This window comes from Mytilus trossulus, chromosome 4 (genome assembly GCF_036588685.1).
Source record: "Mytilus trossulus isolate FHL-02 chromosome 4, PNRI_Mtr1.1.1.hap1, whole genome shotgun sequence".
Classification (NCBI taxonomy): domain Eukaryota; kingdom Metazoa; phylum Mollusca; class Bivalvia; order Mytilida; family Mytilidae; genus Mytilus; species Mytilus trossulus.
In genome coordinates, this window is record NC_086376.1 from 91469601 (window position 1) to 91541689 (window position 72089).

The following is a 72089-nucleotide window of genomic DNA, read 5'->3' on the forward strand; positions in this document are numbered from 1 at the left end:
TTTACTGTTGGAACTTAACAATTTATGGACCCTTTTTATTTGTTTATGACACGCGTACGTAATGGCTGATTGTTGGTTGCTTAACGCTCACTTGCTAATATGTCATGCATGTTTAGGATAAGCACAAAGTAGCAACACATACTACATGTAAGTCCTGGAAGGAGGCCCTCCGCAATTACGTCAGGGACGTTTGGACTGCCACTGGATAAAATGATGTATATTTTATAAGGACACAAATGTTGCCTTTCAACAGCCTATTTATGGACCTCTCTTGAAGTTTTTGCAGGGCTTCGTACAGTGGAGTTAGCGTGGTACTCTCTTTACACGAGACATTGGATTTTATATTCCCATTCGGACTGGACGTGACTGTGTACTTTTATATCCCACACAACTGAACGGGTGGCCAACTTCGGTCAGTTTTTACTGCCGGTCGGAAAAATACCAAAATGATCATATCTAATAGTCACCCTTCACCAAATTCTTTCATAAAAAAAATGGCCACAATATAGAAAGTTTTGCAGTACCTGTTAAATCAAAACATTACTTAACATTATTACAATTTATTCACACTTATGAGAACTCATAATACCGTACATTCTCTCGATACCGTTTATATTTGGCATTGCACAAGTTCATGCGTTTTATTACGTCTTTACCTAAAAGCGTAGGATATACTGATTAACACTTTAGATACATGATTTACTTCTTTGTTGTAATTCGCTTTGAAATAACTATCAGTTACTACAATTACTCCTTTGTCGATATTTTATATATATGGTTTTTGTGCCTTGTACCGACATTTTGAGTTTATCCAATTTGCAACTGAACTTATTATCATGTTGTGCTGTTACACCAGTGTTCTAGGTTAAGGAGAGGGTAGGGGGCTCACATGTGTAATCCCGCCGCACTTTTTTTTGTCGGTCCAACGTCAGGATCCTGTAGTACATTGGTTATATAGATCTGTCATTTTTTTCTTCTTTAATACATAATTCATAAGTTATAAATTAATAACCGTTTGTTTTATTGTTTTAATTTTTCATATTTTTTTTTATATCGGGACCTTTTTAAGCCGACTATAGGTTTTCCTCATTGTTAAATGTTGTATATTGGACTATAATAGTTGCTTTATACACCCACTTCATTAAACTTTGGTGGAAAGTTGTCTCACTGGCCATCACACCACATCTACAAAGCTTTATATGTAAAAAAAAATTAAAGCAGTTGGAATGTCATCTATGGCATTCGGCAAATTAAGTTCAACGAGCTCCAACATGTATGTCTGCTTTAGTCTAGGCGAATTTGGACCAACATCGGCATTTGGAAGGGTCTCAAATTGTGAAAAGGAAGTCATTAAAGTGTTAATGACTGTACTATACTTTTGGAAACTTTATTTCCTCTGGAATATATTTATTAACTGTTCATTTCATCTGGAATAACATTGAAAGTCTCAATTTTCAATAGCAACATTCCAAGCAGATGTACGCTGGTTAAATATTTCAATTTTGGCATTGTATGAAAGATATTTTAAGTTCAACCACTTTGACTAAGTTAACAGATAAACATTTACAATAAAATATAGAAAAAGGGCCGCCGACACCATCTCGAAAACCTTGACAAGAAAGTGATTTCTGACGGTTTTTGTCAACGAACTGTACAGTGATTATTACAAAACGCACAACGAACGCGACACATTTGGTGGAACGAACAATACAGTAAGAGAAAATTTATTTTGTATGATATTGCGTTTATTCGAAGTTCTAGGGGACATTTGAAGGCACGTAGTAATTCAATGTATAGTTATTTAGTATTGCTTAAGGTATAAATACGCAAAGGTGTATGCACTAAAAGATATTCAGCATTGTTTATATCATAAACCGTATGAAATTGCACCATGTCTGTGCGTTTTGCATCTAGTAGTTTTATCAAACGTGTTATACAATATCTAAAACTTACAACAACTGTATAATTGAATAAATAAACTAACATGCACATTGACATATTTATCTATACTCAAATAAGTTCTAGAGAGGCATTCGAAATTGTTGTCATACCAAATGATATCCTAAGTATCGCTTCGAACGCGTCAACGTCCGGATTCATTTGTATCGGGGTTATACGGGGTGTAATTATTTAGTGAGTTTTATTTCACATTTTAAATGAACCGCAGGGCGTATTAAAACATGAACGAATTAGAAAGGAATATCCCACTTTGTTGTCGGTAAAAAAGGATACTAAATTTTACAAATCTTTATAAAATTAATATTTTTTGACGGTATATATATAAGTCAGATAATGCATATTTTAAGGTTTTTCTTGTCGAAGAACACACCTCGGGCTGTCAGGATTGTTCAAAGAAAGACCTCCCTCCGGTTTGTCTTTCATTTGATCAATCCTGACACCCCACGGTGTGTTCTACGACAAGAAAAACCTTAAAATATGCATTATCTATAACATACCGTAATATAACAGCTATAGGTCATCGTACGGCATTCAACTATAAGCAAAACATACCGCATAGTCGGCTATAACAGTTTGCGTATTGACAAATGTAAAACAATTCAGAAGCAAAAACAAACGGGCTGAATTATGAATAAAATACCGAATGAAAAACAAATATGAAATACAACATAACGACAACCACTAAATTTCAGGCTCATAACGCAAACAGAATGTGGTAGGGTTTGAGTAGTTCGAAGGCGCAAACACTCCCTATTTCCCGGGACAATTGTGAAACAGTAAACACAGGAACAAACTATAAAAATAAGGACCTTACTCATCAGATCGCTACAAAGCAGAAATACATCTTACACAGACCATACGTGGCAGGGTACTTTTACATCCCCAAAAAGTTCAAATCCAATATCTTCTGAAAAAATATTCTATTTACAGCAAATATACACGAAACCATACAAAATGACATCTTAAAAATGACAAATTATAATTTCAAAATTTCGGTGAATGCATTATTCAATGAATTGGAAATGTTTAATCACGTACATGCATATGGTTGATGTAACATTTAAATTCCTCACACACGGGAGAAAAACGGGATTTTCAGATTCCGTCTCGTCTTTTGATGCAGTATCTGTAACTGTTAAAATAAGTGTCTAAATCAATACGTCCAATTTGCAGTTAAATGCTAAGTTAAGATTTCAAAGGCCATGTCAAATGTATTAAATAGCAACCGTTTTCCCTATATAACCAGTCGTCTAAAATTTCAATCGCCATGGTGATGGTTAAACTTCATATAAGTATATTATGTTCAGAACGCCTATACATTTCCGTTTACGGTGGACCATACGCTCGTTAACAAAGTTGATTTTCGTCATATTTAATGAAACGCATGCTGTCAACAGAAAAGCTACCATTACAAGGAAGCCTCGCAATCAATACATGTGCTAGTATATTAAGACTGTTTATCACAAAAAATCACAATAAGAATCAAAATACGCGTCGAAAATGACATAAACGGATGCGTTATCCAAATTCCTGTCTGTTTTAGCTAATAGTATTATTAATCGGAGCAGAAGACGTTTTCAATAAGGAATATTCTGGATTAAGGTTGGTGATGTATTTTTGTTCTTTTTAATACAATTATTTCATTATAAAATCAATTGATAATTTGATCACGATTATATTTATTAAATGGTCTTGCAAATAGTATGTACATGTTAATTGGTTCGAAAAATACATAATTGAGAGAAAGGGAAATCGACATCATTTTATTTAATAAAATTAATCACGGATTTAAAAAATGAAAGGTTTTCTGTATGCCGTTAAAATTAAGAATGAACATTGATTATAGTATGTCCATAGTATAAACGAAGAATACAAACCTTATATATATATATTAGACCATTGATTTCCCGTTTGAATGGTTTTACACTTGTTATTTTTGGGGCCCTTTATAGCTTGTTGTTCGGTGTGAGCAAATACTCCTTTTTGAATACCTTACTTTGACCTATAATGGTTTTCTTTTAAAAATTGTGGCCTGGATGAGAGACTTGTCTCATTGACAATTATACCACATTTTCTTATATCTATTTACTAAAAAAACTGTAAACGATTATAAAACAATTGAGCATCAGAAGGATTGTATATTATAGCTTGTGATATCTCAAATCAATGCTAAATGTCATTGTCATTTTATTTTTATGTATCTATACATTTGAAGGATCATATAATGCATCATGAATGAAAATATTATTTCTGTCTCTTTTGAAGTGTTGTCTCATTGTCAATTATACCACATCTTCTATTTTATGTATATTCCTTATTCGTGAAATAGAGGCGGTAAAATATCAAAGGGATAGCCAAACTCATAAGACAAAGACGGACAATCAATTCAATGATGAAGAAAAAAACGACAGAAAGGCAAACAATATTTTTCAAAACACAGCATTGAAAAAGACTGAAATGTCAAATGATCAATTATTCAACACTGTTTTTTTTATGATATCTATGGAAATTTGTATAAGTTTTATTCGTTGAATGGAATATGTTTCTGTATTTTCATATACTAGTATTATAGGCCTATTTCATAACACCATTTTGATTTTCTTTAAATTCCTTTGAAAAGGGTAAAGTATTCACACAATAAAAAAAAGGAGATAAAGAGAACCGTACCGTTCCTTGATCTGTTTAAATGTTGGTCATGTAACTGACGACGTGAACGACACCTATTTTTAATTTCAGAATGTTTGGTCTGAGTATATATCATTAAGTGGGTTTTTGTTGCATGCATTTTGTACAATTTGGCAAATAAACAAAGAAATAGACATTTGCTGAAAACAATTCGGCATGATAAAAGTTAAAAGGGGTTACCATTTCGCATTTACATTTACTGATTTCAATATCTAATGATAGTTGAGGTACTTTAGTTAAAGAAGTGCATATTCACAAGGCTGTGTAAAATTGCGTAATTCCGTAAAACTACACCTAAACCCCTTCATGTCACAAATTTGCCAAAATCTTGCAAACTCATTGTTTTCGTTCATTTGAGACGACTATTTGCAATATTCAGGTAACATATGGATTATTACTATACTCTATCATACTTATATCATTTTTTAGAACAAAATTGGGACAATTTGATTGCAGGCTTGTCCCTATAATATCATAAATACAATTTTAGGGCCAAACTCAGTGAAGATCAGTCAAAAATGCTTTTAAAACATTCAATATTGTTCGATTTTTGATTTAGATCATCTGGAGATTTTTTTTATCAGATTGCGGAACTTTTACCGGGAACTGACTATAAATAGATATAATATGAACAATAATTGTTGTGCACTTCTTGATTTAGACACATCTACTTATTTCAGTTTTACACGGGAAGTTTTACACTGAAATGTATTGACGACTTTTGATTCCCTATGTTCTTCTTTTTGGGGTGACTCCCTAATCTAGTTGTGACGGTGTGTATATTTCACAACTCGTTCTCTATGTTCATGTCTGACATGACAATAACGATAGAAATACATTTGTCTATTTTATAACTGGTCACGTATATTTAGGTAAGCATGTCGTTATCACAAATTTCTTAAATATTTCACATAACTCTTTCCTAGATTTAACAGTTTGGTTTGATAGTTATGCTGCCGTCTTATTATAATAAGAGGTTCGTCTGCTGCTATATATTGCTGTGTATTGAGCTCGTAAATTAAATCACAATCAATCAACAGTATTGTTCCTTTAAATTTACGCAACGTAATACTATTCTTGACAATTAACTATTTACCGTTGTTTTAATAGTTTATCATGTAAGTATTAACTTAACATGGAGTACTACCCATATACCAACAACCATTGGCGTTCTTTCTGGGTTACGTATATATTTGCATTGCGAAATGTTAGGCTTTCGTCAAGCTGCTAATGACGTCTTTACGGGAAATCCGTTCGAGGTTGATCTTGAGGACATGATTTGATTATCAGTTTAAATTTGGATTTTTACTAGGGTTCAGTAACAACGACTTTTCTTAGATCGATCTTTTGTCATTATGTTATTTGTTATGGTGCTTAGTGCCAACTTGACGATTCATTCCCTTTACAATGGTTATTACAGAGTGTTCTTTTGATGTATAATGACAACGCTGGTCAAGTGAGAACGTAAAGCGCTCAAAAAGATGTTTAACCATATCACACCTATATATACAACTTTAAAGTCAGGAGCCTGTTAATCAATGGTTTGTGGTTGTTGTATGTCTACCGTAATTGTTTTTTGTTTACAATATATTGTTGAAGTATAAATCAGACCTTCGGTTTTCAGTTTTGACTTGTCGAAAACGGACATGAGTCAAGTGATATTTTACCAAGTTAGTTACTCGATAGTTGTACTGTTGTAATAGCTGAATTTGAGCACTTAGGTGTTGACATGAATATCAATTATATGGTATTTTTTTTTAAAATTTCCTGTTATAAAACTTTGAATTTTTCCAAACACTAAAAAGTTTCTTATCCCAGGATTTATAGATTACCTTAGCCGTAATTTGCACAACGTTTTGGAATTTTGGGTCCTCAATGCTCTTCAACTTTGTACTTGTTTGGCTCTTTGACTATTTTGATCTGAGCTTCACTGATGAGTCGTATGTAGAACTATTCTTACCACAATCTAAAAGATTGTCTACGCTTGGGTGTACATGATATTATATATGTGTTTGTAAAACATATTAAAACTGTGTTAACTATTGTCTTTTCAAAAAATAGACTAGAACACTTCTTAAATTGCATTTTATTTTTTAAATAAGTACAGTCGGTATGATTGCCAATAAGTCAACTAGCCATCAGAGTTTAATTTAAATTATTTTGAGCTATTATGGGCTACTGTGCCATCTTCAGCTATGAGAAAAAGCCTATAATACATAGTCGACTATAAAAGGCAACAACATAAAAGTTTGAAACAATTCAAATTAGAAAACTAACAACGTAATTTGTAACGTTATACTTACAAAACAAACATGACTGACATTAACTAAAAACAACCACTAAATAATAACTAATAACAGGCTCCTGACTTTGTACAGGCACACACATAATTTGCTTGTTTGAACATGTTTGTCAGGGCCCAATCGTCCACTAACCCGCAGTGGTGAAGTGGTGTAACACCAAAACATAAACTGTAATAATCAAATTTCCTAACTTGATTGATTGTTACAAGGCGCATAAAAACTTACATAAAACAAAATATACCGACACAAGAGTATTCGAAGCTACTGAAAGCTTTAAAATTCAAAGATATCTACAATAAACGAATAAATAATGTTCTTAAAGACTAGTTACTATATTCATCTTTCTTTACTGTGAGGAGTTTTTATTTATTGCTTTAGGTGGTCATATCATTTACCTAATATTTTGTACTTTACATCCATAGTATCTTTGTATATCAAACAACAAAAAACTTGAGTAAGACCAGAAAAGAAAAAGGTTCTCTGAAATACTTCGTCTGATGTCTGTAAATCCGGTCCGTTTGTAACAGTTTGTGCTTTGAAATGCATATTGTTGACTTTTCCCATTGAATATGTTGTTAGAAAATAGGGATTAATTAATGCTTTTAGAATCAAATCGAAATCTGTTTACAAGATCAAAGTACTAAAACTATTGCCGTGACGTCATCTTTTTTATTTCTAGGGTTTCTTTTTCTAAAAGCAACGCGTTCTAAAACTGCTGCTGAAATAGATTATCTATATGTATTTCATTGAACCAAATTATATTCAATATTTTTCTTTGTATGCCTAATTTGAATAAGGAATGATTGATACACAACGTATCGACGAAACCTCTCGGCTATCATCTAAATCCAATAATTAATGATGTCTTTTATCATAAATAAATATTACCCTAAATTAATTTAAAATCTATACTTACCAATACAATGGAAACATATGCTTACGCGTATGATAAAAATCGACATTATGATGATATAGGTTGGAATAATTTTTGGAATTCAAAATTACAGATCGATTTTCTTTTTCCTTTTTTCTCATTAATTTCTTTTTTTTCTTTGTTCTAGATATGAGAACGATGTTTCCGAATATTCTTTGGATATAGTGTAAATCGTAATGATGCACTTACTACAATATACTGAAAATGCATGCGGTTTTGTTTCAATATTTTTAAGGATTCATATCCACTTCCTCTATTATTCTAATGAAAAGTTGTGTGAGATGAGGTGGTCACTAAATTCAGCTCACTAATGATAAGGCAATCTTAAAGAAAGTACAGTAATATTGAAAAGGCGTCTCGACAATACATGTTAATGAAAGAAACAACGGACACCGTTCTGGTTCATTACATCTATTTTAACAAACCAACGCTTGCTCATTGTATCTCCTTTATTTTTGATGCTGACATCAAATCATGCTATTCTTTATGTGTTATATATTTGTTTTTCGTAATTTTTTTTACATAAATAAGGCCGTTAGTTTTCTCGTTTGAATTGTTTTACATTGTCTGATCGGGGCCTTTTATAGCTGACTATGCGGTTTGGGCTTTGCTCATTGTTGAAGACCGTACGGTGACCTATAGTTGTTAATGTTTGTGTCATTTTGGTCTTTTGTGGATAGTTGTCTCATTGGCAATCATACCACATCTTCTTTTTTTATATTCTTTACTAACGCTGACTATTAGAATATATATAACAACGTCTTAAGTTTACAAGATGAAACGACCTAGTTCCATGCAGACCAACACAGTTCTATCCTAGTAGTCTTGGTTCCAAACATTGATTAGCGAACTGATAATCACCCGTTAAATTACAAAACGCAATGATTAACAATAGTTGTATAATTATAAGCCGTATTTATACGTTGATTCATCGACATACAGAGTTAAGAAGTAAATCGGTAATTTAAAAAAAATTGATTAAGATATACGTTTCACTTTAAACTGTATTCCAGCATGTGTGTATAAGTGATAAATTCAGTAATGATTAGTATCCACAGCAGTACCAAACGTGGACTTGATAATTCATTTTGTTAAAGTTTAACGTGCACTGAAATTGTAAAGTAAAACGTCTGAACAGGACAGGAAATTGCAACTCTTAAACATATTTGAAGTATGTGGGGCAAATATATTGCATAATCTTAAATGCAAAAGAAAGACGATAAAGTAATTTGTTAATGTAATTTGATCTATGGACTTTGTTCACTTATTTCAAAACCTTAAATAAAAGGGGCAGTTGTGTACCGATAGTCAAAACTCAAAATCATAGACCAAAGTGTTACAGCTTCTTTGTCTCATTTTAAGAGTATTCCAATATGATAAAGCATGTAATTTCAGTCAGTAAAAACTTTGAGTTTTTTGTTAATAAGAGCTTTTTTTTTAGTAACGAAAAAACATTTATAATCCCACAGATTCACTTAAAGATAAATGATTCAATGATTTGTTGAGATAATATTTGTACCTGAAAAGATTCATTATAAAGTACTAACACAATATATAAAAAAACTGGCCAGTTTCCCTTCAGCAAATTATATACGTACTAAATTCTCCTATGTCTTTGTTTTATGGGTGCTTTTAATGATATTCCTTCATTAATTAATACACAATAACTTTCTTTCCCTTTTGGAAACGATAATGAGATTATATGTGTTATTGCAATGTTTGACATCTACCATTATCACTATTAACCGAGTATTGGCAGTTTCTGGTTTATTTCTTCATTTTAATTAACCTTCCGGCACAGTGTACGTTATAGTTTGTAAATATTTTTTAAACTACAGCTTGTTGAACTCCTTCCATACAAAATTGAAAAGATTATACAAATAGCCGTTTTTGGCACAACTTTTGGAATTTTGAATCCTCAATTTTCTTCAACTTTGTACTTGTTTGGCTTTACACATATTTTGATATGAGCGTCATTGATGAGTTTTATGTAGACGAAACGCGCGTCTGGCGTACTAAATTACAATCATGGTACATTGGATAACTATACATATATGTGATATTTGATTTCAAGAAAATTTAATACATTAAGTCATATCATAATAGGAATTAAAAAAATCTGTTTCGCAAATTTCTGACCAAAATGTTTTGTTCAGAGATGAAATATTATTGCTGTGAATTTTTAGATTATGGAAATGGTAGGAGTCGACGTCCTCGTATTTTCATCTGTAAATCATGTTAGTTTGAGTGAAATAAGTGAGAGAAAAAAAACCTATGGAAACCACATATGTTCTGCGTAATAATGTTTTACATTACGTTAATTTTGCTTTTTCACACATTTCGTCAACTTATCGAATTGGTTGATCTATTTTATTATTAATGACGTCAATAAAAAACACAGGTGCACGAGAATAATTATTTTCAATTCTTACTTTCTTATCAAATAAAGAGCTGAAACAATTTTGTTTTATTACAGATTAACCCTGAATGATGCTTTAAAATGCAACATTTCTGGTAAAACACAATACTAGAAATGGCTTTAGTGGACGCTGAAGAAACGTACATAGAACTGATCTTTAAGTTCTTCCAAGACAACAATGAAACAGATAATGTAGATTTTACCAGACCCCATGTTCGACCGTCACTTCGGTATGTATATCCCATGTTTATGTTCCTCCATGCGTTAATTGGCATCGCTGGATTTGTTGGAAATATTGGAATTCTGTTTATCATTGGAAAACACCGTTTATACCGTGACCAAACACATTTCTTTTTGGGCAACATAGCCTTTGCAGACATCATAAAATGTGTTGTTGTACTACCAATAACACTCGCCAATCTGCTCATTCATAATTGGATCTTTGGAAGTTTTCTTTGTTTCTTTCTGCCTATGATTCAATGCTTTCCAATACATGCTTCCATGTTGACATATTTAATGATAGCCATTGACAGATATCGCTTTATTGTTACACCATTTAAGACGAGAGCACCTGCTGGACTATGCATCATCGGTGTCTGGGTTGCAGCTGTATGCGTCGTTTTGCCTTATGCGGTTTATATCAAATTTATAGATCTCGGTGCTATATTAGGATATCGTTTTGAAGGAGTTGGAATTTGTTACGTTAACCAAGAACGACATATTGAAGAATACATCCGAGCCATGTTTGTAACAATGTATGCTATGCCATTAGCTGTAATTGGGTTTCTCTGCGTCAAAGTTTCTGCAGAACTCAAAATGTTAGAAACTCGTCCAATGTATAGCGTGCATTATTCCTCCAATACAAATTCATCACAAGTCACATGGCCAGAACAAAATGGTAATGTGAAGACTGATTCATCAACTGCAAGTAACGAATATAAACCCAAACACACCTATCAAGGAAACAATAATCAAGACACCGATGACGATATTGATGTTGACAAAGAAAAGAGAACTCAGAACTATATCATAACCATGGTAACGTTATTTGCCATGTGCTGGTGTCCTCTCAATATTCTTATCCTGGTGCAATATTTCGTTCACGAGAATGGGGACAACACCGGTCATTTTGATATAACTTACATAACATTTACGTGGTTTGGATTTCTGTCAACATGTACAAATCCCGTATTGTTCGCATCATGCCATATGTCAGATTCCACCAAAGATCGATTGAAAGGTTACTTCCGTTTTAGCACAAAAAGAAAACAAAAGGTATGGCACTTTAACATATAACTTGAGGATGTTCGCTACTCTGTTTTAAAATAACAAGCTTTTTAAAAGACTGTTATAAATTGAAAGTAAATAAATAAAAAAACTGAAAAAGCAGAAAAAAATGGAGAGTCCGTGTGCTCGTTTTCGTGATGAAAGCCGTTGAAAATTTGGCGGGAAATAATTCTCTCTAGATTTTTCTTCACTTAACATTGGCACCTTTTTTATTAAAAAAACTATGAAAAAATAACAAGGATTTCATAAGATTTTTAAATATGGCTTTTTAAAAATATTTGATAAAAATATGAAAAGAAAAGTAGGGGTTAGTGGGCAATTTTTTTTAATGCTAATACATGGATAAAACCAGAGGATTCCGAAAATCTGGCAAAAATAAAAAAAGTAGAGGAGCAAACATCCTGAAAATAACTATACGGGTGAAGTTTTCTTCAAACACTTACAATAAATTTTTGCAATCTAAATGAGCTGCAGATACTTGTCCTTAAGTAAAAGCATTCTTTACAAACGGTATGCACTTCTGCATTCCGTCGGAACTTATACTCAATCATTCAATTGGAAAATGGAAAATATGTATTACTAAATTTCATAATGTAGCATCGCAATTTTGAATTACAACACTTATTTCTAATGTTGAGCATTTCTGATGACCTTACAGAAGTACCTAACACATCGGGTCTATGATGGTCCACGCGTAATTCAAATTTTCAATATGTTTGTACTGTATGGAGGACTTATACGTAATTTCTTTAAGGTTTTATCTGATTTTCTATAATTCATGTTCTTTGATTTCTTCCTCTGAATCAACTGCTCTTTTTACTCCGTAAAAATAGTTTTTAATTTTCTCATATGAATTAAAATACGAAAGGAGTAAATAGTTATCAAAAGTACCAGGATTATAACCCATCATGTCATCATTAACAAATGTAAGAATACATGAATGCTAAAATTGTACCACATATATGCTATAAATTTAATAATAATTCTAAAGTTTGTAAAAAGAACAACATACAAAATATGTTTTGTACTTTTCATTATTCTCTTTTACAAATAAAATGGAACGAGTCGAAAGTATTAAGATATATGAGAGTAAGTCATAAAAATGCATTAACTTACACAATGACCAATATTTTACATACCATTGTCCAAGCTTTTTATTGCTTCTTTGTCTACTAAATGATAATGGGATTTGAGATCCATGAAGATGAACTACATAAAGAAACGATTAAACATTATCTACAATCTAAGTATCCTATTAGATAGTGAATAATATCTTTGAACAAGCTACCTAACTGTAATTGATTAAGTGAATCAACTGTAATAAAATATCAATTTACATTATTTTCAGCCAACACGACGTGGGAAACCAGACCAAAGAGAGAGTTTCGAATTTGAACATCGCGTTGAAAGTAGACCTAGACGTGTTGATAGTGTATAATACTTGTCAAATACAGGACGGGTTGGAAATGTCTAATTTGTATTCTGCATAGTAAGCTAGTCTATTGTTATCTACATGCGAACAGTTGATTTTTCATTAAATCTAACAAATTGTATACATGTGAGAGACACGGGGTTATGAAAAATACGAGTTAAAGAAAATGTTATCAATGTGGGTTTTATGTTGAACATAGAAAAATTTAGAAACAAACGCTATAGGTCAGATTTTTAGAACAATACGAACACCACAAAAACGGATGTATTCCGTTTAAGTCTTGTGGTCTGGAAAAGCAAGTTTATTTGTTCTATAACTCGACAAGTGACATTTGTCTTATTACTCCAATTCTTTCCGATATAAATTTATAGCAGGATTGTTTTACCCTATCATAAATTATCCCGTTGCATTCCCAATAACACAATGTACCTAAAACATTTACAATAATTACAAGATACTGTATATAGAGATGATCTAAAGTCTCCAACCGAGATAGTCTAGTGAGTTTCCTTTCTGACGTAAACCATTGAATTGAAATGTTTTTGACGAAGAATAATCCGCCTGCATTGATGTGATATCTAATTCGATATAAAAATAAACATAACGGTGCCTCATATTAATCTTTTTTTTAATATCAAATATATCTATATATGAAGTATGTATATAAAATCAATAATATCTATTTCAAATATATGTTATTTTAGTATTGTATCAGGAAGAATATTGTAATTTGCTAATTTTGTGAAAAGTAATTATGGTCTGATGTCATAAAAGATTTATTCAGTATGCGCTGATAAATTACACATTAGAAAGCTGTTTTAAGCTTGACACTAGAAAGGGAAGTCGAATTTATAACTGCACTGCAGTGATGCTATCAGCATAAATTATTGAAGGAAAAAAAGGCTATTGTTACTAGTAATTGTTTGTTCGGTCACCACAAAGAATAATTTATCACCAGGGATAAATGATAATCTAGCGACCAAACTTGCTCAATAGTATTTTGTTTTGTAATTTCTATCATTCATTATTCAACATAAAACTGATTCCACAAAATTTGAGCTGTTTACTATACTGAAAGACTGCTTTTTTATGTCGGGTTGTCAGAAGTAATTAATATTGCACTTGAATTTTGAATTTGTTAGGAATTATATTTGGCAGTTTTATTTTTGTAACCTGTAAGACAGCTGCGTATCAACTGTAATGTAATGCCGTTATCATAAGTTTGAAATATATATGAATAGTGTTTATTGTGATTCAAATATAGCAAATATGGAAGATATTTGCTCGTATGATTGGCTGAACAATATGGGTAACCTAGTTACCAATTAAATTCTATTTATTTTTAATAAAAAAAAAATGTTTACATCGGAACTTTTCAGAAATGTTTTACAAATTGACAGAGTGGTAGTAAGTTGAAGGCGAGTTATTAACCATGATTAACGAAAGATAACATGGAAAATATTTCAAGCGGAGCTGATAATAAACAAAAAGAGCTGGGTTATTTTAATGCTAAATGAGGACCATTATGTAGTTTTGTTTTTTAGCCTATTTTAATTTTCTTTATAAAGATTCTACCACTGAGTCAGGAAAGGGATAAATCGTGTAAGAATATGAGAAATATAGATTCTACCACAAGATCGAGTGTGATACGATATTTACCCACTCGTGACAGTTAAATTATCAAAGGAGTAGGGGCAATACGGCCCTTATTTGGCCCAAAAATCACTGCAAATTTTAATGTTATCATACATATTTTAAAATTAATGAAAAGTATCTAAGGTAAAAGGTATTCAGGAAAACAAAACAATTTTGTACACTGAACAAGTTATCATGGCAACAAACCATGACTTTATGTGTATATTTTGTAAAATTTAGTGATTTTTCTTGTTTTTCATCAAATTTTTAAGTACATTTGAGATTGAAAAAGTATGTGCGCACCCACGAAACAACTTTATATTTGGTAAGATTTTGTCATTAATTATAATAAAGCTGCTGTTAAATTATTTTGTTGTTTCTTGGCCGAGCGTTTTAAATATTTATAAATTAAACTGTTGAGAATGGATAAATATCGTATCACACTCGATGTAGTGGTAGAATCTATATTTCTCATATTCTATAAACTATCTGTATTATATTACTTCGTATAATGTCTGGTATACTTTACAAGATGTTCATTTTATTATTATTATTAGAATATTCATTTTTTTGTAAGAAACAAGAAACTGTTTTTTATAAATACTATATAATTAGTGTTATTTGCTTTAGATTGATCATCTCATTTATGTCATATCGATTTCTAGAGAATGTATGGATGCTGATGAGGTTATACCATTTCCACTTTGGTCGTTTACTTACATTGCATGCAATTTAGGTCATTTATCTCAATTTATCGGGTCACGATTCAAGGGTCGAAATGGAAATCATTATTGGTTTGACCTATTAAATATATGTTTTGAATTTAAATCATTAAAATCAACTTGTTAGAACAAGAATTATATATAGTTCATAAAGATACGATGCGTCTGTGTCTCAAAGCATTAACGGTATGTCTTCGCGGTTCTTAGATACAAGTACATATATGTCTGATCCGTAATTTTACCAAATGTAGCCTCATATTTTGATTTGAGTGTGGATTTGTATGGCGGTTTATTCTAACATATTTTTGGCATTAGAATAGAGATAACTGTTTTTGACGACCATCAATTATTTTACTGTCGCAAAACCCCGTTTGCCTGTCTCCGCTACGCGTCGCCAGATAAACTATTTTTGCGACAGTAAAACTACCGATAGACGTCATTAAGTACCAAATACAATACAGTTATCTCTGAAGTGGTCGCGTGAGTCGAAGTGAAAGGTATGATCAAATATTTTTTAACCATAACGTTTGGTCACCGATTTCAATCTTAATATAGCGAACATTCAAATGTATGTGCAGAATTAGGGGGGTTTATGCAGATATCGCGGCTTGATAAACAGGTTCATAGCATGGTATACGGTAGTTTACAACAACATGCATTTGTGGTGACATGAACTACAAAATTATAACACAAAACTTTAAAAAAAACTATGTACAATTAGGGTTTTAATTTGCTGTAAATTGAAAATCGAATAAGCTAGCAAGCGGGACAAGGTTTCCTTTTGCACACCTATCATTGTTATGTAATGAATTGTTAATTTAAGGTGGTATCGGAGTCTAAAATAAAAATGATAGAGTTTGTTCATACTTTGCAAAAACGTAGTATCTATTGATATATGTTGAAAAATATAATAAAAATGATAGGTCACCGCGCATTTTCTCAAGCTACAGGACGTGACAAAATGACACATTTTGTATGGATAATACAGGAAAAAACACCATTTTGGGATTAGAAGCTAAATAAAATGATAGAATTGTTAAATACTTAAGGAAAAGATAGCTTTTAGATAATGCTTTGAGAATATCAAAAGAAAAGATATGGTCACTGTACCTTTTTTCCGGCTAAAATACAAAATAGGAAAATTCCATGTAGATTCCTTCAGAAAATGCACTGTTTGAGAGTTACCTCCCCTTAAAATACCAATTAAAAAAAAATTAAAAAAAAATTAATCAACATTTGTGAAAATACTAATATTTATAAGTTCTATTCTTATGAATTGTTCTTTTAAATGAAAATTCACATTAAATATCTGCATTCCTGCATCACATTTTTACTGACTTGATAGAAAATCTGGACCTTTGGTTCTCTGTTATTTTCAATCCAAGAAAAGGAACTTAAAAGACAAAGTCGCGAAGAAATAATAGCATTTTATTAACAAACTAAAAAATAGCTATAAGATTAAACAATGAACCTTTTCAAGAGAAAGCAATTATGAAAACTCTTATACAATGCTTGCAATACTAGTATATATAATGTAAGCCATTTGTATTCTGTTCATTCATATTATGGTGTTCTTCTTCATCTGCTGAATAACATTTGTAAATAATATGTATATTTTGAGAAAAAAAAGATGAAGTATATCTATATTGACACCGTTGTGTATTGATATTAAATGGTTGTGAAAATAAAGTTATTGTTAACCTACAGATGTTTTTCTTTACATTGACCTACCTGGAATATCATCCATTACAAACTAAAAAGAATATTTTCTAAATCTTCCAGCATCGTTGGTACGATTGCAAATGATCAACTCTCCATTAGAGATTAAATGACATTGTAAGATAGAACACTTACCTGATGGAATATGAAGACAGGTCTCTCATAAGTAAAACACACTAACTGTAAAAATATACATCTACACAGCAAAAAGTAATAAACCATGCAGTCAATAAATAAAAAATAAGAAGATGGTCAATGAATCCAATCACCACAAGGGACCAACTGACTAAAATAGTAGAGTATAATATAATGGATATGTAGACAATTCTCTCACAAGCAAAATACTCTATCTGTAAAAGTATAATGACTTAACTCAATTTGATAGAGCTTATGTAAACTTTCTCTGAGTGAACCTAAATACCAGGCTGATAATGTTGTACGCCAAACGCACGTTTCGTGTTCAAAAGACAAATAAGTGACGCCAGAATAAAACTAAGTTAAAAAACAAAATAAAGTACTAAGTTGAAAAGCAGTCAGGGACAAAGATTTAGAAAAGATGATATATTCCTTATGTAAAAATACTTAGTATTTCGAAGTATTCAATGTTTTATACAGCTAATTAATAAATATAAAAATATCAATTAACGTTTACACTCCAAAATATGGAAAGTGACGGATGCCAATTCTCTTTTGGAAAATTTATTCATGAAATTATAATTATTAAGTAGAAATTTATAAAAATCATTAAAGTATCGAAGAATTGTCGACTAAATAGAAGGATTCTATGGATTTTTAGAATGTTCTTCACAAACTAAAATTTTCAAAAGACATTTCTTTAATTTAAAACCGTTTTGATAAAATTATAATGGAAAACGTTTTCAGATATTTATTTACTGTCTAATTTTTGCAATTGCAATTAATCTTGGTATGTCGCTTTAATATTTTTTTTCTCTATAACGATCTGTTTTGTTATTTAAGGAATGACTGTAATATTTTTTTCTGTCTATGATGAAACATAAAACATTTGGTGCTCACTGAATAACGCGCATAGCGGGTTATTTAACATTTTTTTTTCGATTAGACAGAAAAAATATTACAGTCATTTCTTATAATTTAATTCTAAATTCCATTTTAAACCATAGAAAATCATGAAAATCATGAAAAAACGTTGATGACTTCACGGTCACATGACTAAATTTTGTCTATGGGCTGATAACAAAATAACGTCAGCCAATCAGAAGACGCGTTACATCCAAAATGAAATTATTTGAATTTGAACGAAATATTTCCCAAAATATACTTTATTTTAAATCAAGTTATCTAACAAATATTTTTGTTTCGCCCTTTGTTGAGGTAATGCTTAGATTATTTCTGTATTAATGAATGATTTCGAAAATTAGTTAAGCATTTGTTTTAATTATTTGGCCGTTATAAAATGTATTTGTGTAACTCCAGTAATCGAAATGTAGCAATCAATATACATCCATGGTAAATTAGGATGATGAAAATACGAAAGATAAATAGTATAGGATTAAACGCCTTTTCAAAGGAATTTATTGGTGTATAAACTCGACCAATTCACTCACAAACAAATAAAAGTCCAAAGGACTTTGATCATATATTTGTGAGTGACTTGGTCCAGTTGATACACCAATAAATTTCTTTAAAAAGGAGTTCAATCCTTATAATTCTTTGAAATTGGAGATAGGGAATATGTTTTTTCCACACTCGTTACCTGTAGTGCACGTTAATTGTAGATTTATATCACCGAATAGACCTTGCGCGTGAATATATTTGTTGAATAACGCAATAATATGTACACAAAGAAATTTGCGATCTGAAAAAATGCAAAAACTCTTATAATTCAAACGATTTTTTTGGGTGTTTATTATTTAATTTAAAATTAACGTAAAATAAATTTTGTAAACGTCGGTGTTTTTATCGCCGCCATCTTGTGTACATTTGTTACGAAAAGAAGGTCAACATCGTCTATCGAAAAATAACCAACGTTAAAATCAACTACCGGAAGTCCTCTCGGCCAATAGTATCAACGTGTTCCCTAGTATGCAAATCATATAAGAATCATTGTAAATTATAGTAAAAGGGTATGATTCGATATATGTATAATTGAAAAATTAATTATAAAAGATGCTGTTGATACCATGAGGCCAATACAATATAAAAAACAAGAAAAAAACATAAAAAATAAAACAGTGGTAAATAATCAACAAAACACAACAATGAAGACAACTGTTTACAAAACACAATTGAAGACAAAAACCCACGAACCTCAACCCACACAAAACTATAGCCGATTATCTATGTTTCTCTGGAATAGAAAGCATATTCTGATTCCATACTGGCTCCGGTCATGGCATTATTGGCATATTAATATTTGTTGGTTGGTCTTATTTGATGATATCAATCCATCAAATGAGAAAAGGATTAAGTTTACGGTAATTTTAACAAATCCGTCGTGAACTAAACAGTCAAAAAATTCTGAAATATATAGTAGAACAAAATCTTTAAAGCGGAATGAGATATATTTTGTCAATAAAATACATATTCCTTTGAAATTAGAAGTTTCTTAAAAGGTTTTCTAAAAGAGAAGCGAACAACACCAAAATGGACATTTAAACTCAATATCGATAATAAACTGTTAACACCATAGCAAACTCAGACTACACAAACAAAGACAAACAATATGCTTCGAAATTTTTGTAATTGCTAGTAAAGTCATTTTAAAAGTATTTAGAGAAGTCTAATGTTTTTTATCTATTGAAAATAAACCGGAACCGTAACCGTAACAGAATATTCTGCTGCGTGGGTTCTTTTGGGTACATATATACCTTGGTTAATGTACAACAATATGTATGTATGACCTCTAATTAAAACATATAGACGCACCCAAGGGCATCGTCTATAAAAGTATTTCATTATAGATACCTGGATAGAAATGTTGTATTTGTGCAAGATGCACATTGCGTCTACAAATGACCCATCAATGACGACCGAATAATAAAAAATTAAAAAAAGTCACAAAAAGTACGAGGTTGAAGAGGATATAGGACAAAATATTCCTAAAAGGTTTGCAAAATACAAGTACGGTAATCTATTCTTGCGGTTGAAAAGCCATAGAATTTCAAAAAATCAAAGTTTATCTTCTTCATGATGATTAAAGCAGTGATAGCCAATTTGAGTATTACACTTATAGACTTAAACACTTTCGAACAACGGAATACTACTGTTGCCTTTATACATCATATCTCAACAAAACTAAATAAATGTATGAATGTGGTAGATAAGAGAATATCTCATTTTAAAATGATTTAGAAGTAAATAATAGAGTACATAATACATCTATTTCAAGAATACGAAATGAACCTCAAAAATTTGCAAAACGGTTTTTGATTGTACCGGACGACAAAGCAGCCCAAAATATGGTGGTGGTATGCAGTAAATACTACACGGACGTTCTTAAGAATGAAATTTTAAATTCAAGTCAATCTGCTTCACATAAATTTATACAGTAAACATACCACAACCACATCAAAAGTTAACACTTCTTCTGAACATTTTAAGGTCCCGTCTATGTATTGGCTACCTCACCTCACCTCACCTATCCTCTTCATGCCGGTCGGCATTTAAGGCCCTGATACATTCTTTCCATTTTACACGGTCTTTAGCTGCTGTTCTTGCTGTAGCCCAGCTGTTCCATCCAAGTGATGTTCTTTCAGTCTCTACAGTCCGTCTCCATGTGGTTTTGGGACGTCCAACTTTTCTCTTTCCCTCAGGTTTCCATGTGAGTGCAACTGAGCATATTCTGTTGGTATCCATCCTTAGTACATGACCAATCCATCTCCATCTTCGTTCTATTATATCATCACTTAGCTTTTTTGTTCCAGCTTTTATGTGAAGGTTTTCGTTGGATATTTTATCAGGCCATCTTATTTTTAGTATCTGTCTTAGACATCTGTTTTGGAAGGTGTTTAATTTCTTCTTGTCTTGTTCGGTGGTTTTCCAGGTTTCACATCCATATAGAAGGACTGATGTGACTAAACTGTTAAATAACCTGACCTTTGTTTTAAATGACAGTACCGACGATCTCCAAACTTTTCTTAGCCTGCTAAATTGGCCTTTAGCTTTCTTCAACCTGTTGTCCATGTCATTGTCAAATCCACCTTTTGTTGTTATTATTCCTTCTAGGTAAGTGAAGGTATCGATATCTTCTAGGTCTTTCTCATTTAACTTCACTGAGTTGTTATTTGTGGTGTTCATCCGCATTACTTTGGTTTTAGAGGTGTTAATCTTAAGTCTTAAATTCTAATTCGTAAACTCAAACGAACATAAAATATTTATCAAATAACCACAAACTCTTACATGGGAGACGCCACTTGCAGAGACAAGCGCACATTTTATTATAAATATAATATGAGTATAATATTGTTGAAAGTTCATATAAATATATAGCTATTAAGCAGCTGGTACTAGTTTCCCCATACTTGTGGTCCACAAATCTGAAAATAAATAATATGATTAATAATATTATTTATTTTGCAAAATGCTACTGTACACTTTGACTGCAATGGCTCGAATGACTTTAAACCACCTGAGTTCACTCGTGCATGAACTCAATATCCCAATCGAACCGACCTTACTATAATTAACCAAACACGTGTTAACTATAAACAACAACTTTACATGTTCGATTTTGTACAACTTTGATAAATACATCTATTTTGCTGGCATTCTCTTGAAGTTTATCTGTTTCCAGTTGTATGTGTTGGAAATTGGAAGACAGTAGTGCTAGGTCGTCAGCAAAATCAAGGTCCTCTAGTTTGGTGGTAAATTTCAATCTGATTCCTGTTTCATGGTCTTTAATCGTTTGTTTCATGACATAGTCAATGGCTAATAGAAATAAGAAACCAGACATCACACATCCTTGTTTTACTCCTGTTTTTACTTTAAACCAATCCGATTGTATTCCTTCGTCTATGACTGCGCACTCAAATGAGTCGTAAAAGAGTTTTATAACTGTGATGAGTTTGTCTTGGATGTGGTAAGCTTTTAAGATGGACCATAAGCTTTCCCTGTGGATGGAGTCAAACGCCTTTTAAAGGCTACAAAGTTGATGTATAAAGGAGCATTCCATTCTGAACATTGTTCAATAATGTTTCTTAATGTGAAAAGTTGTTCTGTAGTGCTTTTACCCCTTCTGAAGCCAGCTTGTTCTTGTCTCAGTTCTTCATCTATTCCTTCTTGTATTCTTTGGATGATGATCTTAGTGAATACCTTACTTGGCACAGAGAGTAGTGTTATGCCTCTGTAGTTGTCGCAGCATGTTCTATCTCCTTTCTTTACTATTTTAACTATCACACCTTTATTCCAATCTTTTGGTATTTTATCTCCAATCCATATCATATTGTACAGTTTATGTAAATACTTGGTGGTTGTTATTGAATCTGCTTTTAGTATCTCAGCTGTTATGCCACCTATACCTCCTGACGTCCCATTTTTTAATCTTTTCAATGCTTTTGAAATTTCCTCTTTCGTGATTGGACCTGTATCTATACCTCTTTCCTCGATTTCATAGTTTAAATTGATGTTAAATGGTATTTCAGGCTCAGGTTTGTTCAAGACTTCTTGAAAGTGTTCTTTCCATCTTTTTAGTTTTTCATCATGGCTAGATAATGGATTTCCAGACTTATCTTTGATGACTTGAGGTGGTTTCTGTTTTTCATTGCAAATTGTTCTTGTTACTTCGTATACAGTTTTCATCATGCCATTGCTTGCTGCTTTTTCTGCTTCTTCTATTAAGTTGTCTGTCCATTGCCTTTTGTCATTTCTCATACTTTTCTTCACCTCCTTGTCCTTGTCACTGTACTTGGCATGTAAGTTGTTCTTAACTCGTTCTGATCTACTGCTGTTAGTTCTTTCCTTTAGTTGTCTTCTCTCATCTACAAGTTTCCATGACTCATTGGAGATCCAGGGCTTTTGTCCACGCTCTTTGAAACCTAGGGTGTTAGTTGCTGTTTCTTTATAGCATTTTGTTATACCTTCCCAGAATGTTTCTATGTCCTCTAGCTCGTCTAAGAGTTGGAACCTGTTCTTCAACTCGATTGAAAATGCTTTTCTTATTTCTGGACATTGTAGTTTTGTGGTATCGAATCTCTTTCTTGAAGTATCTGTTACTATTTTGTATTTCTTAAGTTTGATTCTTAATTTGCATTTGAGGAGTTCGTGATCGCTGCCAATGTCTGCTCCTCTCATAGCTCTTGTGTCCAGTATTGATGTTCTGTGTTGTCTTGTAACCAGGATATGGTCTATTTGATTTTCTGTTTTCTTGTTTGGTGATATCCATGTTACTTTGTGTTTGTCTTTGTGTGGAAAGATTGTGCCAGTAATGACTAAGTTGTTCCTTTGGCAAATATCAAGGAGGTTTCCTCCATTTTCGTTTCTTCTCCCTATTCCATGCCTTCCCATGATGTTTTCGTGACCGTCATTGTTCATTCCAACCTTTGCATTAAAATCTCCCATTACTAATAGGATGTCATGTTTAGGTGTTCCTGCTATGACTCTATCTAGCTGTTCTATGAAGCTTTCTTTTGTTTCATCTGTAGCATCGTTGGTCGGTGCATATACAGTGATGATACTTATTTTAATGGTTGATGTGTGGAATCTGGCATACATTAGTCTCTCAGTGATTGGCTTCCATTCAATCAGTGCCTTTTTTGCTCGACTTGACAGCATCATTCCAACTCCTGCCTGATGTATTCCATCATTCCTGCCTGAATATAATAATACTTTGTCATTTCGAAGTGTAAGCTTTCCACTGTCTAGCCATCTGACTTCGTTTAAGGCCAATATTGGCTACCTAAACTGCACAAAAAACATTTAAATATTGTTTCATCTCGGCTTTTAATTGTCCTTTTAATTGACAAATTCAACAACACTTACCGTTATCTTGATGACATTTTTTCGTTAAATAATCAAGGATTTTCTCAATATACTGCTGACATTCACCCCAATGAACTTACTTTAAATAAATCAAATTCAAAACGGTCATAACTGTCCTTTTCTGGATTTAGATACTTCGGTATAAAACTGAATGGAAACTCCGCACTTACATTTACGACAAAAGAGACGATTTTTCGTTCCCTTTTATTAATTTTCCACTTTTATCTTGTGATGTTCCTTTCGCACCATCTTACGGTGCTCATATTTCACAGCTCGTTTGCTATGCCTGTGTCTGTTGTGACGTTTTTGAATTTAACAAACGTAATCTATGTATTACTGGTAAATTATTAAACCAAGCATATCGTAACCATAAATTACTTAAAACCTCTACTTGATTTTTACATGGATATAAAGATTTGGTTTTGAAGTTTGGTTGAATCTTATTTCAAACGGGATAGTACATCCTCATTTTTACGAAAATGTTGCTAACCGTGCCCGGAAATTTAGAAATGATCCTTGTAAACTTATCGCTTCTTTAAATGAACTTATTCTAAAAGGTTACCAACTCAATGCTGTTATAACATCATCGAATATTGTTTTTATTGGTATATTTATTGATTTAGTTATCAGTAAATTAAAATTAGACTAAATATTACTAGTATGTTATACACATATATTGATCTACATTATGTTGATACCTGTATATTGGCATTGCACAAGGTCGTGTTTTTATCTATTGGATGTTTTATCCATTGGATGTTGGATGTGTACGGATTTACAATTTAGTCTTAGATGTAATTTTTTTTATTAGTTGTTAGTGGCTTTGAACTAGCTGTCAGTTAACTGCGAGTACTTTCAGATCAGATCTGATCCTAGTGTTTTTGTTGTTGGGGTGTACAAGTACCCGGCCATGTCCACTTCTATTTTATGTTGTACTGTTATACCACTGTCCCAGGTTAGGGAGAGGGTTGGGACTCCGCTAACATATTTATCCCCGCCACATTATGTATGTATGTTTATGTATGTATGTGCCTGTCCAAAGTCCAAGTGGTTGTCGTTTGTTAAAGTGTTGCATATTTGTGTTTCGCTCACTTTTTTTTAGGCCGTTAGTTTCTAGTTTGAATTGTTTTACATTGTCATTTCGGTGCCTTTTATAGCTGACTTTGCGGTATGGGCTTTGCTCATTGTTGAAGGCCTTATGGTGACCTTTAGAAAAAGAGGGACGAAAGACACCAAAGGGACAGTCAAACTCGTAAATCTAAAACAAACTGACAACGCCATGGCTAAAAATGAAAAAGACAAACATAAACACAATAGTACACATGACACAACATAGAAAACTAAAGAATAAATAACACGAACCCCACCAAAAACTAGGGGTGATCTCAGGTGCTCCGGAAGGGTAAGCAGATCCTGCTCCACATGCGGCACCCGTCGTGTTGCTTATGTGATTACAAATACGGTAAATAGTCTAATTCGGTATGTCAAATTCATGAAAGGGAAGGGGATTGTAGTTACGACGTAAGGAACATATCCGATATCATTTGTGAAACGGTTATTCCATAACGGTCAACCAACTCGTGATGGCGTCCGTAAAATTTACGAAGGGATGATTTCAACTTCACCATTTGGAACTCTTGGTTTAATAGCTTCCTTGTGAGTAGTAACCCTCTATCAAGAAAATCATGATAGGAAATGCAAGCACGGGAATATCGTATCAATTGGGAGATATATACCCCGTATGCAGGTGCTGCTGGAATGTTGCTACTTAGAAATGGAAAGTTCACAATTGGAAAGCTGAAATCATCTCTTTGGTCGTAAAGTTTTGTCTTCAACCGACCCTCATTGTCAATTTCTAGATGTAAGTCAAGATATGAAGCCGACTTAACTGTATCTGTAGTATCCTTTATCTCCAATTCGATGGGATAGATGCGATCCACATAGTCACCAAATTTTAGAATTGTCTCATTGGCAATCATATCACATCTTCGTTTTTGTATGTAGTCATTACAGTCCTTAAAATTGCATTATATTTAAGTATAATGCGTGCAAACCGTTGTTAAAATCCCCATTCTAATCAATGATGAAATTACAGATATTATCTAGGAATATGCTCATCATCGAATTTTAATAAAAAAAAAATGTTGTCATTGGTAACGTTTGGAGACCGAATGCTCATCAGAATATACATATAGAGTTTTGCTTTTCCAAAGATGTGTTTAACTGGGTCGATGCCACTGCTGGTGGACGTTTCGTCCCCGAGGGTATCACCAGCCCAGTAGTCAGCACTTCGGTGTTGACATGAATATCAATTATATGGTCATTTTTATAAATTTTCTGTTTACAAAACTTAGAATTTTTCGAAAAACTAAGGATTTTCTTACGCCTAGGAGTAGATTACCTTAGCTGTATTTGGCACAACTTTTTGGAATTTTTGGGTCCTCAATGCTCTTCAACTTTGTATTTTTTTGGATTTTTAACTGTTTTGATCTGAGCGTCACTGATGAGTCTTATGTAGACGAAACGCGCGTCTGGCGTATTAAATTATAATCCTGGTACCTTTGATAACTATTTACACCACTGGGTCGATGCCACTGCTGGTGAACGTTTCGTCCCCGAGGGTATCACCAGCCCAGTAGTCAGCACTTCGGTGTTGACATGAATATCAATTATATTGTCATTTTTATAAATTTTCTGTTTACAAAACTTTGAATTTTTCGAAAAACTAAGGATTTTCTTACGCCCAGGAGTAGATTACCTTAGCTGTATTTGGCACAACTTTTTGGAATTTTTGGGTCCTCAATGCTCCTCAACTTTGTATTTTTTGGGCTTTTTAACTGTTTTGATCTGAGCGTCACTGATGAGTCTTATGTAGACGAAACGCGCGTCTGGCGTATTAAATTATAATCCTGGTACCTTTGATAACTATTTACACCACTGGGTCGATGCCACTGCTGGTGGACGTTTCGTCCCCGAGGGTATCACCAGCCCAGTAGTCAGCACTTCGGTGTTGACATGAATATCAATTATATGGTCATTTTTATAAATTTTCTGTTTACAAAACTTTGAATTTTTCGAAAAACTAAGGATTTTCTTACGCCCAGGAGTAGATTACCTTAGCTGTATTTGGCACAACTTTTTGGAATTTTTGGGTCCTCAATGCTCTTCAACTTTGTATTTTTTTGGATTTTTAACTGTTTTGATCTGAGCGTCACTGATGAGTCTTATGTAGACGAAACGCGCGTCTGGCGTATTAAATTATAATCCTGGTACCTTTGATAACTATATTCAATATAAAACCCACTTATCTTTTTTCTTCAATCTGTCTTATTAATAATCCCGTGTCTCCAACAGCCAAAAAATTTGTTTTTATTTCTTGAATAAATCATTGGTGTAAGTAACAATAGATTAAGTTAATACACAGAATACAAATTAGATGTTTCCAACCCGTCCTGTATTTGACAATTATCATACACCATCAACACGTCTGGGTCTACTTTCCACGCAATGTTCAAATTCGTAACTTTCTCTTTGGTCCTGTTTATCACGTCGTGCTGGCTGAAAATAAATGTAAACAAACGTACAATGATATTTTATTACAGTTGATTCACTTAATCAATTACAGTTAGGTAGCTTGTTCAAAGATATTATTAACTATCTAATAGGATACTTAGATTGTAGATAATGTTTAATCGTTTCTTTGTGTTACCATCTTTACGGGTTCTCAAAATCCATTATCATTAAGTAGACAAAGAAGCAATAAAAAGAATGGACATTGGTGTGTAATTTATTGGCCATTGTGTCAGTAAATGTACTGTTTGACTTAATCTCATATATCTTAATAATTTCGATTCGTTTAATTTTTCTATTCAAATATGATCGTTTTTTGTACATCAGTTGTATATTTTTGTAGGTAACTGTATGTGTATACGTGTATAAAACATTTCTTTAACAGTTAACAGCCTGCCAAATTAACAAATAATTCTAGATCTATTATAAGGATGATAAGCAAAATATATTTTATTTCATATACCACATGACAGGTCTCATTTGTTTGAATCGTTTCAAAAGTTCATATGTTTCAACATTAAAAATAGTAACACAAATAAAATATTTAAAAAACTGTGTCCCAATTGTATTTTACTGTGTTTCTGTTTTACTATTTTTCCCTACAGTCACTCTCACAATGACTGGACACACTATGAGGTCCATCGTATTCCATTAAGTATTGGAACACGTCTTCTTATTGAGTTAGGTATTTCAGCATATTTCGTGTTTTGTATATTGTTAAACCTAATCATTGTAAATATAACAGAATTTGAAGAGACTGCCAACAAAGTGAGAGGTTTAGCGCTATTAAATCAGGTGTAATCCATCATTTTTTTATATTTGAAAATGCCTGTACCAAGTCAGGAATATGACAGTTCTTGATGTGTTTTGTCGTTTATGTTCTAGTTCGACAACTCAAACGAACATAACATATTTATAAATAAAAAATCCAAAAACTATTTGGGATATCAGCTTGGACAGTACAGTTAAACATGTTATTCAATTCATTTACAATATATGAATATTTGTCTGCACGCCCGTAGCCGCTGCTTCATAATATCATTTTCCTATTAAACACAATCAACAAAAGAAATATCTTTGTTAACAATCTTTTCAAGGACGTATAATCTTAAAAAAACATCTACACCATCTGAGTATGAATACATCAATTTACAATATTGACAAAATAATAAGTGGGTGGGTTGGGTCAAATGACCAGACTGAACTGTCCGAAATCCAAGCGTCGAATGAGACATAATTACACCAAAATTTACTGTTACAATTCTTCCCGCTTATATTAGCTCGTGATATACTCATGACTCTATATAGATATACTCTAGAGTATACCTTAAACCGGTATATCTAGTCATGTGACAAATGTCACAACAAATAAACGTTTTACATAGATAAATACATTTCCCCAGTGTTCAGTATTTTGGTGATTTTACTTTTGATTGAAATTTGTATGTACTTAGATTCGTAGTATTTACGCAATGTTATCTTGGTATAAGACATATTACATTATATTAATTTAAAAATGCACTTTTATATTCTTTTTTTAGGTTATTTAACTCTGGTAGTCATCGATGGAATTTTCACTTACTTTGTACTGCGGAAACCTGTTAGTTTAGATTAATTTCCTGCAAAGACAATTCCTTTCTTAGTTTAGTCCTTTCTTCACAAAGAAAGTCAGACATGTTTTTCTGTTTTTAACAGATAATGCCTAGCGACAATAGACGTTTGTCTACAAACATATATTTGCAAGTTGTCTGAATCGAGTTTGTTAAACTTTAGAATTAATATTTATATATATAAAGATTTGTCTGTATAAAACTTTAAGAAACAATAAGAGTAGTTTTTAAAATTTAGCAATCTAATTGTTCAACTTTGCTAAATCTAAATTATTTCGCAATCAATTAAGATATTTCACTGAACAAAAGATGACGTTTCGGCACTTTTTCTTATTTCGAATTTATATATATGTTTTCTAAAAATACGTTTGTAGAATCTGGTCGTTTGATTACACAAATATATATACATACTAAATCAAGAATTTAAAAGAAACATAATTCCATTCTAGTTTCAAAAGGTATATTGTTGATTTATTTCTCTTTTTGTATATAGAATATACCGTTGGTTTTCTTGTTTGTATAGATAATAAAAGTCATTTCTGGGGCCTTTTTTGTTTATGTGCGGTCCGATCTGGCGCTCCATGTAAAGGGCAGAACTTTTACATATTTTACAAATTATGGCTTGGATGGAGAGTTGTCTCATTTGGTACTCATGTCATATCTTCTTATTTCTAATGTTACACTCGGAGACATACATTTCAACAACAGAGTTATCGACCTAGTGGTAGTAATAACGTGATCACGACAAATATCTCTGCACCATGGGCTGTTTTTGAGAAAAACTTCGACATGAATCTGATTTACAGATTTTATTAGTTACTGCAAGTATCATTAGAATGTTCAGAATCAGATGAATTGAAACTGAAATCTTTTAACAGTATTTTACTATTAAAATGTATGTAAAGTCGTTCTATTGGCACGCAACGCATGCCGTTTCCTCTATGAACATCGCTATAATTTCAAGAATAATAAAAATATTGTTAATAAAGCAAGACCATAACTTCTTTTGTAGTCAAAGCAGGTGTATGATTCTGAGTTTTATCAATCAATCTGTAATTGAACAAAGAACGACATATTATATGTGATAAATATATAATGTATCTTTATTATATTTTCTAGATAATCAGAAGGCAAATTTAAATAATACATTTACTGAAAAACAAGCTTCAAGATAGCAGTTTTTTTTTAGCATACCCTTTAATTTTTTTAACCGAAATTTTAGATGTAATTGTGAAAAATCTACCAAAAAAATAAAAGTTTGCCTTATATATTGATTATTCATTATAATTTTTCAGCTGCGTTTTCTTTTTACAGTGCATTATACATATTTAGGTTTCATGAATTACAACTAGAATGTCAAATTTGATGAGATCTGCAACATTTAGTCGAATCAGGCGGCAAAACAAATAGTGATTTTCTTTTAAATACAAAATTTATGAATCAATTGTCATTGATGATTATTTGTGGGAGTAAAAAAGACATTTGGCACATTCCCCATTTCCATTTTCAATTTTACGTTTTGTGTTGACATGAATATCAATAATGGTGTCATTTAAAAAAAAATCTGTTTACAAAGCTTTGAATTTTTCGAAAAACTAAGGATTTTCTTATCCCAGGCATAGATTACCTTAGCCGTATTTGGCATAACTTTTTGAAATTTTGGATCCTAAAGTACTTTAAGTTTGTACTTGTCTGGCTTTATAAATATTTTGATATGAGCTTCGCTGATGACTCTTATGTAGACGAAACGCGCGTCTGGCGTACACAATTATAACCCTGGTACCTTTCATAACTATTGTGTAACAAAATTTAAGATTTGATGTATTTTTCTTATTTGCACTCATACCACATCTCCATATTTTCATTTCAATATATATCAAGGATTATGAACTGCATGTGTATTTGTTCAATGTCTGGATACGTGATTTATAGGGAAAACAACCTTATATAAAAAGGAGATGTGGTTTGATTGCCAATGTGACAACTCTCCACAAGAGACCAAACGACACATAATTTAACAAATATAGGTATTCGAACGGCCTTCAACAATGAGCTAAGCCCATACTGCATAGTCAGTTCAAATTGCTCCGAAATGACAAAAACAATTCAAAAGAAAAATTAACGGCCTAATGTATGTACAACAAATGAACGAAAATCAAATATGTAGCACATCAAAAAACGATAACCACTAAACTACAGACTCCGGACTTGGGACATGTACAAACATGCATACTATGGTGGGATTAAACATCTTAACGGGACCCAAATCCTCCCTGAATCTAACACAGTGGAACGATCTTACATTGAAACGTCATAAACAGTCAGAGAAAAACACGACCTTGTGAAATGCCATGATACAAGTTTCGACAGATTGTAGATCCATGAATGTGTATATGTATTTAAGACAGACAGCTAGATACCATAAACATACTACGTAAACACAAGCCAGAGTCTGAGCTTGATTTGCTTTATGATATAAAACTAAACTGACGAAAAAAGGTCATTTATTCAAAATCATAAAATGCAAAAAATACATTTTGCAAATAAAACATTTGACATAAAAGTTCATATTTAATATGAAATAATAATACATAATTACTACGAAATAACATCAACTAATATCATGTCAATTGAATAAATGTCAAAGAATAGCAAAGGTGGGGAGAAAAACCTGCCCCATAAATAAACATATATACATATCTACTCAAAAGATAATATAAAGGGCGGTATGTGGGTGGGAATTTTGAACAAATTGTTTGATGACAATCACAAGTTAACACATCAAATGCTGATGATAAAAGGAAGTGACCACAATGCACTTACACGTGAACTCGTGCTGACCCGCAATGCCATTGACCAATAAGAAAGATGATATCCGGTCATGCATTGTTCATAAAAGAAATTTCTCTGCACGTGAAAACAAGTTATCTAATTTCAACAATTTATCGTTTAATTAAGTAGGACACTCTGACCCTTTGACCAGACTAGAGACATTATACATTTACAGTAATAATAGATCACTCTTTTATTTAAGTCGGTTAGTAATAACCAATTAAACAGAATTATCTTCTCTGCTGTCTTAAATTATTTTATTCCGCTTAATTTTCAATTAGCAAATAAAACTGGTTATAACAATATTATGTAGTTTGCTTTTATTTATAGATAACAAATTTAATACAATTACCAATACAAACAATATTCAATATTCTTATTACAGAATTGAATTGGTAAACTTTTGGAATAAATAATTTTAAGGATCGTTTCTAAATTTCCTTAAAAATGAGAATGTGCTATCCCTTTAAATAAGTTTGCTACAAGTACAAACAAAATTCAAAACCAAATCTTAATATCTTATGACGAATTTAGTAGCGGTTTTAAGTATTTTGTGGTATCGAAATCCCTGGCGCAATAATATACCAGTAATACATACGTTAGTTAGAATAAAACAAACCCCGACATACCAGATAGGGACATAGCAAACTAGTTGTAAATATAAAAACCGTAAGATGGTGCCTGTAGATTATTGCGTTGCGTTGTGTATTTGATCGTAAGTTATCTAAGGCGTTAAAGATAGAACTACGTCTGCCATTATACGTTTCTATTCAATACAACAAAAAGTATAACAATTACGCGACGTCACAAAGATAGCGGCCGTACCGCAAAAAGGTACGTTAATATTAGCGCAATTCTTAACATTCTGGGGCCGCAGAAAATGATATTTAACTTAAATTTGAAATACAATATGAAAAATTCGTAAATTGTGACATAAAATGAAATAAAATCAAATTTAAAGTCTCTCAATAGTATTTTAACTGTTCACGTCTGAATAATTTAACACTTTTACAAGTCTATATAATAACCGTAGTTAATTGAACAGTCTATACATCCACTAATTTCTCCATGGCAGAAAGTTCTCCAGGGCAGAAAGTTCTCCGGGGCAGAAAATTTCATTCACTGTCATCATGTGTACTGCGTATTTCCAACGGGTAGAGCTTCACAATCGGACGGTTTGTGATTCCTGTGTCGGTCTTAATAACACCTGATCGAATGAGTCCATCCTTTCCACGAACTAAATCTTGTACAACTGCTAATTTCCACATTATACGATGTGTGTCATTTTGTACTTGTACAATGTCACCTATTTGTATTGTTTGTTCGTTTCTTCCAGATGTTCGGTGAAATTCACGGAGTGACGTCAGATATTCGTGTTTCCATCTTGAGCGAAAATGGTTGATTAGTTCATTATTTCTCTGTAGATTTTTATTCAGTTTCACGTGCAAGTCTTCTGAGGTAACACTGTCAATATTTTGTTCCGATTGGTTTTCAAGTCGACGACAATATAAAAGGTGCGCTGGCGACAGCGGTTCGGGATCTTTAATATCAGTAGAAATGTGAGTTATCGAACGATTGTTTAGAGTTCCCTCGATTTCGATTGCAATTGTATTCAACATTTCCGTAGTGACACATGACTTTCCTAGTATTGCTTTAATTGACTTTTTCGTGAGTCCAATTAGGCGTTTCCAAAAGCCTCCAAACCACGGTGCTCGGTTGGGTATGAATTTCCACTCAGTTCCTTGATCGGCAAGTTTTTCTTGTATTCGGTTGTCTTTGCTTGATCTTGTAATCTTTTCGGCGGCTGTCTTGAAGGTTGTTGCATTATCGGACAACATAATCCTTGGTGTAGATCTCCGAGCGACAAATCTTTTAAAAGCAAGTATGAAAGACTCCTCAGTTAAATCTGTGACTATCCCCAAGTGTATAGCTCGTGTAGCGGCGCAAGTGAATAAACAAATATATGTTTTGCTTAATTCGTTGTGTTTTCCTTTTGTATACAAAGCTCCTGTGAAATCAACGCCGGTTACTGAAAAAGGATAATCGTAGTTGACTCGATCTTTAGGAAGCGGTGGCGGATCGGATGCGCTGTAAGGCATTCCTGATATTTTAATGCATTGAACGCATTTACGAATTTGTGATTTTACGCACTGTCTTATTATCGGTATCCAATATTTCTGTTGAATATATGCGATTGTACTGTTAAGTCCGGCATGTAAAGTCTTTGTATGTGCATTCATTACAATTAAGGACGTAAGACTGTGGTGTGTTGGCAATAACAACGGATATTTAGCACTATCCTTCACAGGTGCGTTTTGAATTCTCCCGGTACAACGTAGTAATCCATTTTTGTCTGTATATAGTTTAAGTTGTCGAACTAGTGGCACTTTTTTCTGTGAAGATGAATTCAAGCTTTCAATTTCATCCTTAAATGTTTCCTGTTGTACTGTTACTATAAGAACTTGTAATGCTTTACATCGCTCCTCAACACTGATAAATCCGATTGACCGTTTATTTCCTGAATTCCGTAAATTCTGTATAAAACGCATGCCGTATGCTGTTACTCTAATTGCCTTTTCTAAAGAGCTGTATCGTTGTATATCTATACATGAAATTGTCTGTGTTAAAGCATTTGTACTTTCATCGTCTGTATTTTCATCACTAACAGTTACCATCGTGCTGCATTCTTCAATTTTCCTCGTCCATGTCGGCCAATTTTCACGATTTAAAATCCATTGTGGACCGTTCATCCATAAGCTGTTGTTATAAAGTTGTTTAGCGTAAATTCCGCGAATTAAGTAATCAGCTGGATTGTCATCTGTTGGACAATAATTTCATTCAGCATTCTCTGTTAATTTTCGTTTTTCGTTAAGTCGATTTTCTACAAACGGTTTTAAGATTTTTGACGATTTAACCCCCAACTCAAAACAATTTGACTATCGCTCCACATATACACATGTTCTGTTGTTATGACTTTAAGAAGATGCGTTGCTAATCTGGCGCCGATAAGCGCGCCCATAAGTTCTAAACGTGGTAATGAAATCGGTTTTACGGGTACCATGACGATGATCGATGAATTTGCTGTAACTAAGTAAGCACAAGCTCCGTATGCTAACTGACTGGCGTCTGTGAAAATATGTAGCGACGTTTTCTCGTTAATAACTCTTTCCGTTAACATTCGTGGGAATACTATTTTGGTAGCCTCCTCGATATCTAAAGCTATTACCTGCTATTTACTTCTCAGTTCGTCGGACAAACATTCATCCCAATCCAACTTTGCCTTCCATAAAGTCTGCATAAACAGCTTAGCTTTCACCGTAATTGGCGTGATTAATCCGAGGGGGTCGAAAATTCTAGACGATGTTCGCAAAACCTCGCGTTTTGTTATCTTTCTGTCCTTTTCCATAAATTCAATCTGTTGAAATTTCAAATCATCGGATTCCCTATCCCATCTCATGCCTAAAATCTTGACTATGTCGTCATTGTCGTCGATCTTGTCTAGTCCTGCGACGTTCTGTAATTCCGTACTATTAGAATTCCAAGACCGTAAGTTGAATCCTGCTTCTGACAATAATTTTCTTGACTCCGTGTAGAATTTCAAAATTGATTCTTTATCTGTAAAACTGGTTAGAACGTTTTCCACGTATAAATTACTCTGTAATTCGGCTGATGTAGTTGACGGATTGTATCTAAAATGTTTCATTAGCGTGGCGCTTAACATGAATGGCAAACAGGTGGCGCCGAAAAGTACAACTTTTAACCGGTAAGTAATCAAACGGCTTTCTGTGTCCATTGGGTTTTCTAACCAATAAAATCGTGTGACATCTCTGTCATCAACATCTAATTCAATATTCAAAAATGCTTTTTCAATATCTGCTGTAACTGCATATTTGTACATTCTAAAGCGTACTAATATCTCCGTCAAATCAGTCATAATTGGTGGATATGTTGCAAGGCAATCGTTAAGACAAGGACTACTGTCGTTCGCTCTACAGCTACAGTTATATACTATGCGTATCGGGGTGGTGACTGAATCCTTTTTTACTGGATGATGCGGAATGTATACTGAATCTTGTTTGTGCATGTACTTTCATCACATACCTTTTCAATGAATCCTCTTTGTTCTTGGTCTGTAATTATCTCACTATACTTTCGGAACATCTCGGGGTCCTTCTTAAGGCGACGAATAACGCTTTCCGTTCTGCGTTTTGCGATGTTTTCATTTGTCGGTAGTTCTGGCGCATTCTCTCTCCATGGTAATTTCGTAATATACTTATCATTTTTCTTCGTAATAGAGGTTTGTAAGTTATTCTCAATTGATTCAGCTAGGTCTGGATCATTTTGTTCCTTAGCGTCAATTCCCAACGATTCAAGCTTCCAAAATTTTTCAAGATCGCACTCCCCTTGTTTGTGACATACTAGTATATTCATCATTGAGAAAGATGCATTGCTGGTTCGTGTAGGGACTGGACCGGAAAGTAAATATCCAATTTTCGAGCTAACTGCGGTTGGACCGTTTCCACGCACTATTTTATCTTGAACTATGTCCCAGTAAAAATCACCTCCAATTAATAAGGATATTTCAAATTGCTCTCCTTCCATGACTGGGTGTGCTAATTGTAGACCACGTAAGTATGAAAACTTCTGCGTTATTCCTATGTTGTGAGTTTGAAGTGGTGAAGCAATGGTTGGTACAATTAAAACTTTAATAGGAATTAATTCTCCTTCGGTAGACTTAAGATTAATTGTTGTTTTGTCAAGATTTCTCACCTTTTTCGTAGTACTTCCAAATGTAGCTATACTTAATGTTTCAGAACCTTCTTTTGTAATGTCCAATTTAGCTGCTAGTTCTTCGGTTATAAATGAGCGCTGAGCTCCCTCGTCAAAGAGTATTCTTGCATCTATACATGTATTTTTGTGAACGACTGGAATGAATGCGGTTTTCAGTAAAACAGTGGACCTTTCTTCGCTAGCGGTATACAACATAGAAGTTTCTGTGTCTACTTTATTTTGCGATTGTTCAGTTTCAATATGATGTTTATTTGAGTACGAGTTCTGTTTACATAATGAAGAGTGATGCTTCCAGTGGCAACACTTACACGTATTCTTGGATTTGCAATCGGCTATTTTATGCTTACCTAAACAATTAAAGCATAATCTCTTTTCTTTTATAATGGCTACTATTTTATCGTGATCTATGACATTTTTACATTCGTTCGACCAGTGGTTTCCGTCACAATATGCGCATTGTTTCTTCCGATTCGAGTTAAATGACTTGTCTGTTGTGTTTATCGGACGGGTTTTATCTGAAGTTACTCGTTTAACGCCTCTTATGAAATTTGCGCTAGGGTTTACGGTTGAATACGTCTGGGTATAATGTCCGTATCCGGACTCTTGAATAGAAATCTCTTTACCTATCGCGTTTCTAAGCGATTGAATATTCCAACTGTCGCTCCCGTTTTCTCGTTTTATATTTTTTCGTACTTCATGCGGTATCTTCCCGAGAATTACTGGTATCAATAACGATCCGTACATTACCTGACATTGACCAAGAGACTCTAGACCCCGTATGTAAGCTTCTGATTTGTCATGAAATGTTCTCAAACTTTCTAATGTATCATGTGGTGCGGGTATATCAAGTAGTGCTCTCATATATGCATTTATGATTTTATGTGGTTGCCCATAGCGGTTTCTCAATAATTCAATTGCTTTGTGTTAGTTTGGATTTGTCATGGTCAATCCTGAAATTAGGTTTGTAGCTTCAAATTGAAGCAATGAGTTCAAGTACGAAAATTTCTGAATGTCAGTTAATGTGTGATTGTGATGAATCGTGGTCTCGTATGAATCCCAGAAATATTGCCATTGTAGAATGTCTCCATTAAAATTGGGAAGAGATAGCTTTGGTAGGCGATGGTTTTTACTTGAGGTAGAACTTGATTGAGATAATTGCTGACTTGTGTGAATAAATGGGTTTGTGTACGGAACAAACTCTGGTGCGTTTGAATCTAGTATCGAAGATGTTGCGTTTGTAACGGGCTTTAGGAACTTCTTAAATTTTCGAATTTTACCCTCTAAATCTAAATGATACTCATCTGTTTCAAGAATTTCATTTGTAATATCTTCTGATTCGACTGAATTTAATATCTGGCTAACGTCTTCTTTTTCTTCTCAATTGCTTCGAGCAATGTTGATTCTTCCTCCGTGTCTATTTGTGAATCTCCGATGGCTTCCTCCAGTTTTTTAAAAACTTTTGTTACCGCTGCTTTGTTCCCCGCTCTCGATTTTAATCGGCTGATGTCCATTCTCTCCGTTTGAAGTCACGGCACCAATGTAGATTATTGCGTTGCGTTGTGTATTTGATCGTAAGTTATCTAAGGCGTTAAAGATAGAACTACGTCTGCCATTATACGTTTCTATTCAATACAACATAAAGTATAACAATTACGCGACGTCACAAAGATAGCGGCCGTACCGCAAAAAGATACGTTAATATTAGCGCAATTCTTAACAGTGCCTTACAACATCACCATAAGAAAAGGGAAAATTAACAATAGGGAAAAAATTTCCCTTTAGTCGTTAATTTTAATTTGGAGTTTCTCGTGTAAAACTGAAATATCTAAATCTAGGACAGGACAGTTATTACCGTTTAAATTTTATCTATTTAAATAGTTATCAAAGGTACCAGGATTATAAATTTTAGTACGCCAGACGCGCGTTTCGTCTACATAAGACTCATCAGTGACACTCATATCAAAATATTTATAAAGCCAAACAAGTAAAAGTTGAAGAGCATTGAGGAGCCAAAATTCCAAAAAATTGAGCCAAAGTGAGTTCATTTTGGTAAATATTTGCAATATATTTACAAAATTCTGGATTATTTAACGAAAAATATCATCAAGGTAACGGTAAGTGTTGTTGAATTTATCAATAAAATGCAATTTAGACGTGTCTTTACTGAGTTTGGTCAAAAAGAATACAAAAACAAGTCTGTTCTTTAATAAAATTGTTGCATTTAAAAACAACTTTAATGATGGTCAAGGTTAAAACCTTTAATCTTTTAAGTGTACTCAGATTCATATAATGATTGTCGAATTGGCGTGTTAGCTGAATTGTCTTTGTTTGATCACGTAGCCTTTCTAGATTCAAGCCTTTGAGCAATATTATAAAGAAACCGTATCAGAGAGAAGCTGTAAATCATCGTTTCTCGTAAAATTCCAAATGAGTGATATAATGACAACGCTGTAGGCGAAATTGAATTCGTAAAAATAACAAATCATTATAGATGGTTTATTAAACTTTATGAGCAAACATTTAACAACATTCTTTTCTTCTGAAAATTGTGCGCTTACACCTTGTAGTGGGTACAAATATAAATCTTAATTAGGTATTATATATTTAGATTTTAAGCTTCTATTATCATTTTAAAGATTTCCGTGAAATTGAACATATTTCATAAAAGTGACTCATAAATAAACTCATCATAGACACTAGGATGAACATGGTGTAATGCAAAAGAGAATAATTACAACTTTTTCGTTTAACCGGATTCATAACGGAGATAAAAAAAAAACAATCCTAGCTTAAGTATTTAGCCGTATAAAAATTCCTATATGAGTCTGATTTAAATTCAAATATTTCCTGTTTATTCTTCAAAACAAAATTAGGTGTGTATGTTGTTAATAAAATATCATGTTATATGACACGGCTAGTTCTTCGTTCGTTAGTATTGTGAAAAGTATAACTTAAAAACCGAACTCCGAAGTTATTTAAGGAAGAAAAGTCCATCAAAACCGATAAAATATCAACCGATACGATTGTCATATTCTTGACTTAGTACAGTTTATTTGCGAAGAAAATTTGGATTAAAACCTTGTTTTATACACGGACATACCTCCCGTTAGTATGCCAGATGTTTATAGACTTTATAGGACCGACATATTGACACAACAGTCATATCAATTCCCGGTGCATTTCGTCAGACATCATAAAGACTAGTTGTTCAGTGCATAAAATGTTTCGGTCATCATTGAATTAAAAAACGTAATGCATACAGATATTTCTTGTTTGGTGCATTTTTTTTGTTTTTCCGATGGAATCAATATATTGTAGAGACTTCACGTAAAGGAATAAGATCACTTATATAACCATTATGCAGTACTACAAAACTATGGTAAAATTGTAACAGCATCACTAACGTTTATGGTTCAATTTATATATATATATATATAAGTACATGATAAATATATTTTATTTATTTTCACTTATTCAACAGTAAACGGTTTTAATTAAATTAGAATGTCACAAGTTTTCTATACAAAAACACTTTATACCTGATCAAACACTACTGCAAATAGTTAAACTTAAAAGTACTTTAGTTTCGGATTACATAGCACTCTTCAAAATTATGATGCATTTCGAATAGCTTCAAGATACTTAGCAGCTTCAACGTTTAATGTTTAAAATATGCCGTAAGACAGATCAGGAATAAAGTATAATTTCATTGCCAAGGCTGTGAAAGCAGCTATTACAAATGAACAATTATTAACGACTACGGAAAACGTTCTGACTTATATGGGGAATTGTGTTATCAAACTGTATTGTAAAAAATAATTTTAAAATGAATAATACAAGATATTTCACTGTATGTGAAAAAGAAAAAATCACAAATACAATTGTTGAAACATTAGAAATTTAATTAGGTCTGGATTATAAAGCATATAAAAAGACAACACCCCTGTCTGAGAACTCAGTCTCACTCCGTTTTGAGTAAAAAAAAACCGGAAAAACATGCGTACTTGAAAAAAATGACACCATAAATTGAGGCAATCTTCATTAATGTTCATCACAGATGTATACGCCAAATATGTTTTGTTAAACGATGAATACTGCTTTCTCAAAAGACAGAGCTATGAATCAATCAAATTAAGGTCATCACTCAAGAAGTTTTACGGTCGCCATCATGAGCTGATTGGCTATTATGACAAAAGTGTGTCAAAAATTATATCTTATATTCTTCCTCAGTCATAATAACGTTCCATCATTACTGGACTGAACAAAGAAATAACACGATGGGTGACGTATACGGTGCAGAAAAATGCTAACCCTTCCGGAGCACTTGATTTCACTCCCGGTTTTTAGTTGAGTTCGTGTTAATTCTTCATTATCATTTATAACTGGTGATGTAAATGTCCTTTAGTTTTGTGAGTCCTTGTTCACTCCTGGGTTTTGATTGTCATTGTCTATATGATCAACTCTATCTCATTAATGTTAACTTTAGTTTAATTAATAAAATCAGTTTACAAGAGACTATTTATGTAATTTGTATGAGAGTTAGAACTTAAGTTTTCAATTAATTTCTATTTTGTTTTTAACAAGAGAGAATTAAGAATGGTTTCTGTATGTTATTAACCATGTTAGTTCCGAGGAGTTGACTACGAAACCGAAGATACCCATGGGGACCCTTTTGATTATAATTGATTTTCTTTAAATTATTATTTCAGTTTTGAATATTGTCCCTAGCCGTTTTTACATCCGATAGATTTCTCATAACAGGAGATCTGTCTGCAAGCCATAGTGCAGATATGTGTTTCAAACTATAAGATCAGATATCAATCACTGCAAGTACGCACAGAACGTAAGGACTTGAAGGGAGCATATAAACAAAAAGAAGGGACAGAAAATTACAGTAGATCAAGCATAATTATTTAGGACATCCTAGACTCTGGATTGTGATATAGACTAGACTCATTTTTAGAAAAAGGATAAACAGGCAGATTTATTAAAGGATAAACTGATAGGAAAAATAGATATGCTAGACTTTAACTGATGGTCTTTCACAAATCGGTAAGAAACCTCATTTTAGTAAAGCAAATAAAGTTGTTGGAACTTGTTCAGCTGGTATATTATATTTTAGAAAATATATTCATCCTTACAATCACAGTTCATCTACGCCTGAACAAATGTACCTACACATTTTAGATTTGATAGTGTGTAAAAAAAAATTCCCGACCTTTCTTTGTTTTTTAGTGTTAAATAAGTTTATTTGACGTTTTAAATTGCCTGTTATATTCTAGGTAATGTAAGCGCAACCACTAAAATACACATTTAAGATAAGTAATGATTAATTAAACCAGTATACGATGACAAATACAATGAAGTACATTTTACTGCAAATAGTATAGAAAGTAAAATCACAAAATTACTGGTCTCTGAGGAAATTCAAAAACGGAAAATTTAGAACGGAAAATTAAAAACGGAAAAAAAGAAAGAGAGTTTAAAAACACAGAGAATTAAACTCCAAATTAAGAGGATTTTAAAATATTCTTCATGTAGCAACGATTAATTTGAAACTCCTGCTAATATGTGACTATCGTCAGTTATTAAGAATTTATTATATTCGTATAATTTCGACGATATATTTTGTATTCAATTTGAATTAAATTTTACAAATTTTCTACGATCTTTCACGAAAGGCTTACATTTATTATCAGACATTTTACATCATATTAAAAAAAAAAAGATCGTTTTGAACTTAATTACATGGTATTAACTTTGTATTATTTTGTTATTGGTAGTGATTTTAATGTTTCAGTGTGTTATACAATCGCTCAGATATCATATCATTTTTCATTTAGAGTAGTGCACATGGTGTATGCGCTTATTGAACTCAACACTTATATGCCCCTTAATTCCCTTCAACAGCACAACAGAGTATACAACTTATTTACAGTTTGAACTAATATGTTTGATAAGTGACTGTACGGATTAGTAGATGTAATGACTATAATATAATCAACAAAATACAGATAAGAAATAGGTACACCCCAGCTACTAACAAAAGATAAAATCGTTTTCTATACTCATCTGGGAAGTTGGGTTTTTTTGCTACTTTTAATTCGTTTTCATTTCATCTTTGGAGATCTATTTAATTGTAAGTAATGACAAAAAGGATAGCAAAGTGACTAAATACCTTCATCAATTTTGAAAGCATCAACTAATTGAAAAACAAAAATATCTTTTATTAATATTTTCATCAGTTCTTAAGATTGAATTGCATTGGTGTATTTGATTTGAGCGTCACTGATGAGTTTGTAGACGAAACGCGCGTCTGGCGTACTAAATTATAATCCTGGGTACCTTTGATAACTATCTAATCATTAATTTGTTTTGTACTTTTGTCTATAATATTAGTCGAACATAAGTAGAAGACGGTTAACTGCATTTATCCTTGTCCACGCGGACGTTCGTCCCATATTTTTTGCTTCATATCAGCTACCGTCTGTTATATGGAATACCAAGATATTTTATATATGTGGACTTGTTATGGCATGATTAACGGCGAAATGCTGTTTTATTTTCATTTTTCTGAACTTGAGTTCATTGTATTACCTTTTGATACTTCATACTTATTTGATACTTGATACTAACTAAAGGTACTATTTTTATCGACACGAATAGTTATTCCCATATTCTCACCTTCTCTTTTAAGAAATGATTTGACATTTGATTTTTTTTATGATGAACTGCATCAGTATTTTCCGGGTTATCAACTACAGAATAAAGACAAATGGAATTTTTGATATACCTACTGCAAATGGAAAGTTTTATCTCATATGTCTGAGGTTGTTGTATTTTCCATTCCCTAATAATGAAACTGGGTACTACATAACGGACTTACAGATTAGCCGTCATTTCTTGTTTGTTGAAATTAATGTTATATATATTGACTGGGTAATTAAACTCACTACATACCAGAATCAAAATTTTGTACAATCGTTTAATCTACAAAAGACTTAAAAAAAATTACAAATGGCAAAATAAAGTTCAAAGTTAGTCTTATGGTTGACACAAATCTCCGAAAGATTTTGACAAGTACAACTAAGGGTAAACTAAAGCTTTTTGTTTTTTTCATCCAATGTTATCACTGTAACAGATCTACAAAAAAATGTCATATAATTGGGGTTTAGCTAGCTATAAAATATAGGTTTACCTACCATTTTCTTTGGAAAATTCCTGTACCACGTGTTGTATAAGGCAGTTGTTTCACATTTGTTCCGTTGGTAGGCGGCTGTTGTTTTTGGCTGTTTTTTTATGGACTGCCTCTTTTTGAATTTGTATTGGAATTCAATTTTTTTGTTGAAATATGGTGCTGCTTTTTATGTTCAGTTTGATATTTCAACATTTAACTTGGTTTAAATATCGATACATTCCAGTCGCCGTTATTTGAAACCCCCACAATTAGCATTTATAGAAACGATATTCATGAATCAACAAATGGAAAACCTTTAAAAAAACTGTAATACTTCAATTGCAATGCAGTACTCAACTTAATAAACTACAAAACTGTTAATAAAACATGAATATGGATAGTTTTATGTTTGAAAGTCTTGTAATATATAATGTATCTGATGGTCAAACTACTGCAGTTTGACATAAAATACATGAAACAAAATTAGATCTGTTTTACTTGAAAACCAATGCGGAAGAAGCCTGTCATGATAGCTGACAGCTTTAAATAATGTTTCGTCTTACATGATATAAATGAATCCTAAAATAAAACTGTTGTTAAACTCGAACAAATTTTACAGAAAGAAGCCCTTTTAAAGTGTTTATAAGTGTTTATTAACAATTTATTACATTTGTCACTTTCAATTGGAATTACATAATGGATTTTGCAGTAGACCTGTCATCAGAGTAATGTTTATATTGCGGAAAATAGAAATACAACTAGTATAATCCTAAAAGTTCATATTCTTCTGTTAATATTGTGCCTTCACACTGAATAATTAAACCTATGATTATTTTGGTGACTTCATTACTCCCACTTAAATATCAAACATTTAACCACAAATACAGCTATGTGTCAATACTTACTCACATTGCAATTGACAGTGAGGGTCGATTGAAGAAGAACATCTTAAGATAGAAGATAATATTTCAATATCATCCAACTTTTACATCTATGGGCGTACTTTAAGGAAGGAATTTTTGGAAATCAGAGGTATTTTCATACAAAAAGGATATGCTGATCCCATTACAAAAGGTATTCTGACAAATATGGGGAATTGAGTTATCAAACTCTATTGTCATAAATAACTACAAAAAGAATTTACTTTACTGTTTGATCTGAAAATAGAAAATAATCACAAATACATGTGTTTAAACAATAAAAAATTCTATGACAATAACTGCGGAGTAGATTTAATACGGTCTGGTTTATGAATGCATATAAGGAGACACTACCCCTGTCTTATAACAGGTCTCACTCTGTTTGGCGTCTGCAATACTGAAAAAGATGCATACTCTATAAATTCGAGGCAATCCTCATTTACGTACACCACAAATGTAAATGCCAAAAAAGAACAAATGTATATGACTAAAAAGAACATAGAAAACATAATATAAGGTCAAGTTTGTCTCATTTTTTTTAACTTAAGTTTACTAATAAGTTCTGTTTACAAGAGACCATTTCTATAATTTCTCTGAGAGTTACAACTTTAGTTTATAAATAATTTCTTTATTTAACAAGGGAGAATTAAGAAAGGCTTTTTACTGGTATGAATCATTTTAGTTCCAAAGAATTAACTCCGGAACTGAAGATAGCCTCGGGGATTATCATGTAACTTTGCATGCTATCACTCGTATGTGTAATATTGAAGTTCTTTAACAACTAATCACACCAGTAAGTACACCAAGAGTATTATAGTTAAAAGTACGGACATAAACAAAAAGAGTTGGCACAATATGACACTACCACTATTACATACAATTATGATAATCAATTGAAAATCATTTTGGAGAAAGAACGATCGTCAGTTATTTTTTATTTATTGTTATTGTGAAGGAAGACGATATGTTTTGTCTTTAATTTTTTTATAGTATATTACAAATTTTCTAATATCTTACACGATATAGTTATATCGTTCAACACAGAGCCTTTGCTCACACCGAACAACAAGCTATTTAAGGGCCCCAAAATTACAAGTGTAAGACCATTAAAACAGGACAACCAAGGATCTAACCTATATATAAAAAAAAACGAGAAACGAGAAACACGTATAGATTACATAAACAAACAACAACTTCTGTAGATCAGATTCCTGACTTAGGACAGGTGCAAACTTTTGCAGCGGGATCAAAAGTTTAAATGGTAACAAACCTTCTCCCTTTTTCTGAAACAATAGCATACCATAACAACATAGAAAAAAATCACAATACAATATCAAATGGAAGGCTTAACTCATCAAAAAACGTAAATTAACACACTTTGGACGAATAATTTGAAATAAACATTCAAGACAAAAAGCAAGCAAACAAGTCCAAACAATGCCATGGCAAGGCACCACGACGATATAATTAAGGTCCCTGAGAAAATCATCACTATTGAAGAAAAAACGGTTTCATAATATATACAGGTAAATGTCGTTTTAGTTATACTACTTCTGTGTATATAAACATCTTTCAATAAGGAATACCAAGATAGTTCTGGTATATACATAAACATAATGTAACACTTGATACATATGGGGTGAATATCAACAACAAAACTATAAAATTAGAACTCGATAAAACTTCCTGTACACATTAAATAAAGGCAACAGTAGTATACCGCTGTTCAAAACTCATAAATCCATGGACAAAAAACAAAACGGGGTAACAAACTAAAACCGAGGGAAACGCATTAAATATAAGAGGAGAACAACGACATGACACCGAAACGTAACACACACAGAAACGGACCAAGCATCATTAAAGGAGAATAATTTACCATTTTCTACATTTGAAAATGCCTGTACCAAGTCAGGAATATGACAGTTCTTGTCCATTCGTTTTTGATGCGTTTTGTTATTTGATTTTGCCATGTGATTATGGACTTTCCGAATTGTTTTTCCTCTGATTTCAGTATTTTTGTAATTTTACTTTTTGATGTTCTTAGTAAGAAGAAGTGAAAATTAGTAAATATTCAAAATAGTTAAAGCTGGTATATAGACAATATTCATATAAATATAAAATAACAAAAAAGCATTACATTATTATATACTTAGTTATAAATTCAAGTGCATTTCATATGCCATACAATCAATGGCAATCGTACATACCTTGTAAAATGGTATGAACACATTAAGAAAAAGGGGCACGAGATAGAAGTTACCATACTTAGTACATATCCGCTATCATTGAAGAAACATATTCTTGGTTTAATAGTTTCTCTGTGAGCAGAACCAATTTATAAAGGAAATCATGATAGGATATATACATAAGCAACACGACGGGTGCCGCATGTGGGGCAGGATCTGCTTACCCTTCCGGAGCACCTGAGATCACCCCTAGTTTTTGGTGGGGTTCCTGTTGTTTATTCTTTAGTTTTCGATGTTGTGTCATGTGTACTATTGTTTTTCTGTTTGTCTTTTTCATTTTTAGCCATGGCGTTGTCAGTTTGTTTTAGATTTATGAGTTTGACTGTCCCTTTGGTATCTTTCGTCCTTCTCTTATATAGAAGCCCTGGAATATAGTATCGACTGGGATATACTCCGTATGCCGGGGCTTCGGAAAAGTTATTAAGTATAAATGGAAAGTTCATAGTTCATAATTGGGAAGGTGAAACGATTTATGTTTTTAAGTTTTGTTTTCAACTGGCATGATAAATCAATATTCCTAAATTAGGACTTAAAATAATGACACACAAAGCACATATATTCTTTATAAAAGTAGGTTTGTCAAAGGATCGATATAAAATTAAGAAAATGATATAACTCTCTATTTAAATAATGATATAACTCTCTATTTAAATAACTGTGAAGCTGATAACGTCAACGAAGTTCATTAATAAATCATGACTCATTTGTCAAATGAAGAATTTACCGGAAATTTTGTGAATTGTTCATTTTTGCCGGTTGTTAACGCTCGGTTCTCTCTATTATTTGATATTAACGAAGCATGAACACTTCATAATATAGCTAATGCTCTTCCAGGATTTTTAAATCACTTGAGCTGGTCACGATTATTGAATATGTGGTCTGCCTGTTAAAATACAAATAAATATAATGTGAATAGATTTTTGAGAACTGGGCATTGTCATCATCCCTGTAAAGGGTGTAAATCGTTTATATAATTGGTTAAGTACAAAATATATAATCGATGAAACATCAGTTATCTTGTGTTTTTCATTTGTCCTTCTGACGAATGAAGAACCACATATTTGATGAACGCAACGCATGTTGATAGTATTTTGAAAAGTCAAGTGTTTTTTCTATGAATTTACGTTTAGTTTTCAATTAATGGTAGGGAATCTAAAGAAGCGTACCCTCTACACGTGATAACAATGTTTTATGATAACAATGTTTTATGATAACAATGTTTTATGATAACAATGTTTTATGATAACAATGTTTTATGATAACAAGTGTTTTATTAGTACAAAAATCAATCTTACTTAAATTCTAATTTGATGCTCAACTTACAACAAAACACATCCTTTGTGCACCAATTCGTACCTTGAACATCAATTATGTGATGACAAAAGGATAAGTTACTCACTTTGGCATTTAAATTCAATGTATGGAAATTGTCATTAGAATTTAACATAAATCAGTTATGGTCAGTTACACATTGAGCATGCATGCAGCTTCATCAATTGATTCTCAAACAAAACATTTGTTTGTTTTTGAGTTCATGGCTTGTTTTTCCTGAAATACCTTAACGTATTTACATATCTTATTGATAGTAAAAACATGCGCTTTTGTAAATTTCTTGTCATATAAAAGGGAGTTCACTGTATTTCATCTGTTTGACATCTAGACAATGGTGTTCAATATAATCAAACAAATATTTATGATATCGAAATGAATTCCGATAGTGATTTAAGTAATACAGTACAGTTACAAGAGAGGTAGAGACGTAAAATATTATTTTCGCGACGTCAAACTGTCACATATCGGGAAAAGATGCATTTTCGACTGATTTTTATTATTCAAACAAAAGTTTTTAACTTGAAGATTACGTATGAAGATTATTTGTATCAATTTTTATATAAAAAGTCAATTGTACATTTTTTTTAAATTTTATAAATATACAGCAAAAAGTGACGTTTGTTTCTTCAATTGTTAACATTTGATAAATATAAGTCATTTGTTAATAAAAAAAAAATGTATCAATTCAAAGGACACTTATATAAAAAAAAATCAAATAATTCAACAAAAAACAGCTTGTTTTCATCTTTGATGACTAAAAAGTTATGCATTTCTACTGAAAGGAAAAATACATCCACAAATTCTAATTTTGAGCAAATATCTGAAATTTCGACCTCATTTTACTTAAAAAGTAGTAAATGAAAGGATTTTATGTTACATATTTGATTTACTCAGGTAAAAAAAAGTCTATATGGAAATTTTGATCAAAATACAATACAGAATCCAAACTGTGTCGTATGCGCTTAAAGATGAAGTGTAGATACTATTCTGTACGCTATCCGGAGGTCGCGATTTTCGAAGCGAGGATTTCCAACTGGGTAACAGGATGGTTTTGCTTACGGTGCTTTTTCTCATCATTTGTTTACTCCAATATCTATAAAGTGCTCATATATGAGTAACTGTAACACAAACATTCATTCGAATATAAGATATACGTGTGCATCAAACCAACTTCATAGAAAAAAGTAAAATCGATGGACAATTTTGCTCTCGTAGTTCAAAGCAAATAATCTTTTATTGCAAATTTTTGCATCAGTTTTCAGTTAAATATTTACTGTTTAAATATTCTTATCGTATTAAAGTAGAATATTCGTATTTCAAATAAAAAAAATATGTTTTCCTTGAGGATCCCAAAAAAGATTACTGTACGAACAGTCTAAAACTGACTGTATTCTAGAAACGATTTCAGATTTTTTGTCTGTATAACCAGTCGTGATTTTGAAGAAAAAAACAACGGCAATTTGAAGGTTAATACATGTCTATGTGATATTATGAACTGTCCAGGGAACTATAACGTGTAATTTCTTTCATCAAACAATACAAATATATTTCTGATGATTTTTGTAGAAGGCAAAATATTTATATTTTTGTTCTGTCAGTCTTATTTAATTAAAATGCCTACAAATCATTACATGATTCGCTTGTAGACTTTGTATTAATGTGTCGTTGCATTTATCTGTTTAGCTATTACATTTTTAAAGGCTATTTGCACCGTCTGTCGTTAACTAATTGTTGATAACAAAAATAGATAGAGAAAGCTTTGTTTAAATGTTTAAACTTGAGGAATGAGTAAAGAATTAACGAAATTATACCCCGCCACTTCTAAAGACCATGTTTTAGAAAAAATAAACCCCAAAAAAACTAAATTAAAGGTAAACAGTGGCATCATTTAGTAAAGAATCTGAGATTTGTTTTATTAATATACGTTAAGTTTTTGAAAGTTACGTATAGTAAATGGGTATCACCCAATCAGGTAGTGAAAAAGTCCTTATCACGGAAAGAGAACAGTGATTTTTCGAAAAAGCAGAAAAAGAGGTGCACAATTGAATTAAATGATAAGGAATCTGAAAAAGATTCATTAAGTTATGACAAGTTTCTGAAGGAAGTTGTGGATATAAAATAGGTACGCCATATAAGGCTATGGCAAAGTCCGTATTTTAGAAATAGAAACATCAAAAATATTTTTACCAAAAATTTGAAATAGAAGGTCCATAATGCTTTAATTGATTAAAAATGGAGCAATTTCAGAAAACTTAAATGATTGGTTTTGGAGGTGTTGGAAATACCTGATGGGTGCCCCCATATAATGCAATTGTTCAAGTCCGTAGCTGATATAAAAAAAAACTATAAATATTTTTACTAAAATTCGAAACACATTCACTTTTTTATATAAATAAGGTCATTATTTTTCTTGTTTGAATTGTTTTACATTGTCATTTTGGGGCCTTTTATAGCTGACTGTGGTATTGGCTTTGCTCATTGTCCGTACGGTGACATATATTTTTTTTCATTTCTGTGTCATTTTGGTCTCTTTTAAACGGGTGTCTCTTTGACAATCATACCACATTTTTTTTTTATACATTATCAATTATGATACGGAATCCGAGAAAAATTAATTGATAGTTATATCAGTGACGAATCCAAATAAAAGGGGATCTGGCGATTTGAAACCCTTTTTTTTAACTATCAATGCACATATATTTGGAATCCTCTTTTCTCCTGGATTAGACCCCTCTCCATTTAAAAATGGCTGGAACTCCCTATGTAAATTAAGTGGTTTATGAGGAGATGCGCTTACAAAACCGACGAAACATGTTCTACCGGTCCAACGGACGAACGGAAAGACGGACTTCATTTTCACTATAAACCCCAACCCCCACTTTACAAAGTGGTGTACAATTGAGTGTGAAAGAGACATATAGTTTTAAGTATAACGGAGGACATTTCTGAAACTAATATAAACAGTAAACCTTCCTCTTATTTTAGTAACATTTAAATATCCTTATAATTAATGTTGTAAGTCGAGAACACCCTATCAAGCTTATACATGTTTGATAAGTTTTCAGGATGTGAATTTATTGAAATATATTTGTGTTATTTAGAATAATGCCATCTTCTAATTATCGTAAATAACTTTGAAATCACCACTAGAATACAGTGAAATAAAGACTGATCATACAGTTACAAAATATACAAGCGAGACTGATCGTACAGTTAGAAATTCAAACAATTGTAATTTTCTTATTTCTAGCCTCAAAGATCTGGCTGAAACTTTTACCACCACTTGAAATATACTTTATTTAGTTAATTAAGTCTTTTTTACGCTAATTTGTACACTAAGAGGGTAAAAAGGTTGTTTTTAGGTTCACCGACTGATTTTCCTTAGTGATGCACTTGAAATATCTAGATTACGACAAAGATACGAATACTGAATGTGCTGAATTTAATTCTTAACCATTTGAGAATATAGATGTCACCTGAATTAATCATTAAGCAATGTACAGATGAGCAACTTCCCGTTTAATTCATGATCAGTATATCCAACAAATTTTAAATGTGATCCAATTAGTTCTTGCTTCGAAAATCGCGACTTCCGGATAGCGTACAGAATAGTATTTACACTGTCAAGATGTTTGTTTAAATAACCTTTTGTTGGAATACCTTAACATAAATATCTAAATATAATGCGGTCTCTTTCACTGGGAAATGAGTAATAAATAGATTTTCTTTCACGTCTACCTGTCAGCACTCTAATGAATACATTTAGTTTTATCAAAAGATATTGAATTCATGTCAAAAATAGAAAAAAAGATCATACAGTAAAAATATAGGATGATTGCAATTATTTTCTCGTGTTTTACCCCCTTGTTACTGAAATGAAATATATGTCCATGTTTTGAAAATTACAAGTGTCTCATCATATTCAATATAGTTAATCAATGAAACACGTAGCTAAGTTGGTGTTAGAGTAGATGGTTACCCATTCAAAAAACATTGTTAACCTTTGTGTCATCTCGGTTGACAATTGTATTTTACTGTGTATACTATTAAAATAACTGGAAACAATGTGAGAGCTATCGTATCTCTATCGTTTTGCCATGAAGTCTTCTTATGTTGTCAGGTGTTCAGAACTTTCGTGTTTTAGATATTTTGAACAATGATTTGTAATGACATTTGTATGTTCTAAGCTTTGTATCTTCATCCTGCTATGTTGAATATATCATTATTTAAGGTAGTATTTACACATTGGTATCGTCATCCTTCAATGTTGAATATTTCTTCATTTTAGGTAGTATTTTCTTATTCCAGGCATAGATTACCTTAGCCGTATTTGGCACAATTTTTTGGAATTTTGGATCCTCAATGCTCTTCAACTTTTTACTTGTTTGGCTTTATAAATATTTTGATATGAGCGTCACTGATGAGTCTTATATAGACGAAACGCGCGTCTGGCGTACTAAATTATAATCCTGGTACCTTTGATAACTATTTACACCACTGGGTCGATGCCACTGCTGGTGGACGTTTCGTCCCCGAGGGTATCACCAGCCCAGTAGTCAACACTTCGGTGTTGACATGAATATCAATAATGTGGTCATTTTTATAAATTTCCTGTTTACTAAACTTTGAATTTTTCGAAAAACTAAGGATTTTCTTATTCCAGGCATAGATTACCTTAGCCGTATTTGGCACAATTTTTTGGAATTTTGGATCCTCAATGCTCTTCAACTTTTTACTTGTTTGGCTTTATAAATATTTTGATATGAGCGTCACTGATGAGTCTTATATAGACGAAACGCGCGTCTGGCATGCTAAATTATTATCCTGGTACCTTTGATAACTATTTACACATTGGTATTTTCATCCTGCTATGTTGAATATTTCATCATTTTAGGTAGTATTTACACATTGGTATTTTCGTAGACTTATTACAACATATTAATTTAAAAATGTACTTTTGTATTCTATATTAGGTCATTTAACTCTGAAAGTTATTGATTGAATTTTCACTTCTTTGTACTTCAAATAAAATCTGTTTGAGGAAACCTGTTAGTTTTAATTAATTTCCTGCAAAGACAATTCCTTTCTCATTTCAGTCTTTTTTTCCAAAGAAGATCAGATATGTTTTTTTCTGTTTTAAACTGATTATGTCTAGCGACAATAGACGTATGTTTATGTCTACAAACAGATATTTGACTATTTGTCTGAATTGAGTTTGTTAAACTTTCCTTATATGTAATATATAGGTCTGTCTGTATACAACAATAAATAATAATTATCGGCACGTTATATCTAATTTTGAACTTTTTGAAAGAAAACTGTTCTATACACTAATGGTACAGAGAAAAATGGAACAATTAAAGCAGATCAATTCAATGAAAAATCATTTATATTTCATTTTAGAGTATAAACGTTTGATTCTACCAGACGGTTACCGTGTAAACTATCATCGTCTATATAATGAAGCACTTGTCACAATCTAATCTAATGCAATTTCATGAAAAGCATATGTTTTTTTCAGGTAACCATTTCACTGGTAATGTAGTACTACCAAAAGTTGTCTCTTCTTCCTATACATTTGACCCTACTAGAGTTTGGATATTCTGCCAAGTATAGACAGCAAACGTTATCGATGTTTATTATTTCTATATTGGTTGCTTTGGATTATAACTAATTTAAGAAAAATTTAGAAGAAAAATATTTGTGATAATCATACTTAATGAAGACACAAATGGCACTGTTGACTGTTTTGTTGAAGCTTGATAATATCTTTTATTCAGATTATATATTTTATATAATTTCATGTTTGAAGCTTTTAAAACCTAATGAAGGTTAATGAATAATACTAATAGCAAAATCATTTTCATTTGATGTGATACATTAGCAGGTATGGTAATTGCACATCATTATCTTATCCACAGATAAAACATTCCAGTCATCAACCACTTAGACTGATATTCAAAAATAGGCAATGATGGAAATAAACCTCACATCCTGAGGATATAACGAGCAATTTGGAAAAATAAATGCGTCGCTTTCTTTTACGGTTGCGGAGGAGATCTGATCACAAGAAAAACAGTGTTTGGGGAGATAACTCATACAAAGAAAAGTGTTCGGTTAAACAGGGTCAATTTCAAAAGCATATAGACTATATGATATTATATACAAAAAAACTAAGCGACATCTTTTGAAACATTTTTACACTGCAAGAAAATAATTAGGCGGAAGAGAAGAAAAGAATAATAATCAGAAGAAATTCAATATGTCTTTTCACACGGAAAGGTGGAAAACCCTAACAATAATATCAAATAATGTTCTGTAACAAGTCAAAAATGGCCATAGTTATATTATAGTGTGTTTCTGTTGTGTCGTAGTTTTCCTCTTATATTTGATGTGTTTCCCTAAGTCTTAGATTGTAACCATTGTTTTTTTTTCTCGATTTATGAATTTCGAAAAGCGGTATACTACTGTTGCCTATATTCAATAGGATTCTAAAACATAGAAAGCAACATATGGTTCTTTTCCATTTTGATGCATTTGTATATTAAATCATGTACAACTTCAAAAGTATCGGTCAAAAGATATTTGTCTGTTTTTTGCGAACTAAAAACTCGTCATAAGCACCCTTCACCACTTCACTTTAAATTACAAACATTTCTGTTTAATGTGTAGCGATGTCCAGTATTTATAGTGCCAATGTGTATTTGTAAGAATTTCTTTACAAATCACGCAAAAGAAACTACTTTTATTTACTTTAAGACGAGACAAAATGCTAGCTCACTGAATAAGATGACAAATGCAAAAGGTTGTAAAAAAGGAACGATCTTCTAAATAGAAAAATAAAGAAAAAAATGTGACTGGATGGAGAGACACTTATGCAAGATCCTCTTATATCTACGATACACTCGGAGACTAACAGTTTACCAGCAGAGTTTTTAGAACAGCGGTATACTACTGTTGCCTTTATTGATCTAGTGGTAGTAATAACGTTAATGATACAAATTCTTCTACGACAGATGCGCTTTTCGACAATCAATATCGACATGAATCTGATTTACAGATGTTAGTTGTTACTGCAATTAACATTAGAATGTTAAGGATCCCATGAATTGAAACTTAAATCTTTTAAATCATTTATAGCCTGATCATCTAACAGTGTTTTGCAGGTCTGGAATTGTTACAATGTAGAAATGAGAATGTATGCAAAGTCATTCTATTCGCCCGCGACGCATACTGTTTTCTCTTTAAACATCGATATATAATATCAAAAATTATACAACAAACAAAATAAAACAAGACCACAACTTCTTTGTAGTAAAAGCAGATGTTTGGTTTTGATTTTTGTCAATCATTATATAATTAACAAAGAAAGGCATATGTGATACATATTTAATGCATCTTTTTGATTTTCTTAACGTAATCAAAACACATATTTAAGTAAGATATTTACTAAAAAACAAGTTTGAAGGCCATACGGTGACATATAGTTCTTAAATCACGTCATTTTATCGTTGGTGTAGAGCTGTCTCATGGCAATTATACCATATATCAGTGGGAGAATATCTCATGACGTTTTGGAGAAAAAAAATGCAAGCATTATAACAAAATAAGTTAAAGAAAGAAAAAAAAAAAATTTAAATCACAACTGTTTTGAACGCCGAAGAAAAATTCAATAAGGAAAGTCCATAATCAAATGACAAAATCATAAGCTTAAACACGCCATACACACGTCATGAACAATTATAAACAATTTAGAAAAAGAAGCATAAGATAAACTTTTAAGTTCTGTTTAAAAAGGAAAAATAGAGTGTTGATAATTTCATTGGTAAATTCAGTAGTAGGGGGATTTTGTTTTACCGGGCGTCATAATTACACACATGTTTATTTCGATTATTCCATGTGTATCTGTCCCTAGTTATGTTAATGAATATGTTGAATATGTTGGACTGATTCGGATGTGTGTATATTTTGTGATAAACTTGGGTTTAGTTTTCTGTAATTATTTAATATTTCAGTTTCATTATGTATATCTCTTTCATATTCATTTGTTAAAATTTACTGTTTGCAATAGCATTAAGTATTCTATATAATAAGGATGTTCTTATCCCGTGCATAAAAACAATGCCGTATTTGTCAAAACCTTTTCAACTTTTGATCTTCAGTGCTGTACAACTTTGTACCTTTTTCACGTTCGATCTTTTATATCTAGGCGTTATGTATTCAGGTTTAGTTTTCTGTTATTAGTTAATACTTTAGTTTCTTTGTGTATATCTCTTTCATATTCATTTGATAAAATTTACTGTTTGCAATAGCATGAATTGTTCTATATAATAAGAATGTTCTTATCCCGGACATAAAAACAATGCCGTATTTTGCGAAACCTTTTCAACTTTTGATCTTCAGTGCTGTACAACTTTGTACTTTTTTCACTTTCGATCTTTTATATCTGGGCGTCACTGGTGAGTCTTGTGTGGGCAAGGCGCGTTTTTGGCGTATTGAATTTTAAACCTGATGCTTTTTGTTATCTATTAATCATGTTTTTCTGTGTCTAATATGTTCTCCTATTTATTTGTATTGTAGTCCTGTAATATTATGTTGTCATTTCAATGTTATATTCAACTTTGCCATTAAAGTGCGAGGTTTGGCATGCCTTTAAACCAGGTTCAACCCACCACTTTTATTCCCCTTTAAAAGTGTCCTGTACCAAGTCAGGAAGATGGTCATTGTTATAATATTGTTCTTTTCTCTTTGTGTTGCATTTTAACGTTGAGTCGTTTGTGTTTTCTCTTATTTTTGAGATATTGAGATCAGACGTGGCACGGTACTTGTCTATCCCAAATTCATGTATTTGGTTTTCATGTTACATTTGTTATTCTCGTGGTGTTTTGTCTGATGATTGGTCTGTTTCTGTGTGTGTTGCGTTGTTCTCCTCTTATATTTAATGCGTTTCGCTCGGTTTTGGTTTGTTACCCCGATTTTGTTTTTTGTCCATGGATTTATGAGTTTTGAACAGCGGTATACTACTGTTGCCTTTATTTGTCAATTTTTGCAAATTGCTGTCCGTCATTTCTAATAGTAGTTTGCATAAGATTCTTTATTTCTTCTTTTTTTTATTATAAAAATCCGATCAAAAGTAACCAAATTTTTTTTCCATGAAATTTAACGTCAATTTATTTATCTATCTATCAGATAAAAAAGTCTTCTTATAAAAAAACGTAATTTAAATCAAAATAGAAGTGATTTTGTTTTTCAATTCTTTTTGATTAAGAGATTGAATGTTAGCATTGATGAATAAATAGCAAAGCTCTTGAAAAAAAAGAACAAAGCGCAACGAATCTGAAATATTATTCACAATGCATTTCGATTATTAACAGTCACATTTAATTTATACTAATCGTAAAACCTCTTGCGAAGTAATGGTTTTGTTAAAATTAAAAATTAAAAAACCTGATTAAGGCCTTTGGTGGATCTAAATTTACATTCGTCATCTTAATAACGCGATATAGTGTTCCTCTATTTGTCTTTATGAATATGTGTGTTTTTAGTGAAATCAATTGCACGTGACTAAGTATAAATACATTATGTCATTGTGTTATTGTTCTATGATAATTTTCGTATTCTTGTCTTTCACATATTTCAATGTTCAACAGCGATTCATATCTAGAGTTTATTGAATATTAATGTTAACTGCAACAGTAGTATACCGCTGTTCAAAACTCGTATATATCCCTATATTTTCCCCATCTGTTAACAATACATAAGAACTATTAAGGTGCCTAGATAAAACCTCAGTTAAAAACTGCAACAGTTTATACACATTAGATATTAGGGTAAGTTGTTAACATTTCTTAGAGAACAGAAAACAACAGGCGCTTGAAACATGCAGTATTTTTTGGTTTATACGGATGCTTTTATAATAAGGTATTTGCATAATCTATTTTATCTATATATAACTTCCTACAACTGTATACCCAAACAAGCCATGATCTGTGAGTACTCGTAGTTCCTGATAGCTAGTCTAAAGACACCCTACCAAATAATTAAAAAAATCATGCATCTAAGTCTAAATAACCAATCAGATCACATTCAACAATGTCATGATTCGACATATTGTAGATCCATGAATGTGTATACGTATATAACAATAATATTTATAAAAAAGAAGATGCGGTATGATTGCCAGTGAAACAACTATCTACAAAAGACCAAAATGACACAAGCATTAACAACTATAGGTCACCGTACGGCCTTCAACAATGAAAATCGTCACTTTTTTCGTAAATTTTAGTGTGGACTTTTCCGTGTTAAACTGAAATACCGAAATCTAGGAAAGGACAGTCATTGCCGTTTAAATTTAATGTATTCAAAATAAGTTCCTTTGGGTAAATTCTGAAAGTATATTTAGACAATTCGTGATTATTTAACGAAAAATATCATCACGATAAAGGTAAGTGTTGCTAAATTTATCAATTAAATGCAATTAAGACGGGTTTAAGTGAGTTCAGTCAAAACAGTACTAAACAAATTATATTCGTTACTAAAAGTATTGCAATTAAAAAAACAACTTTGATTATGTTCAAAGTTAAACTTATAATCATTTTAGCGTAATCGGACTCATATAATAATTGTCGAACTATGTGTTAGCTGAATTGTCTTTGTTTGATTATGTACCCTTTCTAGATTCAAGCCTTTTAGTAGTATTATTATCTAAGAATCACATTTTCCTCACAAGAAACCGTATCAGGGAGAAGCTGTGGAAATTATTGTAAATTGTCGTTTCTTATAGAATTTCAAATGAGTGATGTAATGAGAATACTGTTGGTGAAATGAATTCTTAAACAAATAACAAATGATTAAATGTTTTATTAAACTTGATGAGCAAACATTTCAACATCATTTGTTTTTCTTCTGAAAATGGTGTGCGTCCACCTTCTATTGGATACGGATATACATCTTAATTTTGTATCCTATATTTAGTTTCTTATCTTCTATTAAGCATTTTAAAGTTTTCCTTGCAATTGAACATAATTCTTCACAGTGACTAACAAATAAACTCATCATAGATGTGCGTGTTGAAATGTTGTCAAACAAAAGACTACAACTACAATGATTTAAACCGGATTCATAACGGGAATCAAACATTGAGAGGGCAACATTCATTCACTGCTAAACTATTCAGCCATCTAAACATTCCTATATAAGTCTGGACTTGATTCAATATTAATGTCAAATATTTCGTGTTTATTCTTTAAAATTTGGTGTGTATGTTATTTATAGGATGTCATTTTGTATAACACTGCTAATTCTTTCTTTGTTATTATTGTGGCAAGTATAACTTCAAAATACATTGAAGAGAGAAGTTGATAACAACTGATTAAATATATTATGATATACTAAAGGTATAATTGAACTCTATGATGTGTTTGAAAACTGCTGTTTGTGTTTTGGTCTTTTTATCTTTGCCATTGCGTTTGAGTTTATTTCCGACTTCTGAGCTTGTATGTGCCTTTTGTATCGTTTGCCTCTCATAAATATTATATATTATGATATGTTATTGAACTGGAGAAAACAAAATAAAAAGTCATTGTACCAGATAAATCAAAATTGTGCGAAAGTAAAATGGTTTAATCTAATCACATATGAGGCCAAAAGACGTTAAGACTTTGCATATAAATTTTATTACTCCAAACGTCACTAAGAGCAGATGTTTAGTATTAAATAGTATCGGTCATCATCAAATTAAATAACGCCAGACGCGCGTTTCGTCTACATAAGACTCACCAGTGACGCTCATATAAAATTGGTTGGTTGAACGCGGTTTTGTGGCTAGCCAAACCTCGCGCTTGTATGGTAATGTTTAATTTAACACTACAATGGCAACATTACATGACGGTTATATACAACAACAAAAATCAAGAACATTCAGGACAGAGAAATACACATATAAACAATGAAACTCTTATGCTAAAGGTTATCAGCTCCTTTAGAGGTAAAATCAAATAGCGTAAGAACAGGATAAATCAGACAACTTAACTGTTATAGTCAGTGTCAAACAGTATACCATCAGATCTCCTCATGTTATACGCAAAAAAAACCACATGTATCTTATTTCCATATTAGCTCTTCAGGTAAAAAAGACAGATTGCAATTAATAGACAAATTTTGTATGTTACTATAATAGCTCACACGGATATTGACAACTTTTGTAATGAAATTTCTTCCTTTTAAGGTTTTGGTACGACCAAGATGTAAAAGTTAAAGGATATTTAAACATTATCTTCTATGTTAAGATTTTCTTTTCCAATCGAGCCTTACTATCAATTGCTAGATGTGAGTCAGTATATGACACATAGCTGTATTTGTGGTTAAATGTTTGAAAGTCAAGTGGGAGATATGAAGTCAACAAAGTAGTCATAGGTTTAATTATTCAGTGTAACGGCACAATCTTTACAGTGGAATATGAACTTTAAGGACTATACTAGTTGTATTTATATGTCTGGACAAAAACATTACTCCAATGACAAGATTATTGTAAAATCCATTATGTAATTCCAATTGAAATTCACAAATGTAATAAATGGGTTATAAATTTCAATATTAACTCTATCCTCCAATCCAGGGGATTTTAGGCCTCAATATCCTTAAAACGAAAGTGTTTCTTATCATTCAATCTATAGGAAATTCTAAAACGGCTTCTTTCTGTAAAATTTGATCGAGTTTGAAAACAGTTTTATTTCTGGATTCATTTATATAATGTACGAAGAAACATTATACAAGCGTTCAGCAATCATGTAAGGCTTCTTCCGCATTGGTTTTCAAGTAAATCAGATCTAATTTTGTTTTATGTACTTTATGTCCGACTGCAGTACTTTGACCATCAGAAACAAACATATACCACAAAACAGTTGTGTAGTTTATTAAAATTATTGCTGCCTTGTAGTAAAAGTATTGCAATGTGTTGAACCATAAATGTGTTTGACACAATTGTAGGGAATTGAAAGTAATGCGACAGTAATGTACCGATATTTAACCTAGTTATATGTTGAAATAACAAAAAGAAAAATTCCAAGATAAATTCAATAATGGGAAATCCATAAAAACATACAACAAAATCAACTGTCTATCAGCAAAACAAATGAAATACAACTGCGATTTCCAACACGTGGTACAGGAATTTCCCCAAACAAATGGTTGGTAAACCTGGTTTTATAGCTAGCTAAACCCCTATTATATGACAAAGCTTGATGAAAAAACTAAAATAGCTAGAGATTAAGTTAAGTTAAATTTGGCAAAATATTTCGGAGATGGGTGTCACCCATACGACAAACTTTGTACTTGATTTGGCCGTTTGTACTTTTTTATTCGAGCATCACGGATGAGTCTTTAGTAGTTAAAAGATCAAAGACAATTTTTATTTTGTTATTTAGTGAGTTTATTGACCCAGTCAATATATAGAATAAATGACGGCAGATATGTAATTCCCTGTTTCATTATTAGGATAATGACAAATATCAAAACCTGAGACATCTGAAATAAAAAAAAATATTTGCAGTAGGTATATTCAATATTCAAATTATCTTTATTCTGAAATTGATAACACCGAAAATACTGATGCAGTTATTCACAAACAAAAATCAAATATCAAATCATTTCTTAAAAGAGCAGAGGAGAATATGTGAATAAAAAGTATTTTATTTCCAACACGTGGTACAGGAATTTCCCCAAACAAATGGTTGGTAAACCTGGTTTTATAGCTAGCTAAACCCCTATTATATGACAAAGCTTGATGAAAAAACTAAAATAGCTAGAGATTAAGTTAAGTTAAATTTGGCAAAATATTTCGGAGATGGGTGTCATCCATACGACAAACTTTGTACTTGATTTGGCCGTTTGTACTTTTTTATTCGAGCATCACGGATGAGTCTTTAGTAGTTAAAAGATCAAAGACAATTTTTATTTTGGTATTTAGTGAGTTTATTGACCCAGTCAATATATAGAATAAGTGACGGCAGATATGTAATTCCCTGTTTCATTATTAGGATAATGACAAATATCAAAACCTGAGACATCTGAAATAAAAAAAAATATTTGCAGTAGGTATATTCAATATTCAAATTATCTTTATTCTGAAATTGATAACACCGAAAATACTGATGCAGTTATTCACAAACAAAAATCAAATATCAAATCATTTCTTAAAAGAGCAGAGGAGAATATGTGAATAAAAAGTATCAAATAGGAGGTGAATGAACTGCAGATCTGAAAATATCAGAAACAGCTTTCACAGTTAAACTCGCCATAACAGGTCTACATATAAAATAACCTTGGTATCCCATATTACATTTGGTATCTGCTATGAATAAAAAAAATCGGACGAACGTCCACGTCTACCAGGATGAATGAAGTTAACCATCCTCTTCATATGTTCGACTAAGAAAAAATAGAATAGTCAAAAGTAAACAAATATATTAAAATATAAGAAATGCTTTCTACTTTTTTGGAAGAATTAAAAATTAAGAACTACTATACTGAACGACTTTAAAAACGCAAAACTCATTTTTAGTGATTTTTTTAGCAACCGTTGTTAGATTCTCTTACAACTACTTAGCATGCCTAACATACTTCGTTCTCTTTCCAAAAAATCAAAATCTGACTTAACAGTGGTTATTGAACATACCGATTTTTTGAAGTCGCACTAATTTTTTAAAGCGAAATTTGGGACCCATGAAAGATTGTTTCAGCCTTTTTTGCTTTGGAAAACAGTTCTTTCAATCCTTTGCCATACTTGAATCAGTTAAAAAATGACGCATCTTTATATTGCTAAGACTGAGAAATAAAAAAAAATGAATAAGTCCTTATGAATACTGCAAACAGGAAAACACAAACGTGCTGCAACTATACTGTATGACTTCAAAAACTCGTCTTATTGTCCTTCCGACAAAGTACAAGTAGACAAAATGTTTGCTGGCCATCAGTGAACAGATCAACGTGTGGTGACAATGAAACGTCGACAGAATTTAATTACGTAACGTTATTTGCCAGACATGCTTACGGCTGCAACGTCAACTGCTAATTAAATTGCCGAATGCCATTGCGTACAAATGCATTCCATAAATGTTTCCCTTCAACAGAATTGCAAAAATAGTTATCAAAGGTACCAGGATTATAATTTAGTACGCCAGACGCGCGACGCCAAAAAACCGCATAATTGCCAAAACCAATTAATGAGTTGAACAAATGCAAAATCAGAAGGCGTAAATAGAACCCAAAGCATGAAAGCATGTCAATCAGAATTTGTTGACCATTCTGACAATCATTGTCGTTTGTAACAGGCAGTCATTGCTTTTGACGGTAAAACATTCATTCAAAGATAACAAAACAATATTCTAGTGTTGCGTTTCTAAAGTCGCTCAGTATATATGAATTAAACATTAGGATTTTCTGGAAAAATAAACGGGAAATCAATTTTGGCATACTGTCTCCGTATTGCATCAACATTAGGAACAGCAGTCTTGTCATCTAAAGGATACACCAATGCAATTCAATCTTCAGAATTGATGAAAATACTAATAAAAGAGACTTAAATTAGTTGAAATTTCAAAATTGGTTAAGTATTTAGTCATTTTGCTATCCTTCTTGTCATTATTTACAATTAAAAAGAATCACCAAAGATTTAGTAAGCATCAATTAGACATAGCCCAATTATAAATGAAAACGAATTAAAAGTGGAAGAAAACGAACTTTAAAGATCAGTACCAACAATGATTTCATCTTTTGACAGTGGCTGGATTGTACCTAACCATTGGCTTATTTTATCTGAGTAAGAGTGCTACTAATACAGTCATTACTGCTTCTGACCTGTATAAACAATCACTTATCAAACATATTAGATCAAACTACAAATATTCTGTATACTATTTAGTGCTGTTGAAGGGACTTCAGTCGCATACATATAAGTGTTTAGTTCAATAAATGCATGCACCTTATTTACTGTTTCAAATGAAATTTGATATGATATCTGTGTGTTTGCATAACAAACTGAAGCCTTAAATATACTACATAAAACAAGATAATACGACTCAATTTAAGTTCAAAACGATCAAATTTATCTAAATATGATGTAGAATGTCTGAAAATAAATGTAAGCCTATCGTGTCAGATCGTCGAAAATTTGCAAAATTCAATTAAAATTAAATAACAAAAACATATCGTCAAAACTACACGAATACAATAAATACCAAATCATTGGCGATAGCAAAATATTAGGAGCGATTTCTAGTTAATCTTTCCTAAAGTTTTTTATTTTCTTTTTGTACTATTAATTTGAAGTTTGAAACTGTATTTTCGTCCCATCTTTCCTTACTATTTGCAATAACATATACCTCATTTAATTTGTCAGAGTATACTTGTTTATTAATTATTACTTAGCATACTTGTTTGTTATAGATGATGCGCTTACCTAGAATAAAATAGGCGTTTTAAAAAGGTCAGATAAACTTGTTTTTAACTATTAAACATAGAAAGGTCGGATTTATATTTTTTTACACTATCAAATCTAAAATGTCAAGGTATGTTTGATAAGACGTAAATAGCCTGTGATCGTAAGGATGAATGTATTTTCTAAAATGTATACAAGCTGAACATCAACAAGTTCCAACAACCCTCTTTGCTTTTTTTGCTTAAATAAAATAAGTTTTTTTCTATCAGATTTGTAAAAGACCATCAGTTAAAGTCTAAAACATTTTACTCTTTTATATATAAAAAAAGAAGATGTGGTATGATTGCCAATGAGACAACTATCCACAACAGACCAAAATGACACAAACAAACAATTACAGGTCACCGTACGGCCTTCAACAATGAGTAAAACCCATACCGCATATAGTCAGCTATAAAATTTATCTGACAGTTTATGATTTCGCAGACACATATTTCTGATCTACTGTCATTTTCTGTTCATTTTTTTGTTTGTTAATATCCTTATTTTAAGTTCTAACGCTCTGTGTGGACTTATTGGTGTGATTAGTACATATCTGCACTACGGCTTACAGACAGACTTCCTTTGATCATATGAGCAATCTACAGGATGTAAAAACGCCTAGGAACAAGATCTAAAACTGAAATAATAATTTAAAAGAAAATCAAATCAAAACAAAAGGGTATTAACATTCAAAGTTACGTGAAAGTCCCCGGGGTAAAATCGCGTTCGTAGTAAATTCGTCGGAACTTACATGTTTCATAACAGTCAGAAGCCTTTATCAATTCTCTGATGTTAAATACAGAAATTATTTTTAAACTAAAGTTCTAACTCTCAGACAAGTCCTTAAAATGGTCGCGTTTAAACAAATTAGTTAATTAGAGACAGTTATGTTATATTTTCGGTGTTCTTGTCACTCATGTATATTTGAATATGTTCAACTATTACAATTGTGATGAACGTTAATGATGATTTCATCGAATTTATAAAATGTTATTTTTCAAGTACGCACGTTTTTCAATATTGACGAATTCAAACGGAGTGAGACCGGGTTAGCGTCTCCTTATGCTTACATGGACCCGACTGTGTTAAATTTATTTGACAGTAATTTTTATTTCTAATGTTTCAACAAGTGTATTTGTGATTATTTTCTATTTTGAGATCATACAGTTAATTAACTTGGAATATTCATTTTGTAATTATTTTTGACAAAAGACTTTGATAACTCAATTCCCCATATTTGTCAGAATGTTTTCCTTATTCTTTAATGATTGTTCATTGTTGCTTTCAAAGTCAAATTGACAATGAAATTATATTTTATTCCTGATATTTGATAAATAAACCGTTGTAGCTGTTATGTGTCTTGAAGCTATTAGAAATGCAACATAATTTCGAAGAGTACATTGCAAGATGAAATCTATGTACTTTTAAGTTTAACTATTTGTAGTAGTGTTTTATGAGGATGAAGTGTTTTTGTATATAAATCCTGCAACGTTCTAATTTAATTGACACTGTTTTCTGTTGCATTGGCGAATACATATATATTTTATGTTCTTATTTACATGAATATTAAACCAGAAACGTAAGTAAATATTAGATACACTCCCAACTTTGCCATATTTTCGAAGTACTGAATAATGTTGATAACCATGTAAAAAAACTAAGTCTGCAATATACGTGATCTTATTATTGCCAGTGGTGTTCGGTAATCATCATTTTGTTTTCAAATTATGAACTTTTCTTTGGTTGGTAAACATACTTTCAGCGATAAAAGAAAACAATTTAATTTCATTTTGTACAATTGAATAGCATTTCATAATATTTCATAGTAAAGAGGGGCAAAAGATACTAAAGGTACAATCAAACTCAGTAATAGAAAATAAATTCAAACGCAACGGCAAAACTGAAAAGACCAAAACACAAACAGCAGTCTTCAAACACATCACAGAAAAAAGGCTGAGCAACACAAACCCCATTAATCTCATGTGTTCTCGACAGATACGCAGATGATATTGTACATGTGTTCTCGACAGATACGCAGATGATATTGTACATGTGTCACTCGTCGTATATTTATGTTAGAACTGTGATAAGTTTGATGCTATATAGGTCAAATTCTAGTTAAGGATGTCTGCTGCTCTAATTTAAAATAACAAGGATTTCATGTGGTTGCTTAAAATGAAAACAACTTTGATATTTAAACCAAATAAAGTAATAAAATCATTAGTCTCGTGTGTAGTTTTCAAAATACGAGACATTTAGAAAATGGCGGGAAATAAGTTCTCTTCAGACTTTACTATTTGTTAACATTGGAATTGTTTTTTACCCTTTAAACCAAGAAAAAATAACAAGGATTTCATGCCGCCGGATCACTAAATCTGAAATAATCTATTGAACAGATTTATGAAGACAAAAGTGGGGTGTCGTGTAAATTTTTTTTTATTTTAATACATTTGGATGGATAAAACCTGAGAAAATCGAAAATATGACAAGAATTCAAAAACATGACCAACAGAAATCCTTAAAGGAGAGTGGGATTGTAGTTACGACGGTTAGTGTGATTATCAATTAACAATAATGAGTATGCGTCAAATGTACCTGTTTGTTTAATTGTCTAGTCAGTTGTGTGTTATGTCTGCATATTATGTTTACACCTGGGTACGGTTGTTTGTTGTTTGTTTGTTTTGCTACCAAAAGACAACTTTCTAGTTTTTCCTTCAACGGAAAAAAACTCATCAATTACGTGCGCCTTTTTTACGTCATTTACCAGAAAGAGGGGATCACCTGTATCCCTGCACTTGTAATGTTCAGCAAGCGTTTTAGTGATCTTTATTGAACAGGATAAACTAAAAATCACGTTTGTTCTGTATGTACTTTACCACAACAGTGCTGATTGTCAATTATATGAAATTTCAATTTGTCGAACATGAAATAAAATTAAGAATGGAAATGGGGAATGTGTCAAAGAGACAACAACCCGACCATATTAAAAACAACAGCTGAAGGTCACCAACAGGTCTTCAAAGAGGGACGAAAGATACCAAAGGGACAGTCAAACTCATAAATCTAAAACAAACTGACAACGCCATGGCTAAAAATGAAAAAAAGACAAACAGAAAAACAATAGTATAAATGACACAACATAGAAAACTAAAGAATAAACAACACGAACCCCACCAAAAACTAAAGGTGATCTTAGGTGCTCCGGAAGAGTAAGCAGATCCTGCTCCACATGTGGCACTCGTCGTGTTGCTTATGTGATTACAAATCCGGTAATAGTCTAATTCGGTAGGTCACATTCATGAAAGGGAAGGGGATTGTAGTTACGACGTAAGTAACATATCCGATATCATTTGTTAAACGTTTATTTCATAACGGTCAACCAACTCGTGATGGCGTCCGTAAAATTTACGAAGGGATGATTTCAACTTCACCGTTTGGAACTCTTGGTTTAATAGCTTCCTTGTAAGCAGCAACCATCTATCAAGAAAATCATGATAGGAAATGCAAGCACGGGAATATCGAATCAATTGGGAGATATATAACCCGTATGCAGGTGCTGCTGGAATGTTGCTACTTAGAAATGGAAAGTTCACAATTGGAAAGCTGAACTCATCTCTTTTGTCGTAAAGTTTTGTTTGCAACCTCATTGTCAATTTCTAGATGTAAGTCAAGATATGAAGCCGACTTAACTGTAGTATCCTTTATCTCTAGTTCAATGAAGCGAGAAATTCCCGCACCCGTAGGCGTTCTTCAGCTGGCCCCTAAACAAAAACATACTAGTTCAGTGATAATGTACGCCAGACTAACTTCCAAATTGTACACAAGAAACTAAAATTAAAAAAATACAAGACTAACAAAGGCCAGAGGCTCCTGACTTGGGACAGGCGCAAAAATGCGGCGGGGTTAAACATGTTTATGAGATCTCAACCCTCCCCCTATACCTCTAGCCAATGTAGAAAAGTAAATGTTGTCTATTATGTCAATACAAGGGTCATAAAATCAGCTGGAATACAAAATAGGGGTTTTCTCTCCATAAAACCAGTTCTTTCTTCGCAAAATACATGTACTAAGGCCACACCAATTTAATTTCTTGTTCTACAGATTTTTGGACTTCAAAAATTGGGGCGAGCGAGCGATTTGAAAATTTTAATAAAAAAATATTTAATTTACAAATTTTTGAGGCGAAGCTTAAAAAGTAAAGGCCAGCGATTATAAATTTTTGTTTGTAAACATAAAATAGTAGGTTTTGACTATATTAAAACTTGATTTATCACTTGTAACTTGACATTTCTTTAATTTATGAAATATTTTTTCCCTGTTCAACAAAAAATAATTGAATAATTAATCTGGTCTATGTATGTGTGACTGACAATGAGACAATTCTCCATTCAAGTCATAATCAGGTTTAGAACAACCCCCTAATGTTATGAATATCCCTTTTATGAGGGGTCATTATATAAGTTATAATATATTTTTTCAAAAGGGCTAATATTTTCCCAAAGAACTATAATATTTGGTATTAAATGGTCAAAACATGTCAAAGAACTTTGTAATATTCCTAGACTTTAATCATGTTAACACATTTACTTTAGGCCACACCAGTTTAATTTCTTGTTCTACGGATTTTTGGACTTCAAAAATTGAGGCGAGCGAGCGATTTGAAAATTTTAATAAAAAAATATTTAATTTGCAAATTTTTGAGGCGAAGCTTAAAAAGTAAAGGCGAGCGATTATAATTTTTTTTTGTAAATATAAAATAGTAGGTTTTGACTATATTAAAACTTGATTTATCACTTGTACCTCGACATTTCTTTAATTTATGAAATATTTTTTCCCCTGTTCTACAAGAAATAATTGAATAATTAAATCTGGTCTATGTATGTGTGACTGACAATGAGACAATTCTCCATCCAAGTCATAATTAGGTTCAGGACAACCCTTTTAATGTAATGAATATCCCTTTTATAAGGGGTCATATAAGTTATAATATATTTTTTTTTGTAAAAACACTTCAAGTACAAAAGGGCTAATATTTTCCCAAAGAACTATAATATTTGGTATTAAATGGTCAAAACATGTCCAATAATTTTGTAATGTTCCTGGACTTTAACCTTGTTAACACCTTTACTTTAACAGTTTAATATTATTCAAAATAAAAAAATGTAAGTGGACCCATCCCTCTTTTAGAAAAGTGGTTTAAAATATGATGTATTTCTCCTCTTTTTGAGTAAAACATTCTAAGTTTTCAAAGGTTTTGTATAGTAGCACTATACAAATCCTTAGTATTTCTATTTTCTTTTCTACATCAGTAAACATGGTAAAATGACCCCTTCAGGGCCCTTGTCTGAGGGAGGGTTGTTCCAAACCTGATAATAACAAACATAGGTCAAAGTACAGCCTTTTACACAGAGCTTTGATCCAGACCAACCAGCAACCTATAAGGGACCACAACTTAGTATTGTTACATATACAATTCGAACAGGAAAACCAACGATATAATTTATATTTCCAAACGGGAAAATACCAATGAACCACACTAACAAACGATAACGGCTGAACGACAGGTCCCTGAATAAACCAGGACAGGTGCACAAACCTGCAGCGGGTATGACCGTCACCATACATTTTAATTGCAGTTGAAGGCAAATCCTTCAGAAGTTCTTTGTACTTTATTTTAACAACGAACATTTTTTATAGGGAATATAAGTTAGGGGGAAAGAAACCTACGTTTTGTTCTGTACTGGTATTGCCGGTTATATATTGATATCGGAGCACTCCCAGGTGAAATTATTTAATAAATTGGTTTCATGCTGAAACAAATATTCTCGCAGATATTTACAGTGTTGTGGGGTACTGATATGTTTAAGATCGTTATATAAAGGCTAGACTGTGATTTTAAATTATCAACAAATGTTAAGATCTTTTAATAATATTTACAAAAAATCGGTGCGGGAAATCAACATGATTTCATTTCCGGATGCGGGAAGCGGGAATATAATAAAAACAAAAAAAATCTGTTTTGAAAAAAATAGGTGCGGGCGGGTCCGTCGAACAAGGAATCAAATTGGTGTGGCCTAAGTCATACTCTCCAGAATAATATCAAACGATTGAATAACCGAGTCATGTAAAATGATATACCATTTGTCCTATATGTTCTCCCATTTATTTGTATTGTATTCCTGTAAGGTTATGATGTCATGTTAATGTTATAATAAACATTTCCATTAAAGCGGGAGGTCTGGCATGACACAAAATCATGTTTAACCCTCCATTTTTTCTTGAAAAATGTCTTGTTCCAAGTCAGGAATTGTTATATTATAGTTCGTTTCTCTGTGTGTTACATTTTAACGTTGTGTTTCTGCTGTGTCGTTTGTTTCCTTTTATATCTGAGTGTGAGTTCACATTACTATAAAACGTAACACGGTAATTTTCTATCATATATTCATGTATCTAGTTTTGAAGTTATATTTCAATCCAATTCAAAAAAAAAATTGTAATAATACTCGCTTATTTTGACAGTGTTTTGTCACTCTTATGAAATATGTTCACTTTCCCAGAAAGCTTTAAAATGCTTCATATTACCCTATAAACTAAATATAGAATACCAAATTAAAATTTATATTTATATCTACTAGAAGGTGGAATCGCACATTTTTCAGGAGGAAAACATATGGTAGAACTGTTTGCTCATCATGTTTGATAAACAATCTTTTCATTAGTTATTCTTAAGATTTCAATTTTACCTACAGCATTCTCATTATATCACTCGTTTAAAATTAAAAAAGAAACGATGATTAACAATATTTTCTACAGTTTCTCTCTGATACGGTTACTGATAAAGAAAGTGTGATACTTAAATTATAAAACTGCTTAAAGGGTTACATCTAAAAAGGCTACGTGATCAAACAAAGACAATTCAGCTGAAACTTCCAATTCGAAAATCATTGTATTACTGTGATTACACTGAAAAGTATGAAGGTTAAACTTTGAACATTATTAAAGTTGTTTTTAAATTGCAACACTAATTGTTATGAACATAATGTTGTTCTCTCCATAAGTTACTAATGCAATGAAAG

At 32.0% G+C, this 72089-nt stretch overlaps 6 protein-coding genes across 6 annotated transcripts; 1 reads left to right on the forward strand and 5 right to left on the reverse strand.

Annotated features, from left to right (window-relative positions):
• The first annotated feature begins 3320 nt into the window (after window positions 1-3320).
• LOC134716291 (prolactin-releasing peptide receptor-like) lies at window positions 3321-14597 on the forward strand. Its single transcript, XM_063579187.1, has 3 exons — window positions 3321-3561; window positions 10358-11575; window positions 12936-14597. Exons 2-3 carry the CDS (start codon window positions 10415-10417, stop codon window positions 13023-13025), a joined length of 1251 nt encoding a protein of 416 aa, XP_063435257.1. The 5' UTR covers window positions 3321-3561; window positions 10358-10414; the 3' UTR covers window positions 13026-14597.
• Window positions 14598-20710: 6113 nt separating this feature from the next.
• On the reverse strand, window positions 20711-21379 carry LOC134716903 (uncharacterized). Its single transcript, XM_063579919.1, has one exon. It carries the CDS (start codon window positions 21377-21379, stop codon window positions 20711-20713), a length of 669 nt encoding a protein of 222 aa, XP_063435989.1.
• Window positions 21380-22162: 783 nt separating this feature from the next.
• Window positions 22163-23845, reverse strand: LOC134716904 (uncharacterized). The gene has a single exon (XM_063579920.1). It carries the CDS (start codon window positions 23843-23845, stop codon window positions 22163-22165), a length of 1683 nt encoding a protein of 560 aa, XP_063435990.1.
• Window positions 23846-33179: 9334 nt separating this feature from the next.
• On the reverse strand, window positions 33180-34739 carry LOC134716905 (uncharacterized). The gene has a single exon (XM_063579921.1). The coding sequence runs from the start codon at window positions 34737-34739 to the stop codon at window positions 33180-33182; it is 1560 nt and encodes a 519-aa protein (XP_063435991.1).
• Window positions 34740-35293: 554 nt separating this feature from the next.
• On the reverse strand, window positions 35294-35998 carry LOC134716906 (uncharacterized). Its single transcript, XM_063579923.1, has one exon. It carries the CDS (start codon window positions 35996-35998, stop codon window positions 35294-35296), a length of 705 nt encoding a protein of 234 aa, XP_063435993.1.
• A 107-nt stretch (window positions 35999-36105) lies between these two features.
• Window positions 36106-37716, reverse strand: LOC134716907 (uncharacterized). Its single transcript, XM_063579924.1, has 2 exons — window positions 37603-37716; window positions 36106-37119 (listed from the first exon to the last, which is right to left on the reverse strand). Exons 1-2 carry the CDS (start codon window positions 37714-37716, stop codon window positions 36106-36108), a joined length of 1128 nt encoding a protein of 375 aa, XP_063435994.1.
• Between the last annotated feature and the right edge of the window lie 34373 nt (window positions 37717-72089).

What these genes read in the sequence shown, in the direction of transcription:
- LOC134716291 (XM_063579187.1), top strand. Translation starts at nt 10,415, where the DNA reads ATGGCTTTAGTGGACGCTGAAGAAACGTACATAGAACTGATCTTTAAG. An exon ending in GCACAAAAAGAAAACAAAAG is followed by an intron (nt 11,576 to 12,935) that starts GTATGGCACTTT and finishes CATTATTTTCAG; the next exon opens with CCAACACGACGTGGGAAACC.
- LOC134716903 (XM_063579919.1), bottom strand. Translation starts at nt 21,379, where the DNA reads ATGCGGATGAACACCACAAATAACAACTCAGTGAAGTTAAATGAGAAA.
- LOC134716904 (XM_063579920.1), bottom strand. Translation starts at nt 23,845, where the DNA reads ATGCTGTCAAGTCGAGCAAAAAAGGCACTGATTGAATGGAAGCCAATC.
- LOC134716905 (XM_063579921.1), bottom strand. Translation starts at nt 34,739, where the DNA reads ATGGTAACTGTTAGTGATGAAAATACAGACGATGAAAGTACAAATGCT.
- LOC134716906 (XM_063579923.1), bottom strand. Translation starts at nt 35,998, where the DNA reads ATGACTGATTTGACGGAGATATTAGTACGCTTTAGAATGTACAAATAT.
- LOC134716907 (XM_063579924.1), bottom strand. Translation starts at nt 37,716, where the DNA reads ATGAGAGCACTACTTGATATACCCGCACCACATGATACATTAGAAAGT. An exon ending in AGTCTCTTGGTCAATGTCAG is followed by an intron (nt 37,120 to 37,602) that starts GTAATGTACGGA and finishes TTATGTAAACAG; the next exon opens with AACTCGTACTCAAATAAACA.